Source organism: Hypanus sabinus, chromosome 6, assembly GCF_030144855.1.
Source record: "Hypanus sabinus isolate sHypSab1 chromosome 6, sHypSab1.hap1, whole genome shotgun sequence".
Lineage (NCBI taxonomy): Eukaryota > Metazoa > Chordata > Chondrichthyes > Myliobatiformes > Dasyatidae > Hypanus > Hypanus sabinus.
Genome location: NC_082711.1, coordinates 152,927,085 through 152,995,118, shown reverse-complemented (window position 1 = coordinate 152,995,118; position 68,034 = coordinate 152,927,085). Strand labels below are relative to the sequence as shown.

At 42.4% G+C, this 68,034-nt stretch overlaps 2 protein-coding genes across 3 annotated transcripts; one reads left to right on the top strand and one right to left on the bottom strand.

Annotated features, from left to right (window-relative positions):
- Positions 1-2,968: 2,968 nt before the first annotated feature.
- Positions 2,969-3,946, bottom strand: LOC132395202 (lysophosphatidic acid receptor 1-A-like). The gene has a single exon (XM_059971491.1). It carries the CDS (start codon positions 3,944-3,946, stop codon positions 2,969-2,971), a length of 978 nt encoding a protein of 325 aa, XP_059827474.1.
- An 18,189-nt stretch (positions 3,947-22,135) lies between these two features.
- ca4a (carbonic anhydrase IV a) lies at positions 22,136-55,391 on the top strand. 2 transcript variants are annotated; one of them, XM_059973198.1, is made up of 8 exons: positions 22,136-22,360; positions 34,185-34,220; positions 39,128-39,292; positions 43,785-43,930; positions 45,758-45,850; positions 47,375-47,441; positions 50,892-51,055; positions 51,619-55,391. In XM_059973198.1, exons 1-8 carry the CDS (start codon positions 22,309-22,311, stop codon positions 51,796-51,798), a joined length of 903 nt encoding a protein of 300 aa, XP_059829181.1. In that variant the 5' UTR covers positions 22,136-22,308; the 3' UTR covers positions 51,799-55,391. The 2 variants fall into 2 exon arrangements, with proteins under 2 accessions (XP_059829181.1, XP_059829182.1); XM_059973199.1 differs by lacking the exon at positions 50,892-51,055 and having other exon boundaries at positions 51,619-51,766.
- Positions 55,392-68,034: the final 12,643 nt, after the last annotated feature.

The window sequence follows — 68,034 nt, the reverse complement described above, 5'->3', positions numbered from 1 at the left end:
CCCCACCTTCTTATTTCGGCTGCTTCCCCCTTCCTTTCCAGTCCTGATGAAGGATCTCGGCCAGAAAAGTTGTTTGTTTATTCCTTTCCATGGATGCTGTCTGACTTGCTGAGTTTCCCCAGTATTTTGTATGTGTTCCAAGATACTGGATTTGACCATGACTGAATAATATCTACTAAAATTGACCCTTCAAGATTGCTCTCACAATAAATGAGGTGTGTCAAGATTGGGACAGTTGCCTCTTACACACATTAAGGAACAGCTGACATAGTCAAATGCACAGAATTGTATCTTTCTGCCAATATCTCAGACTCTTCAATAACATAACATGGAAGGCGAAAGTCAAGGTCAAAGTAAAATTTATTATCAATGCACATATATACTACCTTGAGATTCATTTTCTTGCGGGTATTTGCAGGAAAATAAAGAAATGCAATAGAATGTATGAAAAACATTACACAAAGACTGACTGCAAAGGAAGACAAATTGTTGCAAGTCAAAGGATGAGTAGCCTACTGCAAGTGACTTGCCTGAGCTTTGCAGTCATCCACAAAACACTTCAAAGTTACAGGTCAAAATTTAGACCTCCCTATTGCAAAGAACACAGTAGTCATACTCCCTTTTCTAATGTATTAAGTATTACTCTTGCTAACAATATCTATAATTTGTGAATAAATGAATATAAGCTAATTTCCAAGATAAACCGAGCAACACATGCAAAATGCTGGTGGAACTCAACAGGCCAGGGAGCATCAGAGAAAAGAGTACAGTTGACGTTTCAGGCCAAAACACTTTGGTAAGATAAACCTCCTAATTTCTCACTTCATCCCACCTTTCATCTTCAAGCTTGTACTCCTTCCCCTCCCCCACTTTCTTTTTCTGGCTACTTCCCCCCCCCCCCCTTTCCAGTTCTGATGAATGGTCTCAGCCAGAAACATCAACTGTTTATGGTTGCTGCCTGACCTGCTGAGTTCCTCCAGCCATATGTATGTGTTCCAAGATAACTCTTGATCTGCATAAAAAAGCAGGAGATGTCAAAAATGATGCAAGGACACCTTCATACTTTGTTATTCAAATGTTTTTGAATAAATTGGTATTGAGTGTGAACCTGATACTGGTGTGTCCCTCCATTTGATTGTTTCCACATTGATAGTTTTACTTTAGCACAGAATTTCATTGACGAACGCTTTATTTGTAGTGGGGAAATTGCATTAGTTGAAATATTTGTTATCATGCCTGAAGAGTTGCAAAAGCATCTTCTTTTCCAGGAAAGTATACCTAGTAATTTGTGTTTTAAATTGCAAATACTGGAAATAAGTAATTAATTCTATATCTCTTTCCACATACGCTATCTACTCCTCTGAGTGTCTCCCAGCAGTTTGTTTTTTTCATGTTATGTTCCAAATATAATAGAGGAGAAAAGTGCTCAGACAAGAGCTATAATTTTAGAATACTGCTGAACATTTATTTCCGTTCAATCACACACTTATTGTTAAGAAAGATCAAATTTGAGAAGCATAGCTTGTACTTAGCACACAGCTTTGACACATCAAGTCACCACATTACAGTGGTACATATAATAAAAACAAAATTTAGCCTGAACAAAAGTCATTAGCCTCAATTAACTAATGAACAGAATTGTATCTACTAGTTGATTCTGCAAAGATATTTAGTAAAACAAAATTACTGAATTGCAATGCAATAGAAAAGCAAGAGATTTTACCAATAATACTGAAATTAGTTTTACCCTTAAAGTATCAAATACTCTGAGCAGATGGTAAAATATGACACCATCAGTGACTGACAATTCAGCTATTCCTTGAGGTGACTGCAGAGTGAAATGTTCTTTGCATCAACGTACAATTCAGCATTACTAGTAGTATCCCTTAGAGAAAGAATTGCACGTGTGAGGTTTTTCCTGAAAATGATAGACGATTAGGAAATGGAGTTGACAAGTGCACAGGACTGAATGAATTAAGTAAAGCACAAAACAAAAATTGTCAGGCTTGTGGTGAGTGAGAAAGGATCTACCAGGATATAGGCCAATTGTAAATAAGTCAAGAAAAATGACAGATAAATTTAATCCTGCCACGCATGAGGTCTGTTCAAGCAGAAAACATTTAGTAAATGACAACACCCTTGGGAACGTTGATGTGCTCTTGGGGGTCAAGTTCATAGCTCCCTGAATGTGGCAATACAGTAGGTAGGCTGGTAAAGAGGCATGTAGCATCAGTCTGAATGTTAAGTATAAAAGTTTGGTTAGACGACAATATTGTGTGAAGACCAATTGCCACATTACAAGAAAGATGTTGTGGTTTTGGGGAAGATGCAGGAGTGTTTTCATGGGATGCTGCCAATGGAGACTGAGACCTGATGCTGAGTACTATATATAAAAGTAAGGTGAATTATCAGTCTTTTGCCTGGAGTGGAAATGTCAGATACTGGAAGGTATAGGTTTAAAATCTGAGGGGGGGGGGATGTTTAAAGGAGATGTGGGAGGCAGGTTTTTTTGCACATAAGTAAGCGTCTGGAACAAGCTGCCAGAGAAAGTGGTGGAAGCCGACGTTTAAGGGGCATTTATACAGGCGGGGATGGAGGGATCACAGGCACATGCAATTGGTTTAACATGATATTGTAGGACTTATTAGGTGGAAGTGCCGCTTTCTGTTCGACGTTCCAGTTCAGTACGCTGTTCTGTATTCTATGACTGAGAACAGCTGCAGTCAGCGTTCTTATAGCAAACTCTGCCGAAGTAAAAGGATTGCTAACAAATGTAATTGCTGTACTAAGCCTTTCTTCACTTTGGCATGTCTGAGTTCCTGCTCAGAAATCCCTCTCCGTTGAAGCTAATATAATCTGACACCGTCCAGAGATGCTTAAATTTGTCGGCTCGTCTCTAAACTCCTTACTGCGAAAATACTGCGCCTCTTCCTTCCGAGTTCAGAAATGGGTGTCCGGGTAAATGCTTTTAAGCAATTCTTACTGTTCGCACATGAATTCTTTTGCCAAGAGAAGATTTGAATGAACTGATAGTGTTTCGTAGTCCTTTTAATTTCTGACTATAGACCATAGGATTACTTAAAGAGTTTAGCGTTATCATGATGGCAGTGAAATTCCTAAAAATAAAAATGTGTATTTGAAGGTCGCCATGCTGAGAGTGGTCCAGCGCATCCCAAAGGACGCCTGAAAAGAACGGGGCGTACGAGACTACCGTCATGATCCAAATTATGATACTTGTCCTTGTGACGTGGGCCTCGGCCACTCTGGACCTGTTACTAACGTGACCCTGGGCTGTAATTATGCACTTCTGTCTCCTTAAAATTATAATGATGGAAACATAAGTGAAGAATAGGCAAGCGAAGGTTATAACGCCATTGGGAATGGTGATAAACACCAGGTAATCGATGCAGAGAGGCCGGTAAAGGGCAGATGATTTTTCATCATCGTGGAGGCAATTCCAGCCCATCAGGGGCAGCCCCCCGAAAATGGCCGCCAGTAGCCAGCTGATCATGGCCATCGTCCGGGGCTGGTAGTGGAAGATCCTGCACCTGGGTCTCAAGCCATTCGACAGGGTCAGATAGCGTTCCACGCCGATGCCGATCAAGTTGTAGACGGCCGATAGTATAGAGATGGCAAGAATGGCATAGGGGTGCAGCAGTTCTCTCGAGCCATATATAGTGTTCTCCGGGTTATAAATGAACAGTAAGGCGATCCAGAAAGAAGATATGCTTGAGAGAAGGTCAGACAGAGCCAAGCTCCTAAAGAGAATGAAGATGGGCTTGTTCGGGTGCTTTGGAGAGATGTTGCTGAGGATCACTAAACAGTTGCAGACGATGGAAATTAAATTGATGCCCAGTTGCGGGATTCCCAGCGACAGAACCAACCAGTAGCTCCACGTCACGCTGCTGTTGCCGTGTCCTACTGAGCCGTTCCACACGTGGTTCATTTTGCTGTTCGGTACATAAAGGCTAGCACGGGTTCTACCAGCAAAACTGATATAGAATAGTACAGAGGGTTATCACTGGTTCCCTAGTTACCTTCAGAGTGGTGCAGATTTACTACTCGCCTTTATTTATATCATCTTTGCATAGACATCAACGTTACATCTGTTTTGTTATCATTTCTGTAAATATTTATTCTGCCTTGATTACCATGACTCCAATTTTAATTAACCCAATTGTTACATAAGAAACTATAGCAGAGTTTCCTAGCCTGGGGTCCACGGACCTCTCGGTTAATGGTAAAGGTCCATGGCATAACAAATGTTGGGGAGCCCTGAACTATAGTATTACTCTTGGCATGCCTTTTCTTAAAAAATAACAAAAAATTACTTTAGCAAAAGATTTCCTTACGAGAATAGGTTGAGTGAGCTTGGCCTTTTCTCCATGGAGTGTTGGAGGATGAGAGGTGACCTGATAGAGGTGTATAAGATGATGAGAGGCATAGATCATGTGGATAGTCAGAGGCTTTTTCCCAGGGCTGAAATGGCTAACACGAGAGGGCACAGTTTTAAGGTGCTTGGAAGTAGGTACAGAGATGTCAGGGGGTAAGTTTTTTATGCAGAGAGTGGTGAATGTGTGGAACGGGCTGCCGGCGACGGTGGTGGAGGTGGATACGATAGGGTCTTTTAAGAGATTCTGGGACAGATATTAAGAGATTCCTGGAGCTTAGAAAAATAGAGCGTTATGGGTAACCCTAGGTAATTTCTAAAGTGAGTACATGCTCGGGAAGGCATTGTGGGCCGAAGGACTTGTATTGTGCTGTAGGGTTTCTATGTTCTATGATTTAATTTACACTTTCACTTTGCAGCGAATATAACTCAACTCTGACTCGCTGCTCGGTAATGTGAACATTAAAAGTATCTGAGACACCAGTCTAGCAGAGTCTCGGTGCGGTTACTAGTAGTTAAAACTCCTAGAAAACCGGGAAAAGAAGCCCATCGACTGAGACGGTTCATGGTATTGCTATTATGGCACCCGTAGAAAAGTAGCCTACAGTTTTGGGGTTAGATAGGCTCAATAATAGCTATTGTTAGAGGTTAAGATGAACTTTCTTGCACAAGGATAGAAAGAAACTCAGGGTGTTGGAAGTTTTACTTTACGTTGGAAGTTTTGCATTTCTCGCAAGCTTGATTGATCCGGAGATATTACATCAACGTGCGTGGTTTATATTTATTTCGAATTTCTATTAGGATATAATTTCAATATTTTGCATTATTACATTGCAGACCACTCCCGTAATACACATTTTAATATAATTCAAAACATATTATGATATAACGATTGAGGTGATAAGAGAACAATACAGCACAGGTCCATACAATGAAAATAAATGTGACCAATATTGTCAAAATATTGTCCTCAGTCGAAACTGAGGAACTGACAGCCCAGCATGTCCTCAAAATCTAAGCATAAAAATATTTTGGGTGTCGGAAGCTTCTGGCATCCACAGAAGGTGTTAAAACATTACTGTACTTCTAAGTATTGACCAATGTCAGCGGTTAAAGGCACTTCGAAAAGGCGAGTGATGAAGAACGCGGATTCTTAGAAACTAGGAAATTCGCAATACTTTCTGGAAACAAAACATTTAATAGAGGCGGTACCACACTAATCAAACTTCTTATTCTCCCGGGTTTAACAAAAATGAACTTTCTACTATACGACGAAGATGTAAATTGTTCCAAGTTTCCTTTAAATTGACCTACACTGTGTTACTAATAAAGTACAAGAAACACATTTACCAGCAGTCTTTAGGTGTCGCTGTGCTCTTGCACTGAAGAGGAATTCCTAATCACAGTGCACAGGACATCACCTTTTTCCGTAATAGTGTCAATCTATTTAATGTTATAATTTCAAAATTCTAATTATGCCATATAAATTCAAGACGCGCTATTAAAAATTAATTACACGCTGTTAATTAACAAGTCAACTTTCAAGAGATGAATTATGCCGGAATGCAGCAGAACATGGCGTGATTTTATTTTCATACCGTGTAACGATTCTATTTACTTTGACTGGGATTTTATTTACAAAAGTTTCGGATAAAATGTAATGTGATGTGAGATGGGGTGGTGGCGGTGGCTGTGAGGGAAGATCATGAAACAAAAATAGAAAAATACTGGAAAATCGCAGCAGGTCAGACCGCATCGTGGAAAGGCAAACGGATTCAGGTCCAAGACGCTTCATCAGAAACGGGTAGGCAAGTTGGTTGGAGTGCAGGGAAAGTGGGGAAGTTCAACCCAACTAAAAAAGGGGGTGTCTTTAATCTGTTACGTATCCCGTAACTGGGTTAACAGCCCACCAGAAAAGAACTGGTACGTTGGAGTCTGGTGGTACTGAAACTAAAGGTGTTTATTAGTAAACTAAGCAATACAGTCTCAAAATTATAAATATACACATAAAACAGGTTAGCAATGATAAATACAGAAGTGTAGGAATAAGAATCAACACCAAGTCTAAGGGTAAATGAATTGTCATAAGAGAATATAGAGTTCAGTTCAGTTGGTGCTGAGCTACAGCAGGCAAACCATCCGTCGTCTTCTCGTTCGGTCGTACCATTGGGGTCATCGATTAGGACCCTTACGTTCCAGGCTAGACTGTTCTTCCGTGATGGTCTCGTCACCCAGGCAAGGGCGGACAGACACACAAGTCCCCACCTGTCTGCCTTCATCCACCGTGCTTCAGACTGATTCTCCTGAACCGATCCTCCAGGCCCCCACCTTCCTGTGGGTGCACAACACTCTTTCAGTGTCAACTGGTGTGTCTGAGGGTGTCTCCCCAGACCCGTCTTTTATCCCCACTGACGGGGTATCGGCCATCCATCAACTCAATATGTCCATGTCCATCAAACTAGTCCACTCCCTGTTGTCTCAGCAAGAATGTTAACGAGCAAAGAAGTGTCCTTGTAGCCAAAAGATTGTTTACCTTTCCATCAGGGAAGAAGCCATAATACATAAATCAATCGTCTCTTTCCTATCTGTAGCAGATGCCTCTACCTCTGTTCTTCATTTCTCTCTCTCATTAGCAGCATAGTTCCTGGGGAGTGGCCAGCTATGGACCCCATTTCCACCTGGTTTGTTCAGCACACATAACAAATTGGTGTGACCATTGAATAGATGGTTTAATCTCCTTTGTCTGTGTAATTCTTTCTAATATTGTGAAGTCCAGGTGATGATGTATGTTCTGGTTTATTGGGATTGCTAAGCATGCCAGAACATGAAAGTGAAAGAAAAAAGTGAGGTGTTGGCTGGGATGTGGGGGGTGGATTGATGGGGAAGGGGTACGCAGAAGGGAGGAGAATCAGGCGCAAATAACCAGTCTATACAGAGACAAAAAGAAAGAGCAAGTTATCTTAAGTTGGAAAATTCAAATTTGAATCCTGCTGTCCATAACATTTCCAAATTACTGTTTAAAAATATGTTTCCTATTGTGGTTTATACAATTTTTAATGCATCACACTGCGCTGCTGCCTCAAAACAACAAACTTTACAACATAAACATGAGAAAATCTGCAGATGCTGGGAATTCAAGCAACACCCACAAAATGCTGGTGGAACGCAGCAGGCCAGGCAGCATCTACAGGAAGAAGTACAGTCGATGTTTTGAGCCAAGACCCTTCGTCAGGACCCCTCGTCCACCTGTGTTTTGTGTGTGTAACTTTACAACATAGGTCAGTGATAAGAAAACCTTATTCTGGTTCTGAGATGATAAATGAGACTTTGTTCCTTGAGCTCATATCGGGCCTCGGTGTATCAGCACAGGAGACCACAGACTGAGAGGACAGAGTGGGAGTGGCATGGTGAGTTAAACTGGCTCACAGTTACTCTTGTTAACTCATGCGCACACAATGCTGGGGGAACCATGGAGAGGAATAAAGAGCTGGTGATTTGGGCCGAGACCCTTCAGCAGGTTTGATACCTCTTGTGGTTGGATAGGAAGATCCAATACAGTGAGGAGTTGTAGCTGGGTACAGAAAGGTGAGATTCCTTTGAAATGCGGGGGGGGGGGTGGTATATGTTTGTTTGTTTGAGATCTTGTCCAAGTGGTGGAAATTGTGAAGGATGGTCTGTTGAATGTAGAGGCTGGTAAGATGTAAAGTGAGAAGAGGGATAATTTCCTTCTTGTCCTAACCTGGAGGAGTTCCTATGAGTTCAAAAATATGGGGAATAGTTAAGATACAGTGAAAGACTCTGCCCACTATGGTAGAGGGGATGTTGCAGTTCAGGGAGAAGGAGGATAGTGTAGAAATACCGTGTGGAGTGTCTGATCATTTGAGCTAATACGACAGACTGAGAAGCTGAGAAAATCGAGTTGAATCTGTGCACTGAACAGGTTTGTAATGCCTGTCCGCTCCTGGTGGTGCATCGGGCAGCAACCTTACCGTTTCTTTAGAATTTTTTGTCTTGTTTTACGAGCCCGAGTTGCTAGCTCAACACTAAACCCAGCATGGATGGAAAGCTTGCAAGGAGCCAGCCGGCACCTCTCACCTCAGGGTCCGGTACTGATGCCACCGCACCACTGGCTGGCCACCATACATGTTTGGGGGTGGGTGGGTGGGGCAGGGAGAGAATAATTAAGGGATTTGTTGGAGTCAGTGGTGTTGTAGTAAATGTTTGTGTGTAGTAAATATTCATCCTCTGAGATGGAGAAAAAGAGATACTGGAAGGACAAGGACATGTCAGAAGTAGACCACGTGAAGGTGATGGTGAGAATGGAGCGGAAATTGGCAGCAAAAGTGATGAAATTTTCACGTTTGTCATGAGTGCAAATACCAGCACCAATGCAGTCAATAATGCACCAAAGAGTTGGTGCAGTGTCTAAGGATCAAGGGTGACCTACTTGCACTCTCATTTAGTCAGTTCTTAGGTTGTTATTGAGGCTAATGTGGAAACATCAGTGTCTCCCATGTATAGGACTGAATTTGGTTGATCAGGTGAGCCATTGGAGAGTTTGTGTGGTGGTCTACCGTGTACCCCCTTTGACATCTGTGCACCCTTTTCTCTGCTTCGGTGGACGAGCATTGCCTCAAGTTTCACAACACCATCCTGAACATTCCTTCTCCATTTTTTGCAGTCATAGGCGAGATATTCTCGGGAATCAGTGTGGACGCTGTGCTTCTGCCAGGCCACAGAGCAACTTGGCAGGTTAGTGGTTTGCACAACTGTTTTACAGTGCCAGTGATTGATTCCTGCCGCTGCTTGTTAAGGAGTTTGCACGCTATCCCTGTTACTGCGTGGCTTTCCTTAGGGTGCGCCAAAGATGTATAGTTATGGCTAGGGTTATTTAGTTGTGGGTATGCTGCTGAGGCGCCAGAAGCGTGGCGCTACTTACAGGCTGCCCCCAGTACAATCTTTGTTCATTTCATTTGACACAAATGACGCAGTTCACTGTGTTTTGATGTCCTCCCGCCAGGCAAATAAAGCTCATCTTTAAGTTAAGCTTTGAAGCTGTGAACACGCTGTAGAATCTTTCTCTCTATCTGCCTGGTAACCTCTTCTCACACCAGAGTTCCAAATGGTCTATTTCTTTCAGGAGACTGATGCCAGTTATGTGATCACTATGGCCTATCTAATGCAACTGACTGAGAGTAACTAGGGTTTCAATGCTGGGGATATTGACCTGCAAAAAAGGCTCTGACATTGGTTTGCCTATACTATCAATATTGTTTTACCAAGAATGTATCTTAAGAAACAGTAATCCAAGTCTTTGAGGCATATAGGAGGGCTGAGGTCACTGTTGATCAGTAGATCATGAGATCTGTGGAAGATCTGAGACCTTGATCTTCAGAACATGATAGATCTGCACACCATAATAAAATGCCCAAGTCTGAACTGCTCTTCAAAAGTACAATAGAAAGACCATAAAACCATAAGACACAGGAGCAGAATTAGGCCATTTGGCCTATCGAGCCTGTATTGCCATTAGATCATGGTGATTTATTATCCCACTCAACACCATTCTCTTGCCATCTCCCCATAACCTTTGACACCCTGCCTAATCAAGAACCTATCAACCTCCATTTTAAATCTACCCAATGTCTTGACCTCCATCATCACCTGTGGCAAAAAATTCCACAAATTCACTATCTGCTAGCTAAAGAAACTCAGCCTAATCTCTGTTTTAAAAAAATGTTCTTTTATTTTGAGGCTTTGGTCTTTGGTTCCCCCTATGACTGAAAACATCCTCTCAACTTCCACTCTGTCTAGACTTTTCAATATTTGATAGTTTTCAATAAGATACCTCCCTCCCTATTCTTCTAAACTCCAGGAAGTAGGTCCAGATCAATCAAACGCTTCTCATTTATTAATCCTTTTATTTCCAGGGTCATTTCCTTGAACCTCCTCTGGAGAATAAATGTTCAGTTTGTCTGCAATGCAGCAGATCTGGAACACTAGAACACTAGAATACTACAGAACAGTACAAGCCCTTCAGCCCTCGATGTTGTGCTGACCCCTATATTCCTTAAAAAAGTACTAAACCCACACTACCCCGTAACCCTCTATTTTTCTTTCATCCATGTGCCTATCCAAGAGGCTCTTAAATACCCCTAATGTTTTAGCCTCCACCACGATCCCTGGCAAGTCATTCCAGGCACCCACAACCCTCTGTGTAAAAAGCTTACCCCTGATGTCTTCCCTAAACTTCCCTCCCTTAACTTTGTACATACGCCCTCTGGTGTTTGCTGTTTGTGCCCTGGGAAACAGGTACTGACTATCCACCCTATCTATGCCTCTCATAATCTTGTAGACCTATGAAAGAATGAAACAATGGTGCAGAACATGTATTAGATCTTTTTTCCCCTCACTTTTACTTGGCAAGCAGTGGGAAATTTACTAGTGCTCTATGTTAATATGGCTTTTACTGAATCTTTCTCTGGTTTCTATCCGACATCACCATCTGCCTTCTTTCCACTCTTCTCAATGACAGCTACCTTGTTCCCTGGTTCTTAGCGTACCATTGACAATCTGAAATTGCTCCTTTGCTTCCTTACTGACTGATATTGCTCAAGTTGTTTTTCATTCAGTTTTTTACCCATCAGGCAATATCCTTCTCATTCAGTTTTCTGCCATTATAAATTTATTTATTTGTTGAGATACAGCACACAACATAACCATTCTGGGCCTTTGAGCCACGCTGACCAGCAACCCCCAATTGAATCTTAGCCTAATCACAGGACAATTCACAATGACCAATTAGCCTGCCAACTGTATGTGCTTGGACTGTGGGAGGAAACCAGAGCACCCAGAGGAAACCCATGCAGTCACGGGGAGAACGTACAAACTCCTTACAGACAGCGGCAGTAATTGAACCTGAGTCACCTGCACTGCACAGCTTTGTGCTAACCACTACGCTACCATGCTGCCCCATTATTTAAATGAATCCTCAACCCCACCCTTCCTCCAATCACATTTACAATTCACCATCCCATATTAAGGCTCCTAATTTGCTCTGGCCACCTTGATCGTCTGTACATGTCATATGCACAAGAGGTTCTGCAGATGATGAAAGTCAACAGTAACACACACACAATGCTGGAGAAACTCAGAAGGTCAGGCAGCATCCATGGAAATGAATAAGCAATTTACATTTCAGGCTGAGACCCTTCTTTTGGACTGGAAGGAAAGGATGAGATGCTAGAATAAAAGGGTGGGAAGAAGGATGAACTAGAAGGGAGAGGACTGGAGAAAAAGGAATCTGATTGGAGAGGTGAGTAGAAATTCTTCTTGACAAAGTGGATCCCCAATTTATGTCAGGTCTCACCAATGTACAGGAGGCCACAATGGGAGCAGCAGACACCATAGATAACCCCAGCAGATTTGCAGGTGAGGCATTGCCTCACGAGGAAGGACTGTGAGAGGCGTAGCATTTCCTTCACTTGCAGAGGTGAGTGCTGGGTGGGCGATTAGTGGGAAGGATGAATGGACAAAGGAACCAAGGGGGGAGCAATTCCTGTGGAAAGTGGAGAGTGAGAGTGAGGTAGAGATGTGTTTGGTGTGAGGAGCCCATTGAAGATGGTGGTAGTTTTGGAGGATGATGTGTTGTATGGGGTGGTAGGTGAGGACAAGAGGAACTTTATCCCTGTTGAGGGTGTGGAAAGATGGAGTGAGCATGGATGCCCGGGAAATGGAGGAGATGCAGGTGAGAACAGCATCAATGGAGGACGAGGGGAAACTCCATTGAAGAAGAAGGACATAGATATCCTAGAAAGGACACTCTCATCCTGGGAACAGATACGATGGAGATGAAGGAACTGAGAAAAGGGAATAACATTTTTACAAGAGACAAGGTGAGAAGAGGTATAGTCAAGATAGCTGTGGGAATCAGTAGGTTTATAAAAGATGTTGATAGACAGTTTGTCTCCAGAGATGCAGACGGAGAGGTCAAAAAAGGGAGGGATGTGTCAGAAATGGACCAGGTGAATTTAAGGGCAGGGTGGAAGTTAGAGGCAAAGTTGATGAAATTGACAAGCTCAGTATGGGTGCATGAAGCAGCTCCCCTGTAGCACAGGCAGAGGTGGGGAGCTTTACCAGGGAAAGCTTGGAACGTGCACTGTTGTGTACAGCCAACGAAAAGGGTGGCATAGCTGGGGCCCATGCAGGTGCACAAGTGGGAGGAGTCTGTACATATCATTCCTGGAACTGCATTTTATACTTCCTCTTGTTGGATTTCTGATCCCATCATAATATGAAACAGCTTGTATCAGCCATAAAATTGTAATAAAGATAAATTACTCCTTTTCCTCTTCTCTCCAGCCTTTGACACTATTGATTGCACCATGCTTCTAAAATATCTCTCTGACATTGTCCAATTGCATCAGATTGCACTCACCTAGTTTAAATTGTATCTTATCAAGCCATTAGATATAATAAACAAAATATCAAATGTTGTGACTAGAAAAATGCATTTAATAATAGAATATTGCTATTCTGTTTAAACAAGACACAATTATATAATTCTTTATCTGGCTTTAAAGTAAGTGCATGTCTAAGTCTATTTTCATCTCCTTAATCCACCTTCAGGCCCCCCCCCTCCCAATTGTAATCACTTTGTCATTGGCTGCTATAGACCTAAAGCACAACTCATCACAGAATGGGGGCCAAATTGTACCCAATGTTGTCTTCAGCCTGATGGCCACCTGCAGTCTGTGTGTGGGGCTAAAGCACATGGGCACCAAGTGTCACCACATGCCAAGGTTTAATTCTAGTGCTAAATCTAAGGTTAGAGATACAGCACAGTAATAGGCCATTCTGGCCCAGTGAGCCTGACCAGCCCAATTGCACTCATGTGACCTATGAACCTGCCACCTTGCACGTCCTTGGAATATGGGAAGGAACCGTAGCACCCAGAGAAAACCCACATGTTCATAGGGAGAGTTTACAAATTCCTTAAGTCAGCAGTGGGAATTAAACCCACAACCTCATTATGCTAACAACTACTCTCCCTGTCCCTGGTGTTGCGGAGGATAGATCTGGGTCTGCACACTAGTCAACTGGCCATTTGCTACACTGCCTGTCTTCAGCAGGCGAGATCCTCCAAGTAAACACCTTTAACCACAAGTGCATTTGGCAGTGGTCAGCACAGGACGACCTGCAGATGCTGCAGGTCTGAGACCCTATGGTACTGTGGGGTGGTTCCCTGAGGAAACAGTCCATGTCATCTGTCGGTATGACTCATTGCCAGAACTCACCACGATCTCACATTGCTGACAGAGAGAGTGACCTTGACAGTCAGGTGAAGTATCATCCCCGATATGCACTGCCCTCAGGGTGGCTGTGGTAGGGAAGAGATGGTGATCCACCTCCTTGTAAAGTATGAATTTGCTTAGTGGGCGTGGTTCAACACAAGCAGATGCGTAACAGAACATTCTGACCCCGGGACGGGCTGTTCCCAGTCGCACACACCACGACAGGCATCAATATTGATATTGATGTGGATAGAGAATTGGTTGGCAGACAGGAAGCAAAGAGTGGGAGTAAACGGGACCTTTTCAGAATGGCAGGCAGTGACTAGTGGGGTATCACAAGGCTCAGTGCTGGGACCCCAGTTTACAATATATATTAATGATTTAGACGAGGGAATTAAATACAGTATCTCCAAGTTTGATGATGACACGAAGCTAGGCGGCGGTGTTAGCTGTGAGGAGGATGCTAAGAGGATGCAGGGTGACTTGGATAGATTAGGTGAGTGGGCAAATTCATGGCAGATGCAATTTAATGTGGATAAATGTGAGATTATCCACTTTGGTTGCAAGAACAGGAAAACAGATTATTATCTGAATGGTGGCCAATTAGGAAAAGGGGAGGTTCAACGAGACCTGGGTATCATTGTATACCAGTCATTGAAGGTGGGCATGCAGGTACAGCAGGCAGTGAAAAAGGCAAATGCTATGTTGGCATTCATAGCAAAAGGATTTGAGTACAGGAGCAGGGAGGTTCTACTGCAGTTGTACAAGGCCTTGGTGAGACCGCACCTAGAGTATTGTGTGCAGTTTTGGTCTCCTAATCTGAAGAAAGACATTCTTGCCATAGAGGGAGTACAAAGAAGGTTCACCAGATTGATTCCTGGGATGGCAGGACTTTCATATGAAGAAAGACTGGATCAACTAGGCTTATACTCACTGGAATTTAGAAGATTGAGGGGGGGTCTTATTGAAACGTATAAAATTCTAAAGGGATTGGACAGGCTAGATGCAGGAACATTGTTTCCGATGTTGGGGAAGTCCAGAACGAGGGGTCACAGTTTAAGGATAAAGGGGAAGCCTTTTAGGACTGAGATTAGGAAAAACTTCTTCACACAGAGTGGTGAATCTGTGGAATTCTCTGCCACAGGAAACAGTTGAGGCCGGTTCATTGGCTATATTTAAGAGGAAGTTAGATATGGCCCTTGCGGCTAAAGGGATCGGGGGTATGGAGGGAAAGCAGGTACAGGGTTCTGAGTTGGATGATCAGTCATGATCATACTGAATGGCGGTGCAGGCTCGAAGGGCCAAATGGCCTTCTCCTGCACCTATTTTCTATGTTTCTATGTAAGTACTGTTGGAAGCTGAATGATGGATGCTCTTTGGTCTGCAGAAGCTTATTGGTTCCCCAGCACCGCTGAGGAGTCCATAAGGAACTGCTGCCAATCGACACACCCCAGGCTGCAGGAGTACACGCTGAGGCCCAGTGCAATCAACACAAAGGCACTGTGGGGAAGGACCACAGTCTACACTCCTTCCACCTCTTCAGAATCAGGTTTATTATCACCGGCATGTGACATGAAATTTGTTAACTTAGCAGCAGCAGTTCAATGCAATACATAATCTAACAGAGAGAAAAAAAATAATAAATAAAATAAAGCATAATAATAAATAAATAAGTCAATTATGTATTTTGAATAGACTATTAAAAATTTGCAAAAACCGAAATACTGTATTTTAAAAAGTGAGGTAGTGTCCAAAGCTTCAAACTCCATTTAGGAATCGGATGGCAGAGGGGAAGAAGCTGTTCCTGAATCACTGAGTTTGTAACTTCAGCCTTCTATATCTCCTACATGATGGTAACAATGAGAAAAGGGCATGCCCTGGGTGCTGGAGGTCCTTAATAATGGACACTGACTGCCTTTCTGAGACACCGCTCCCTGAAGATGTCCTGGATACTTTGTAGGCTAGTGCCCAAGATGGAGCTGACTAGATTTACAACCTACTACAGCTTCTTTCGGTCCTGTGCAGTAGCCCCCCTTCCCTCCATACCAGACAGTGAAGGGGCTGAGTTGGCTGGGTCAGCCCCTCAAACAATGAGGTGGTGTACCACCCTGGAGGACCTCAAAAGTTGCAATGGTTTTAAAAAATAATAATTAACACGCAGTGATCATGAATATAATTGACCATGCACCGTTTATTGTTTTGTGTATATACTTTAATTATAAATAAAGTTTATTTTTGAAATAAAGAAGAATAAAGACATTTTACGTCTCCCAGTTGCAGCCTCCATGTGTGGCTCAGTTCACATTAGCAACACTCACATATGCAAGCTTCATCTACATCCTGCTTACTTCTTTACTTGGGCATTTAGCTCCCAGTGGAGCGTAGAGCATCATCGACTTCCCGTCTCCATCGTTCTCTGAGATCCATGGTGTAGTTGGAGTTCATCAATGTTTCTGTAACCCATTGCATCCACTGTACAGGGGATTGGCCTGTACAGTTTCACCAAAGCCCTGCTGGCCAGCCGTCCCCATTTCCACCTCTAATGATGGGGACATAGGGTTGGACTTTGAAAGGTTCCTACATACTCTAGAGTAAGCAGCACCAAATTTCTTGGCGTGCTCACTACTGATGATCTAACCTGCCCCCCCCCCACCCCCAACACCACCCCTTTAACCAAGAGAGCAGAGCACTGCCTCCATTTGTCGAGAGGGCTAAGGCAAGCGAGGTTCCCCATTCTTAACATGTTCCACAGGGGCACCATCGAGAGTGTCCAGATCAGCTGTGTCACCATTTGGTACGGGAATTGCAATGCAGGACCCTGCAACGCATCGTAAAGTCTGCTAAAAACATCATCGGTTTCTCTCTCTCTCTCTCCGCTTCCTCCCTCCATCAGGCAGAAGGTACGGCAGCACAAGGATCCAAACTGTCAGGCTGGGTAACAGCCTCTGCCCCCTCGTGAGTCCGTAACACATGGCTGCCAGCCAGCACACACGAATGGCCTGCCCTGCCGCCCCGACCTCCCCCCACCACCCATGCCGCCCTCTCCCCAACACACAGACAAAGTCTTATTCTGCACTGGCCACTCCTCATCGGTTATTGCTGCTTCACCCATTCGTACGACTGCTTGTTTCATTTCAACAGTGCCAGTATACAGTCTCACATCAACCTCCACCTCACACTTTAAGTCAACCTGTCAACCTTCGGGCCACGTCACTCAGGGACGAGCTAATATGTGCTGGGTCGTAACTTTGTCATACGTGCTGTGTGTATATGTACTGCGCTTTGCACCTTGGCCCCAGAGGAACGATGCTTTGATCTGAAATGCTGACTATATATTCATTTCTGTAGATTCAGCCAGATCTGCTGAGATTCTCCAGCATTTTGCGTGTGTTGCTGTGGACTTCCAGCATCTGCAGACTTCCTCGTTTCTGATGCTTGATTCAGCTGTTTTTCACCTGTATGGTTGAATGACAATAAACCTGAACTTTAACCTGAGATTTGGCTCTTTTCTTGAAGATGCTTACAGTAACAGTTTCCATGATATCCTCTGGCACACCCTCCTTTTCCCCTCTGTGCTTGCCGATTTGTACGTAAATGTCCTCGGCACCAAGAAGCCTGTCAACACACACACTGATGCTTTTACAGAGTCACCCATGGAAAGAGACCATTCAGTCCATCACATCCATACTATCCAGTGGGAATCCACCTGTATGAACTCCATCCTCCAGCACTTAGCCCACAGACTTCAAAACTAGACAATTCAAGTACCAGTTTGGGTATCTCTTACTTGCTCAGAACCATTTTGCTTCCACCTCTCCATGGCAATGCATTCCAGATACTCATTACTGTCTGGGTGAAAATGAGCACTCACAGATCGTCTCCAAAGCTTCAACCTCTTATCGTCAATGTCCTTTAGTTTTATTCACCTCTGATTGGTGGAAAAGATTACTGCACTCCACCCCGTCTATACGCCCTCATGATTTTATATACCTTAATCATGTTCCCTCATAATCCCCTCCACTCCAGGAAAACCTGATCCAGCCTCGCTTCATAACTAAATGTTCTATCCCAGGCAAAACCCTGGTGAACTTTCTCTCTAGTGTTATAAAAATTTTTCCTATCACGTATAGTATTGCATGCAGTACTCCAACTGACAAATATTTTACATAGATTGATCATAACCTTTCTGCTCATGTATTCAATGAACTTTTTAGAAAGATGCCATGGAACAATTGGTGCTTCAGTGAGAAGCCAATGCTTTCAAGAGAACTCAAGTGGTGAATAATGACCTATGTAAAGAGGAGATAACTTAAAGTTGATTGATTTTTCAGAATCAGAATCAGAATCAGGTTTAATATCTGGCATGTGCCATGAAATATGTTGTTTCACAGTGGCAGTACAGTGCAATACACACAGCTTCAGCCAATGATGTACCACTTGAGGATTCCGGAAGATGGCTAATGTAGATTGTAACATTGATTTATATCATGAGCCAGGTCCATGCAGAGGAAGTGTCTACCTGAGTATATCTTTATTGGAAATTCTACCTGAAATTCCATTTTCGGTGGCCAAACCAAATTATATAGTTCTTCGATCTGTGAAAGAATTGAGGCAGATCAATGACTTTTTCACATTTCTTGGTTTTGTATATTTTTTGGTAATATGATTTAATTGTTAGAAAACCCAACCCCAGCTCATCCACTTGTGTTGGATATAGGCTTTTCAATGTCTCTCATTTTCTAGTTTCAGATGTTTTATTTTGGAGTCCCTGGGTATAATGAGCATGAAAGATACCATAATGACAGAAGTGGAACCTCTTCCTAATCCAGAAATTATTGAAATAATTGGATTTTAGATTTTATTGTTTTACAATTTAATCTAATAGTGTTATCTTACTAACCATAACTACCATTATAAATTCCAGTTCTAGATAACATGATGTTGGTATGTACTAATATAACAGGAACACATGCATTCAAAGGTTCAAAGTATATTTATTATCAGGGTATGTATACAGTGAGCAACCCTGAGATTCATCTTCCTCACAGACAGGCACGAAACAAAGAAAACCATGGAACCCATCCAGAGAAAAACATCAAGCGAAACCCCACCCCCATGTGCAAAAAAAGAACAAACTGTGCAAACGGCAACAAGAAAGGAATGAAAACACAGAACATGAAACACAAAAACGAAAGAGCCCAGGCATATTCAGTTCTGCTGGGTGTTCACTATCTGCAGGCTGCCCCAATTCAAAATCCCCCCAAACAGCAATAAAAGAATGAGAGACCAGAAGCCAGAAATACATCATAATGTGAACTACAGAGTTCAGTCCACACACTGTCTCAATTAAACCTAGCCCAAGATCCAAAACCAGCACAGTCCTGCAGGAGAGAGAGACCATTCCAAGGAGTGTTCCTTCCTTTGGGAGCAGCAAACATGAGGGAGAGAGAGACTGTCACAACTAGACACCATCCTCCAGCAGCAACAATTGAGAGGCTGGCAGTAGGGTCTGAACAACCACTTGTCTACCACATCCACCTTAATAATTTCAATCTTCTTCGGGGCTTTAACCGGTGAGGAGTGGAGTCGATCATAGGCTTGGGCCCGTCTCCAGGCTTCTCGGCCTGCAGGCCACACACTTGGCTCAAAGCCTCAGAGAACACTCTCCAGTACAGCAAAGTGCCAGATTCATTCTTTTACCATTCTAATACATTGCATATAATAAATAGCAACTCCTGCTAATGCTAAGGAACTTAATGCAAACATTTGAACTCTTGTGAGATTGTAGCAGAAGAATTTAAACCAATGTTATCAGCTCCAGCATTTACATTGGAAACAAAATTGATAGGCCTAATTCTTGGAAGGCCAAGAATGAGTGGTGGTGGAGAGGATGTTTCCAGTAGTGGGAGAGTCTCGGCCAGAGGGCTCACCCTCAGAACACAAGGACATTCATTTAAAACAGAAGAGAAATTTCTTCAGCCAGAGGGCGGTGGATATGTGGAATTCTCAGACGGCTATGGAGGCCATTGGCCATATTTAAAGCCGAGATTTCATATTTAAAGATGAAATAGTGGCATACCTAGATAGCAGTGATAGGATTGGGCCGAGTCAGCATGGATTTACCAAGGGCAAATCATGCTTGACTAATCTATTGGAGTTTTTCGAGAATGTAACCAGGAAGTTAGACAAGGGAGATCCAGTGGATGTAGTGTACCTCGATTTTCAGAAGGCATTTGATAAGGTCCCACATAGGAGATTGGTGGGTAAAATCAAAGCTCAGTGCATCGGGGGGAAGACATTGACATGGATAGAGAACTGGTTGGCAGATAGAAAGCAAAGGGTAACGGTGAATGGGTGTTTCTTGGAATGGCAGGTGGTGACTAGTGGGGTGCCACAGGGTTCGGTATTGGGACTACAGCTGTTTACGATTTACATCAACAATTTAGATGAAGGCATTGAGAATAACATCAGCAAGTTTGCTGATGATACTAAGCTGGGTGGCAGTGTGACATGTGATGAGGATGTTAGGAGAATTCAGGGTGACTTGGATAGGCTGAGTAAGTGGGCAGATACTTGGCAGATGATGTTTAATGTGAATAAGTGTGAGGTTATCCACTTTGGGAGTAAGAACAGGAAGGCAGATTATTATCTGAATGGTGTAGAGTTAGGTAAGGGAGAAATACAAAGAGATCTAGGAGTCCTTGTTCATCAGTCACTGAAGGTGAATGAGCAAGTGCAGCAGGCAGTGAAGAAGGCTAATGGAATGTTGGCCTTTATTACAAAGGGAATTGAGTACAAGAGCAAGGAAATCCTTTTGCATTTGTACAGGGCCCTGGTGAGACCAGACCTGGAGTATTGTGTACAGTTTTGGTCTCCAGGGTTAATGAAGGACATCCTGGCTATAGAGGAAGTGCAGCCTAGATTCACGAGGTTAATTCCTGGGGTGTCCAGACTGTCATACGCAGAGAGGTTAGAGAGACTGGGCTTGTACACGCTGGAATTAAGGAGATTGAGAGGGGATCTGATTGCAACATATAAGATTATTAAGGGATTGGACAAGATAGACAATAGATAATAGCTGCAGAAGTAGACCATTCAGCTCTTCAAGCCTGCACCGCCATTTTGAGATCATGGCTGATCATGAATTGGCCTCCACTGCCTTCCGATGCAGTGAAGCAGATAGAGGCAGGAAATATGTTCCAGCTGCTGGGAGAGTCCAGTACCAGAGGGCATGGTTTGAGAATAAGGGGTAGGTCATTTAGGACAGAGTTAAGGAAAAACTTCTTCTCCCAGACAGTTGTGGGGGTCTGGAATGCACTGCCTCCGAAGGCAGTGGAGGCCAATTCTCTGGATGCTTTCAAGAAGGAACTAGATAGGTATCTTATGGATATGGGGACAAGGCAGGATCCGGGTATTGATAGTAGATGATCAGCCATGATCTCAGAATGGTGGTGCAGGCTCGAAGGGCCGAATGGTCTACTCCTGCACCTATTGTCTATTGATTGACAGGCTCTTGTTTAGCAAGGGCGTCGAAGGTTACAGAGAGAAGGCAGGAGAATGGGGTTGAGAGGGATAATAAATCTGCCATGATGGAATGGAGGAGCAGACGGTGGGCCGAATGACTTAATTCTGCGTCTATGTCTTATGGTCTTGGAGTTGACAATATTCTCCACTCTGTAAGACAGTGGATCGGAAATCTCCGCTTGGAAAAGCATCGTACACTCATACACGCTGATTTTAAACAGATATTTTAGGGTTGCTGACAATTTCTACGGTTCTCCCTGAATCTCTTCACACTCTCCATTTGTCCCCAGTTAACTCTCGAGGCGCCAATGAAAAACTCGAGGTATTGGTTTTATTTACACTTTATAATTAATACATAAAGCAGGTTCCAGGTTCCAATAATATATCAGGAGATTACTCGATTGTCTGGAGAATTGAGAATTCTAAACCACGATCTACAGATCTGCAGCAGAATTTTGATCACCGCGATATAGAAGTCATGAACTCAAGTCCCGACCTTGTCGGTCTGCAAATGTGATACTGTATCTCTTTCCCGTTGTAATGATTACAATTTTTAGCTAACATTTATTGGTTTGTTCTTGCATGGGGTATGACTCACAAATACCACAAATTTGACGGTCATTTTATTTAAAGACGTTTTTTGATAAGTTGATATAGGGCAAATTCCCAGCAGGGAAGCTGCAATGAATTGGCTTAGACAAATAGGAGCTCGGCTTTGACGCGTAATTCACAGAGACTTTGAAAGATGATCCGCCTAATTTGAGTTTTTGATCGGCCTTAATGCTGCTTACCTGAGGAGTGGAACTGCAATCAAATGCGGAGGCATCACTCACTCACCCTCTACCCCGATCTACCCCCACAACCCCCCACCCCGGAACTAACTGACAAAGAACTCCCACAGTGCCCAATGTGCCCAAGTAGAGTCTGAAGGAATTCGCGGAGAGGAGGATCGAGGAGGGGGAGGAGGAGGGGAAGAAGGAGGAGTTCATCCTCCTAAATCAGGTCGCACTGCCCCGGGAGAGATAAAAACCCCAGCACCCCGCCACCGGGAGGTGGTACAACGAGGTTCTCCTGACAGTTTTGGAACCAGAGAGGAGAGAAATGCATTCCCTCGTTTTCTTCCTTTCGTTGCTTCCGCTGACCTCGAGAGCAGGTAAGACTTTAATTACAGCGATGTTTGAATTGCTGGGATGCGACGCGGTTTCCCCAACTTCCCTCATTTCATGTGAGCGCGCAGTGAGACCGAGACGCCTCGACTTGCTGCTGGTAGTTTCTGGCGCTGATCGGGGCTGTAGCCGTTTCCCACCGAGCCCGAAAGCTCTGCAGGGCTTCGAGTAACGGCGCAGCACAAGGGGCTGATCGCCAGCTGAGTACCTCGCAGCAAACGTGCCCAGCGCCGACACCGTGTCGGTGCATCCCCTTGTCCCGCTCCATTCTGCTGACTGCCCGCACTCCGAGTTGTGTCAGGGAGTTCATTGTTCCGATGCGAGGATGAGCAGAACAGGCAGCTGGAAGATCCGAAGGACTTGTGGACGAAACGGCATTGCACCCTCTTAGTTCTTCAGTAAGTCTAAGCTGCGAGGTACGTCCAGTTTCGGTGCTATTTGGTGCTGTTCCCGGCGACTGTTAACTGCTGGTTGTAGGTCAGCTGCGCGTCACTGACGTGTTCATTTGAGACAAAGGACATTTGCTCAGAGCAACACACTTCGTGCGTGTTGCTTTAGATTTCCAGCATCTGCAGATTTTATCGTGTTCGTGATATTTCCTCAGAACACAGTTTACGCTGTAAAATGCCGGCGACAAAGGGCAGAAGTCAAACACTCCAGTGAGATTCTTGCTCATTAGTAGGTTCTTAAGAAAATGCCAACACTACAGCCAGGTCCCTCAAACCTGATTCTCCCCCCACCATTCATTTTGATCATTGCTGACCTATGCTGACCTCAACTTCTCTTCTGCATCAGTTCCCCTTAGCCTTCAATTTCTCAATCTTTTAAATATTCATCTGCCTCCACCATAAAATGTATCAAATGGTACTGTCCCATCACACAGGGCAAACAATTCCAGAGATTCACTACCCGTTGAGAAGAAAAGCTTTTTTTTGTCAATTTTTCTCTTTATTAGTGATCAATCACTAGTGAAGGCACTAACATCTCTATTGTGTGAGGCTTTCTTAGATCTTATCTTAGGATCTTGCGTGCTTGAAAAAGGTCAGCTGGCATTCCTCTAAACTCTAGGGTGTATAGGCGGGACAGTGATTTCATCCCAAGAGTTAGCTTCCCAAATCCTCTTCAGTGTTATTTTACCCATTTTTGGGTAACCCAACCAAATCTATGCCCAGCATTTCTGGTGTGGCCTCACCAACACCTGTACAACCGTAATAAAATTTAACCTGAAGCATCTACAGTTTATTCCCCTCTGTAGATGCTGTCTGACTTGCCAAGTTCCTCCAATATATTTTATGTGCATTGCTCAAGATTTCCAGCATTTGCGGGATTCCTTGTGATCCCTATTCTTAAGTTTCATTCCCTTTGTTGTACGTGACAACATATTGTTTACCTTTGTAACTACTCATTGGATTTGCCTGCTAACTTTGTGTGGTTCACTGGATTTCACAGACCCCTCTGAACTTCACTTGGTTTGAGTCTCTTTTTCCATTTAGATAATCTGCCTCGTGACTCCTGTTACCACATTCTTCCCTGCATTAAGCTCCACTTGCTGACTTCTCACCCAGGCACTCAATCTCTGCCTCCTTGCAGAATCCATTATCATGATATACCCTTCCAAATTTTATTTCTATCATTGGAAACCTTGCCCTTCTCCAGGTCAAAAATGTAAACAGGAGACAACTCAGGGCCAAGAAATGATCCCTGGGTACTCCATCAGTTACACCCTGGTACTCACTGGTTATATCCCTCCAGCCTGAAAAAGATTTACTTATTCCAATTCCTTATCTTCTATGTCACAGCCAGTTTTCAATCTATTTGAACACTCTTCCTCCAATACCTTAATTTCTTAATACCTTGTCTCTTATGTAGACAATAGACCGTAGGTGCAGGAGTAGGCCATTTGGCCCTTCTAGCCAGCACCACCATTCACTGTGATCATGGCTGATCATACACAATCAGTACCCCGTTCCTGCCCTCTCCCCATATCCCTTGACCCCACTATCTATATCTAACTCTCTCTTGAATGCATCCAGAGACTTGGCCTCTACTGCCTTCTGGGGCAGAGCATTCCACATATCCACCACTCTCTGGATGAAAAAGTTTTTCCGCATCTCTGTTCTAAATGGCCTACCCCTTATGCTTAAACTGTGGCCTCTAGTTCTGGAGTCACCCATCAGTGGGAACATGCTTCCTGCCTCCAGTGTGTCCAATCCCTTAATAATCTTATATGATTCAATCAGATCCCCTCTTATCCTTCTAAATTCCAGTGTATACAAGCCCAGTCACTCCAATCTTTCAACATATGACAGTTCCGCCATTCCTGGAATTAACCTTGTGAACCTACGCTGCACTCCCTCAATAGCAAGAACGTCCTTCCTCAAATTTGGAGACCAAAACTGCACACAATATTCCAGGTGGGGTCTCACCAAGGCCCTGTACAGCCGCAGAAGGACCTCTTTACTCCTATACTCAATTCCTCTTGTTATAAAGGCCAGCATGCCATTAGCTTTCTTCACTGCCTGCTGTACCTGCATGCTTGCTTTCATTGACTGATGTACAAGAACACCTAGATCTCGTTGTACTTCCCCTTTTCCTAACTTGACTCCATTTAGATAGTAATCTGCCTTCCTGTTCTTGCCACCAAAGTGGGTAACCTCACATTTATCCACATTAAACTGCATCTGCCATACATTTGCCCACTCACCCAACCTGTCCAAGTCACCCTGCATTCTCATAACATCCTCCTGATATTTCACACTGCCACTCAGCCTTGTGTCATTGGCAAATTTGCTAATGTTACTTTTAATCCCTTCATCTAAATCATTAATGTATATTGTAAACAGCTGCGGTCCCAGCACCGAACCTTGTGGTACCCCACTGGTCTGAAAGGGACCCGTTAATCGCTACTCTTTGTCTCCTGTCAGCCAGCCAATTTTCAATCCATGTCAGTACTCTGCCCCCAATACCATGTGCCCTAATTTTGCCCACTAATCTCCTATGTGGGACTTTATCAAAAGCTTTCTGGAAGTCCAGGTACACTACATCCACTGGCTCTCCTTTGTCCATTTTCATAGTCACATCCTCAAAAAACTCCAGAAGATTAGTCAAGCATGATTTTCCCTTCATAAATCCATGCTGACTTGGACTGATCCTTCTACTGCTATCCAAATGTGTCGTAATCTCCTCTTTTATAATTGACTCCAGCATCTTTCCCACCACTGACGTCAGGCTAACCGGTCTGTAATTCCCTGTTTTCTCTCTCCCTCCTTTCTTGAAAAGTGGGACAACACTAGCCACCCTCCAATCAACAGGCGGGCTGATTTGGCACCTTGTCAAATGCCTTTTGGAAATCTAAATACTTTCCATTACATCTATAGGTTCTTCCAAATCTCCTGGTCACATCTTCAAAGAATTTAAGTTTTCAGATATTATTTACCTTACATAAACCATGTTGATAAGATTTGCTTACTGTTTATTCAGCTTCCCTCAGTGATTAGTTATTTCCAAGTGATTATTGACTTGAGAATCTTGCCAAAAATAAATGCCAAACTATTTCCCTTCCTGCTGTCTCCATCCCTTTTTGAATAAGGGGTACCATTAGCTGTTTACCAACTGTCAGAACTCTCCCACAATTTAGCAAGTTTGAACATTTTCAGCCAATAAGTCCACTATCTTCTTAAAATTTGTGGCTGGAAGGCATCAAGTCCCAGCAATTTGTCCACCTTTAGCATTGTCAGTTGTTCTAATAATTTATCCATCGTGTTTGGGATTTTTCTAAGTTATTTAAAATTAGCCAATCGGTTAATATAGGATGTTTGCAGTGTTTGTCATGGTGATGTCTGTTGCAAAAGGTTGATTTATCATATCTCCAGTTTGTTCTTTCTTGCTATTGATTCACCAGTCTCCTTCTCTAGAGGTCCCATACACACCCTAGCCAACTTCTCCAATTTATAGTATGTACCCATGGAAACTTGTAGTGTTTGCTTTGACATTGGACTTTTTATGCCCTACATGGTCAATTTAACATGATCCTTGACGTTCATTGTTAAATGCAGACTGCACCTCTTTCTCATGGAATTTCTCTTTCGAAATTGGATAGATTCCATTTGAACGTTAGGGACAGCTGTATGAATATCTGTTACTGATAGTCAACTGACTGGTCTCCTCGTTCATTTTCTCAGTCCCCTATAGACAACTCCATCATTATAACTGACTTTGAAGATAATAGTTTTCCCTCAAAATGTACCTGGAATTCCACAATATTGTGGTTATTCATCCTGTTGACTATTAATCCTTCATTACAGTATCCAGATCTAAGGCAAAACCATCTATGGGTAGGTTCAGTAACATACTGTTCTAAAGAAACAATTCCTGACACACCTCACAAATTCTTCTGTCATGATACTCTTGCCATTTGGTTTGTCTAATCAATATGTAATTTTAAATCTTGTCAGGTAAATGCAGTTGCCCTCAAGCATGGCCTGAATATTTCTTCTTTATGTTCCACCCTATTGAGAAATCTCATCCTGGAGACCTATAGAGCACCCCCACCTGTGTCTTCTTGCCCCTGCTACTCATGATTTCAATTAAAAACTAATTTTACATTACTGTTCACTCCCTCTATATCATAGCTCATCATCATTCTGATATCTTTGATTACATTGCTCTACTTGTTCTCCCTTTGAACAATTCTTTTGGAATATTGTATAACCTGAAATACTGAACACCCGGTCCCAGCCACTTTACAACCTCAACTCCATTCCAGACATTAGGTCACATTCATATGTCAACTCATCTGTCTATTGTAAATGCTATATGCATTTAAGTAAGAACTGTCAAGCATTGACTTTTTACATTTGTTACTAACTCTACATTTCTCTCTGCTCTACAGTTTTCTTTATATTTTTTGCCCCAGGAAATCAAACTTGGTTTGTGCATTTCACCTTCACAATCTTCTGTCATCATTCTGATGTTTCTTCTTGATTTATTCAATTTCAGCTTCTTACAGCCCTTTCTTCTCTTAGTCAGTTCAGAGCCCTGTAGCCCCATGCACAGTCCTGTTTATCTGATTTACCAGATCACTGGTCCTAGCAAAATTCAGCTTAGCCCTTCCCAGTAGAATAGTTCTCTCTTTCCTCTGTACTGATGTCAGTGTCCCATGAATCAATACCTTTTATATCCCACCATGCGTTACGCCTCATATCTACCTCATTAATCATATTTACCTTCTACTAATCTGCATGTGACAGGTAATAATCCAGGATAATTACCCTTATGGTTCCAATTTTTCACTTTTACCTGAAGCTCCACATAATTGCTCAGCAAAACCTCTTTCCTACCCATGCCTATGTTGTCAGTTCCTCCAAGGACCACTATAACTGGAACCTCCCCCTCCCCCTGGTTCTTCTCCAACCTATAAGATATGTTTTAACCCTAGCACCAGACAGTCAATATGGCCTGAAGGTCTCTGTGGCTCTGTGGCAGAGAACTATTCCCCTAACTATGCCAATCTCTACCACTACTTATCTCTCCTTTCTCCCCCACTTGAATTATTGTGATGCCACATACAGTTTACAAGGAACAAGAACTTTGTCCATGGTGGCCATGGGGAAGGGGTGAAGCTGCTCTGGAATTGTCCTCTGGATTACTCAATCTGCCTCTTCTGGCATCAGCCCATCCTGTCCTGACCACTTACCAATATATATCTGAGGATATAACTGCCTCCTGGACTACCGTGTTCAGGAAATTCTTCCTGATGTGTTGAAGTGTCTACCCCAAGATGAAGCTCCTCAAACAACCACCATTTGTTGCAGATACAGAGCACTGTTTAGCAGGATGGGGTCCATCTGTTCCAATATGTTGCAATGAAAGCACATTGGCTATCTATTCTAATCTATTAGATTTCCACTACTTTAAATGTGCAAAATTTGCACACATTGACGTGTCCCAATTGGGACACTTCACCAATCAGAGCAGAAGTAAGATAAAAGAAAAATACTGTCCACTTGTGACTTCACATACATCATGATAAGACCCTGAGCAAGTTATTGTGACTTTTTAAAACCTATTTGGAATACCAGTGGAGAATCTTCTGTACTCCTAATTAACAGTCAGATAATCTTAGTTCTGCTTGTGCCGCCGAGTATCTGTGAAATGCTGGGGTCGCATAGAGCCAGAATAGTGCACCTCATTCTCCCTCTCTCTTTTGAAAAATGTGTGATCTTCACAGTGTCATTTATCTGAAGATACTTTTGACATGTAATAACTAAATGAAACTCGCTAGTGGGATTAAATGTATTGTTTACTAAAATATTAGTCTATAAAATATTATTGCTTAGACAAAATAAGACGGTATACAAATGTAAGTTCTAAGCACAGTTGGGTCTCAATATTATAAAATAAATATCGGAAGCCCTGAAAAGATGTGCCTGATCTTAAAATGGTTAGAGTACACTTATCAAAAAAGACTGAGGAGACTTGAGTATTATTTCTTTAAAAAAAACGGAAGAGGAAAACTTTGACTGACCAGTTTTCGTTCATCGGAGAGGGATGAGAATCTACACCGGTGCAGTTTACCAAGTGTCTAGACGAAGCTAAACAAATGCTTATTTGATGATGTTGTTCTCCGCGGCTCCTGGCACATCTGGCGGTAACCTTGCCCTTTCTTTAGCTTTTGCCTGTGTTTTTTTTAACGAGGTCGAGTTGGTAGCTCGACGCTCAACCCGACACGGACGGAAAGCATGCCGGATTCGAAGCCGGGATCACCCGCCTCGAAGCCCCGTGCGGCTGCCGCTACGTCACCCGCCGGCTTTATTTGATGAAAGTACAAGGCTAATTAGATTGAAGGACTGAGATAAGGTGTATAGAGAGAATGGAAAAGTGTGTAGCGCGTGTATACGTTACTGGACCTGTTGGTTAGAAACCCCTCTCCATTGTAAGTTCTATGTAATTCCGTTAGTTTTATTTAGGTTTAGGAACACACAATTCTATTGATGAATTTGCTTCATCTTCAGGCGATTGTTTTACGTTGAAATTTTGAACTGGCTTTACAGATTGATTGGAGCTCTTTATTTTCCGAACTATTTACATACTGTAGCGACATTTGTTCATGCTCCAGAGATGCTCAACACTGACCCCCTTCTCTCACCTGTCCAAATGCATTTAAAATCTTGCAAGTCACTACGACTTTTTACAGTTGACATTTAATACCATAAGCCGGCCAAAACAAACAAAATTTTTCTTACATGTCACTTCATTTTTTTTAACAACGTCTTTGCATGTTCTTGCAGGCTACGTGGACGGTAGGTATGAGTTTTACTTTACACTGATAAATGTATAGTGCAGCGTTGAAGGCAGACAGCCTTGCCCTCGGACTCCGAGACGCACGGGGGATCTGTAGGTATAAAGAACGTCTTGTATTTTTAAACTGGCTTCATGACTTTTGGGTATCTGGTGACTGTTTAAAGCTAAAGATAATCTTTTTAAATGACTGCGGGAAAGGAGAGGAAATAAAAGTAGGAAAACGAGAAAGAAAAGGCCAGTCTAATAAATTCAAGGCAACAACCAGGACAGTGTGACTTTCTAAAGTGGCTATATAGCAACAATCTAAATAGACACTTCCGTAGATACAACTACACACATTGGTAGAAAAATCTCCCTTTGAAATATTTTGTTGCTGCTGCGTTTGAAGTACTTGATTGATTATAATGCCAAATAGGAGATGCAAGAGGCTGCAGAACTTGTAATCTGAAGCAACACCAAAGGAGTTGAGGGGACTGGCAGATCGGTTGGCAAATAGGAGGTGGAGACCCTTCACGTGGTTGGGAAAGCGATGAGCTGAGCTAACCAGCGGTAAAAGCTGCGGCTGCTGATGGTGGAGTGAGGGTGACCAAACACTTTCTTTTCCATCCAGTAGCTATAAATAACAAAAACTACTTTTGGTGTTTTAATCCAGACACAAATTGTCAAGAATTCCGCTTTGTTCAGAATACCACTCGGATATGACATAGAACAACGTAGCAGATTTTGTTTTTGCCATATGGTTTACAAAAGCTTTCTGGCATCTTGGCTACAACAACGAGAGGCTAAATAACCGATAATGGCAAGAAAACATAGTTAACACGTGGGTCTCGGCCAGAAACGTCGACTATTTACTCTTTTCCATAGATGCTGCCCGGCCTGCTGAGTTCCTCCAGCATTTTGTGGTTGTTGCTTTGGATTTCCAGCATCTGCAGATTTTCACTTGTTTGTTGTTTTTATGTGGATATGATTTGCATTTTAGAACAAGGGCGGGAACAGTTTTAGCTACTTTCTTAGTTTTGAATAAGAACGTAATCTCTACACAATCAAAAAATTAAAAAAAATATATGAAATAACATGGAAAATGTTAACAATTGTCAGCAGATCGAGATCTTTCTTCTGAGAAGTGTCTCAGTTACAGAGACCCAGACTGCAACAGCGAATTTTCATTCTGAGTTGGTTTGCAGATTTGAGTCAGATAAGAACGCTACTACAATACATAGAACATCAGGAGAATAACTAATCAGCCACTTTTATAGATCACTGCTGGACTTTTATGGAACTGAACGTCTCCAAGCTCTTAATAAAGGGTCTTGGCCCGAAACTTTGATTGTTAATTGCTTTCCATAAATGCTGCTTGACATGTAGATGTCCTCCAGCATTTTGTGTGCGTTGCTCAAGGTTTGCTGCATCTGCAGAATTTCTTCTGTCCAGATATGTTTTCATTCTTTTTAATAATTACTCTTCCTCTGCATTTCCTGCAGTGGCATTTTATCTACTGATGACTATTGCTGATCTTAATTCTTCATCATCATATCTCTGTTGGTGATAAAATCGGCATTAGGATCCCCAATCCTGCTTTAGTCAAACTCTTTGGGAGGAGTCTTAGCCACCAAAAAGTGCGGAGGGGAACAGTGGGAATATAAATAATAAACACGCTGTACGACATTGAAGAGAAACCCTGAGACACAATTCTACACAGAACCTCGTTTCAGATAATCTGCGCCTATGATTGGCTCATTACAACAGAAGTAATAGTCCATCCGACAGTGGTCATTTTTACGTAGCCCAGATCGAAATAAATCTCCCGGAGCCTATCATTTAATATTTATTCTTTTTTAACTTAGGAAGTCATTAAAATATTACAGTTAATCTTGAACTGCGGTGTAAATGACGCGTACATCTTGCTTACAGGTGAATAGACCACTGAACGCATTGACCCATGGAACTAACAAAGGAGCTTACCGAACAGCAAAGAACATTCTAAGATAAAGGAAATGCAATAGATTAGCCGATTTTATGCAGGTCCTGCATGCAAGTTTCAAAGCAGGAAAACCAGTTATCGGAGTGGGGTGGTGCAAGGACTTGATATTATTTCGGTGGTTGTACCCGAAACCTTAAATAGCGAAATCCAGAAGCTGAGATCACTGGCACCTTGTTCTTCCACTGGCGACGCTGTTGCAGCCTTCCCCAGTGGGAGTCCCAGAAACACTGGGTGACAACGTGACAACTACTGGCGCGCTCTCACCGCTGTGAACATTACTGATAATGCACTTATTTTAGGAAGAGTTGGGGGGGGGGAGGTGGGAAGAAAAAGATTAGGAATAGATCCGGATGTTCTCGGAATGATCATTTCTATGTTCAACATTCTGGCCGCCACGAAAGATTTGAAGATTAGTTTTATTTGTAAAATGTGCGCCGAAACATGCAATTGAAAATGCACCGTTTACGATAAGTCAATTCAGCGGGAATTGTGTTGGGCAGCCCGCAAGTGTCGCCACACTTCCGGCGCCACGTAACATGCCCACTAACCCTAGCCCGTCTTTGGAAACCCACGGGCTCTCGGGAGAATGTACTCACTCCGTACAGGTAGCGGAGAGAATGGACTCCCCATGGGGTGGGGTCGAGCTAGCCGCTGCGCTACGCTGCCGAACTCAGTTGTGCATTAAGGTTTCAGGCAGGGAAATTTTCACTTCTACGTCAACCGTGGTTTCCGTATCCATCGCGAATTAAATAGAAAAGATAAGAGGAGGTAAACTGCTTTCTTGATTTCAATTAATATTTTACCCATGATATGTAAGTTAACAATGTTTTGAAATAAATGTATTTGAAAATGATATTTTCACATTCCATAAATCTGTATCAAGTGCCCGCTACGAGGCAAAATAAAAGATGTGGGCAGATGGGATTAAGGAGGTTTGGTCGGCATGGGTGTGGTATCTGATTGACCCGTGTCTCTGCTGCGGGGTTCTGTGACTGTAGGTGTCTAGGGGGTACGGCGATGACCTGTGTAGTGTGGTGTGAGATTCCCGCTCGCCGAGCGTGAAACACGCAGCAGGTCAATCCGACTGTTCAGCAAAATATTACTCATCATTTCTGGGTTTTTTTCCCCAATTCTTTTTGCGTTTAATTTTATTCACGTGTTCCGATCATTATTTCATTCCTCTCAGAATGCTTGAATCTATTTAATGATTTCAAGTAAAAGCGTTTTGTTGCATTCGGCAACTCGCTCTGAAGGGGACATTGCATTGCTGCAAGGCCTGGGCACTTTTTTTTAGGTCAGCGTTAAAATCTCGACGATAGGTACATTCTCTTTGTCATTGACGGGAAAGACCGGCCCAATAAATGTTTCTGTGGATCTTTGCGGAAAGCTGCTGGGTGTCACAGGATGAGAGCAATATTTAGCTTCCAATATATCTTGTGCCACTAGGGCGATTTCAATTGACCAAATGTGTATAATTACAGTTACTTAGTAACGGTGAGGTGTAATCTTGTGTTTTTCATACTTAAAACACCACATTATTTGCGAGTTAATTTTTTAGGAAAGAAAACTGATACACAAAGAAATTAAAGTTTATAGAAGCCTGTTGTCAATATTGTCAGATGTTAAGACCACACAGTGGACTATTAAGTTCTGGAATGGGTACTTAATAAAAAGAACAACGGTCAGCAGATAGAATATGGCATTTTATTATCATTAAACAGATTGAATATACAGGGCCTGTTCCCTTCAGAGAAGGGAATTCAGAAATGTGGCCTAACAGATATTTTACAATTAGAGAATGGTTTCAAGGCATGGATAGAGACACTGCTTTCTGCCTGTGCAGGTCCAAATCTTAGGTGCAAACTTTTTATTCCCCCACCAGTCCCATTAGCCTATCTCTTCCCCTCCCCCACCCTCCCTGACCTGACCACCACCCATACATTCCTCTCGTCAATACCCTTCTCATCTCCTCTCCTCAGTTCCATGGTCCATTGTCCTGTCCTATCAGATTGCATCTTCTTCAACTCTTAGTCACTTCCACTTATCAGCTCCTAGCTTCTTGCATCACTCTCACTTAGCCTTCCCACTCCCACATCACTTCTAAGTTATGAAAGAATGCATTTGAAATTTATATCCTATTTATTTAGTAGCAGTGCCAAATCAATACTGGCTATTGTTGCTTACACAGTTCAGAAAGAAAGAGGGTAAACACATTTAATTCATTGATCACTGAGTGAAATTGGGGACATAAATGCAAATGATTAAGGGGATCAATTTATGTGATATTTCTTGTTAAGGCAGAATACACAAGAACAATTCCAGTAATAGTTTTTGTTAATCTCTAGAGGATAAACAAACAAACCCCAGTACTTTAATTTAGTTAATATTCAAGATTTATTTGAAAACCATTGTAAATTTGGTGGGATTCCCATTGTAACTCTTGGACAATGGGTGGGGACGCCAAGGTAGGGATGGTGTCAAATAAAATGCAAAAAGTCATAAGCTAATTGTTTTTTTTCCCCATGTAGGTCATTGGTGCTATGACTCCCAAGACGTGCATTGTGGTAAGGAGCTAAAGTCATATTATTCCTTAGAATGCAAAGTTGGAATGTCATATTGAGCATTTTCTGTTATAGAAACATAGAAAACAATACAGGCCCTTCAGCCCACAAAGCTGCGTCGAACATGAACCTTAGAACTACCTAGGTTTTATCTATAGACTATTTTCCTAAGCTCCATGTAGCCATCCAGGAGTCTCTTAAAAGATCCTTATCATTTCCACCTCCACCACCACCGCTGGCAGCCTATTCCACGCACTCACCACTCTCTGCATAAAAAACTTACCCCTGACATCTCCTCTGAACCTACTTCCAAGTACCTTAAACCTGTTCCTCTTGTGGCAGCCATTTCAGCCCTTGGAAAAAGCCTCTGACTATTCAATATATCAGTTATACTTACCAATATATCAGTAAATTCTATATACTTAATCATTGCTGACGTAATGAAGCCCTCCATCTCTGGCAGTGTTCATCCCATCAGTAGCTCCTTCTCAGCTGTCACTACTGTCAGTCATGAAAGGCCCATGTGGAGACTCAGGAATACCATCGCACTCAGATGTAGAAAGATTTTCCATTGCTGATTCTATACAGTTTTGTTTTACTAGTCAGATTTGTTAATCCCTGAGCTGAACTCCCTAACCTGGAAGACAGGTGGGCCACTTAGTCTGGCCTCTTACCCTTTGACCAGTTTGGCATGGGAGACCCTACCAAGTGCCAAAGAATAAAGCCCTGACTCCAGCCAACAAAACTCTCTGGGTCATTGAGGCACGCATGTGTCCAAACCACGACAAGGTTATGGTCCTCTTGAAGGAAGTTCCATATGATTCAGATTAAAACAAAATTATGAAAAATTGTAGACAGCCACTGTAAGGACATCCGGATTGGATTAGAGAATCACTTTCCATGTGATTCTGATGCACTTTACCAACATCACTCATTGTACTGCTTTGATTTAGTTAATTGTGTAATTTCGATCCATGTCATCTAAATGCAATAATAATTTATGAATGAGGAAAACAGTCAAACCTTTATTCCATTCATAAAATGCCAAAGGGCCAGAGTTGGAAGAATAGTCATTGTTGAGTTTGAAGAGGTTAAACAAACAGGGAAAGAAAAGGACACAGATTGATTTAAACACAAGAACAGGATTTAAAAAAAATAATGTGCAATAAATAACTTAGGAATTTGTTAATATTTGGAGTACCAGAGCACATGCTTTGAGGGCCAGCAACCGGTGGAATAAAAAGAGAATATTATGACATAAGGGAGGGTCATGTTTATCTTTTTGTCCCTTGCTTTTCAATGCATAGACTGGCACCTTGTCATGGTGCAGCAGTTTGGAGGGCCCTTGATCGAAAGAAGAATATTCTGTGTTAACATAAAGAGAAAAGATAAATAGGAGGCACTCTTCAGACTGATTTATGCAGTGCCCAGAGCTCCAAGTCATTGTGATTTAGCTTTCAAGAGAATGGACCTTCCACTAAATATCCACAAAGAACAGTTCTCTATCCTTCCTGCACAACGTTGTCTCTTTCACTGAAAGTCCACGAGAAGGGACCAGAAAGTCCACAGATACATCAGGGACTTTTTGGAGACATTTAGATAGGCATACGTATGTGAGGAAAATGGGAGGATTTGGATGTTGTGAAGGGAGGAAGAGATTAGTTCAGTTGGCCATTTGTTTTAATTTGTTCAGCATAACATTGTGGGCTGAAGTGCCTTTTCCTTTACTGTACCGTTCCATGTTCTGTGTTCTATGCTCTAAGGTCTTGAAAACAATAGGGAACTTTTCATAACTCAAGGATCACCTCTTAGTGAACATGGGTACTGGTGAAATCACCCTTCACTGCCAAAATGAGAGCACAGCATTTGCCTTTCTGAAGGGAAATGCTCAAAGCTGAAGACCTCAAAATCAATTATTTGCTTACGAGACAAAGACTGCTTACAGTTCAAAGGTACTGGAGTTACCTCTAAGCTGTCTCCATAAAAACTTCCAAGTCCACTAGCAGGTTGTGCAAGCCAATGAAATATCTACTCCCAGATCAAACATCTTTAGCAACAAGCATTTAATTACTCTCATTCAGCTCTGGTGAGCCAGCAATATGGCTTGCATGTCCTTAAATCACACTCCCAAAACAGGTATACTATTTTGACTTTGTCAAGGCCATTATCAAGATGATGTGGGGAAGTGAAGCAAGGGTTCTCTCAAAATTTGTTTGGGTGTGTCAGGACACTGGAGCAGAGATCCAATCGCAGACCCAGCATTGTGCGCACAGTGATATTAATTGAGAAACAAATCCCGAGGTGCAAACAATGTTGGCGTCGAAGTTCAGGCAGAGATCAAAACATCCAGAGAAATCTAAAAACCAGAATCAGGAAACAGGCAGAGTCAATATTCAGATGGACAGAGTACAGATACGAATGCTAGAAAGCCTCAGGAAAATTCACTGGCACAATCTGGCAACAAACAGGTGAAAACACAGGACTAAAATACACTGAGCAATAGACAGAGAGGCAGATGATAGGTGGAGCACAATGAGTCAGAATTGGCAGCAATACAGGCAATATTGAGAAACAGGTGAGAGGCAGAGTACTCAGTAATACAGAGATTTGAGTAGAGCAGGAGCAGGGACAAGAGCACCTGGGGCATGAAAACAAATGAGCACATGGCAATACAAAACCACAGACTGACGGCTAGGGGGGGAAACACACAAAAAGACAAAGTTCAGCTGGAGGTACTGACAGGGAGCTGGTGGGGTGGGGGGGGGAATGTAATCTTAGGTTAAGATCACTCAAAATAGCGAAGGAACATTTGGGATGATACTGACAGTTTGGTCTCTTTGCTGGAAGGCAATGAGAAGTCAGTGAAAAAGAGACTGTACAGCATCTCTTCTTGCCCATATGCCAGTAGAACACAACAGCTCCCTCCTCATCAATGTAAGAATCTGCTTGTCCCACATTAGCCTCCTCACTCTAAACATCTCTAGCTATAACCCATAAAACTGAGTGCACTTAGTTCATTCTCAATAGAAAATGCAGAGTCTATTTTTAAATGGCTGAAATTGAGAGGTGCTGGTGTTTAGAAGAAATGGGTTGACCTTGTACATAAAGATGACATGAGACAAGACAAGACAAGAAATTTAGAAGGCAAATGGTACATTGGCCATTTGCTAGGGATTTTTAGCACAACAGCAAAGAAATGTCTTACTGAAAAACCTGTAGGTGGCTCCTCCTGGAATACCAGAGCAGAATCCATGAGCAACGAGGTCTAGTTGGAATGAAGTTAAAACTGCCTCGAGCACAATAACTTAAGTCTTTTTACTTTAACACTGGAACCAACTATTCTCGCTAGATGTCAGTTGTGTCTTGTTGGGCTCAGGTCAGGAGCTCTACAGTAAACAAAACACTGGAAAAAGACCCGCCCCCCCCCTTCCTGTGGTACCTGCTGGATCAATCAGTCAAACTGCTTCTCAGTTTGACTTAACATGCTGTTGTAACGCTGTCTACTTTCCAGTTTTCTCCCCAGTTTTGAAGTGTATAAATTAATTGTATGGAAACTGTAATACAGTTAGAAACATAGAAAACCTTCAGCACAATACAGACCCTTCAGCCCACAAAGTTGTGCTGAACATGTCCTTACCTTAGAAATGACCTAGGGTTACCTATAGCCCTCATAGTTGTATAGATGATATGCTGTTTTAAATTGCAATGTGTTAAATGGTTACAAATGTCTTTTCAAGTAAATATTCAGAGATAGATCTTGCCGTTTGATGGTGGTATTATTAGAAAACTGAATTTCACTGCTTGCAAGTTGTATACAAATGTCATCCATTATAACACATATATAAATATTTTGTCTTAATTCTGAAGTGTCAAAAATTGGAATGTATATCTTTCAGTAAAGGTAACCTTAAATATACCAGTCTGTTGTAAAAACCCAGTCACCTAGTTCACAGAGAGGAAGCTGCCATCTTTACTGAACTAGCTCATATTTGACTCCAGCCCTTGAACTGCAGTTATGTGTCAACTACGTCCATAGGCTGTCAAGTACGGCACCATGGTGGTGCAGCAGTCCTTGGGAATCCGGAGTTCAGAGTTCAGTTTCGGTGTGGTCTGTAAGGAGATTGTACGTTCTCCCCGTAATCGCATGGGTTTCCCCTGAATACTCTGGTTTCCTCCTACAGTCCAAAGGAGTACCAGTTACTAGGTTAATTGGTCATTGGAAATTGCCCTATGATTAGGCTTGTGTTAGACAGGTGGGCTGCTGGGCAACACGGCTCATTGGGCTGGGAGGGCCTGATCCACCCTGTGTCTCTAAATAAAGTGTCTGCTACATCGGGGACAGGAATAATAAATGATATCTGCATCCCATGAAGGAACTAAAACATTTCAATTACTGTTCTTGCCCTGATTTTGCAGTTAAAGCAGTAGTTGATACAGCAAGAGAAATGACAACTGTTCCTCTTGGTTGTAGGGTATAAGACCATAATATACAGGAGTAGAAATAGGCCATTTGGCCCATTGAGTCTCTTCTATTGTTCCTTCATGGCTGATCCATTTTCCCTCTCAACCCCAATATCCCGCCTTCTCCCCATCTCTCTTCCCAATCAAGAATATGTCTGCCTCTGCTTTAAATATTCCAATGACTTGGTCTCCAACGTTGACTGTGATACATGCTCTTCTATACCATTGCCATGGGATCTTCTACTTTTCTCTGAGCAGACAGATGGAAGGGACCCTTCTTCAACATTTCATCAATAGCTGACAACCTTTGGCAATACCTCCGTGTATGCCAGCCTGTTCTGAGTGTTCAATTCCCGAGGATGTCTTCAATGTATATGTGGCAATTGTTTTGCTAACATTCACAAGAAGTTTGCTTTTGCATGAAAAATGGATTGAATTATCTTTTTTAGGACCCAGTAATTGGCAGACTCAGTTCGAAACATGTGGAAAGAAGAAACAGTCTCCAATTAACATTGTAACCGGGAAAGCTAAGCTCAATTCTTCTTTGTGTCCCTTTAACTTTGAAGGCTATGATGATGATATGGAATGCACTATTAGAAATAATGGGCACTCAGGTAAGTTCTCTCTCCAAATTCATTCCATCTTACAGAAAGGATTTAAAGGAAGAGGTAAAAGTAGCAGCATATTTTTAATCCAGATGTTCATAGTCCAGAAGTATTTAGAATGCAGACACTTCCTACTCAACTCAAGCCAACCATGTGGAATATGCTTGCTTTGGGCTGGCTAAGTATAGGATAAAAACTCCTAGGACCTGGTTCAGACCAGTTTGAGCCAGAGCAGATCAGTGGTTTGCAGTTTGGTGCTGAGTATTTTGTCACTGTGCAGCTATGGTGGTCCTCTTTCTCCTGGGTGTATCCAACCAAGTATAAGGGGAAATAATGCTCCTGTGAAGGGCTGAGAGAAATGAGGAGGGTGGTTTGGCCTCTGTGAGCTTGAATGGAAGCAGGGAGAGGAAGAAAGTAAAGGATTCAAAGGATTGGCATTGGCTTAAAGTTTTAAAATTTGGGCAAATATGGGCTATGCAATGGCAACTGGAGTGAAATGGAGTCCTGGACAGGAACAGCTTGGAGATCATTTTACCTTTGGCAATGAAGGGGTTGGCTGAGCTTTAATTTTATTCCTGTGCAGCTGCTATTGCCTGTGAAAATCTGGTTTTCTACCAGGATTGATCAGAAGTTTCAGTGTCAGCTAGTTCTCAAATACAAACGTATTTGTTATTATCATTATCATGGTATTCGTTATCAGGTGCTGTGCTGCAACTTCTAATGATTTGTGTATCCATTTTTTTTTTGTTATCCACTCTATCTAGCCAACCCCAAAACAGTTCATTCTGAAAGACATTAAGAAAGAATCATTTGACACTGAGTAGGTTCATTGGGCTCTCTTGGTATAAAAGTTTAATTTACTGTTCTTGGTAAAATGGAAGAAAGCACGATAAACATTATGTTGTTGTGCTGTCTTTACGACAGTTATTTAGTTTATAATATTTTTGCTTAGTAATTCATTCGATAGTATTTTCTAGTTAGAATTAGAAGTGTTTAAAGTATATTCATTGCATGTAAAATATATCGGCATGCGATGACGTCACATCCGGTTTCGCCGCGTCTTGTGGGAAAATACCGGTTTGAAATTAGCGCGAGGGTGGGGGCTCACCACGAGGCACACCTGAGCAGAAGTTGTTTTGCAGGCATGAGAAATCACAGTGAGAGCAACGCTGTAAGTTAATAGATAATCGATATGTTGAACTAAGATGTTAATGCCGATCCTGTTAGAAGTAATGACGGTCGATAATGTTTATGCTTTCGTTAGTTAAAGAGTCGCGGATAGTTTGCATGGAAGTGTATTTAAAGTAGTCAATGGAGCAGGTAAACTCTCCCTGTATACTGCACCTTAGTGTAATGTAGTTATAGTCACCTTTGCAAGTATTTACACTTGAAATGTGATATTAAGGAAGGAACAAATACTGTATCAATCTTGTATTGTTTTATCAACAGTTTTCACCATATGTTAATGTGAAGAGTGAACAGTAAATGGTTAATCTTGCTGCGATCTGGTTTTTATTAACTGTGGTTTATCTCGACGTTAAATTCGGCGTTCGTGACACGCGAAGGAGAACGTTACAGTGAAAAAGCGACATTATCAGGTGTTTCAAGTGCTGCAATGTCAGCTCGATCCGGGATCAAGTCGACGCCGCCCAGCGACAAGGGCAGTAAACCGACATCAAGTAAGCCCACCCAGGCGTTATCAGGTGTTCCAAGTGCTACAATGTCAGCTCGATCCGGGATCAAGTCGATGGCGCCCAGCGACAAGGGCAGTAGAACGACATCAAGTAAGTCCACACAGGCAAGAGCCAAGGCAGAAGCCGCCAAGGTGCGACTGCGTTACGCCAAACAAGAAGCAGTTTTGAAAATGAAACAGGCCACCAGAGCAGTCGAAATCCAGAAAGAAAGGGCCGCCAGAGAAGCCGAAATCCAGAAAGAAAGGGCCGCCAGACAAAGAGAAGAGGCTGCCAGAGAAGCCGAAATCCAGAAAGAAAAGGCTGCCAGAGAAGCCGAAATCCAGAAAGAAAAGGCTGCCAGAGAAGCCGAAATCCAGAAAGAAAAGGCTGCCAGAGAAGCCGAAATCCAGAAAGAAAGGGCCGCCAGAGAAGCCGAAACTCAGTTGGAAATGGCAAAAATATCGACAGAGTTGCAAGTGCTGCAGCTAGAAAGAGAAGAAGAAGCTGCCATGGCGGAAGCAAAGTACATAGAAGAAGCTGAAGGGTCGCGTGATCTGACCGCAGTAAGATCTACTTTAGAAAGGACCAGACTGGAACGCACAAGCGACTATGTACAATCTCAAATAGACAGGCAGGCTTGTCTCCCCTCTCCATACGTATTCGATAACTTCCCCAGCTACGAGGAACCTCAGAGAGTCACGATTGCATCACATCCATACGAGGAAGGAAATTTACCCTCACGGCTCCGTGATGAAGTCAAGAATGAAAGAACCGACAACGCTCCTTCACCCCCACAACAGGACGGCGGGGAGGGAGAGGTTCACTCCAGGACAACAATTGTCAGCTCGAACTGTACAGAAGTTTGCAGTCAAACTCAGTCAAGCCATTCTTGTTCCAAGATCTGCCTCACTGAGGTGTACCCTAAAGAAGCACAACAAGACATTACCAAGCGTAAAGTAACCGACGAGACGCTAGGTCAGTCAGTTTTCATTCAAACCGAGCACGGAAACAAACTTGCACAATCAGCTCAAGATACCATTTCTTTAAAACCCAAAGACACCAAGGTCTTCAGAGATGAAGCAAATAATGGGATTGCCCCATTGCCTTTCAGAGAACCATGCCAGCGCTCACCAGATAACAAAGAGCAGGCAGTCAAACGGTTCACGTCCTTACGGAAAACCCAGAAAAGGAAACCTGAGATGCAGCAACGCACCCGATTGGCCCACGAGGTACTGTGCACCCTAATGGCAGAGGTCACAGCTATTATAAACGCACAATCATTCCTACCTGTGTCTTCTGACCCAAAAAACCCCTTTATACTTTCGCCATCAACGCTCCTTACGCAGAAGGCAGGAGCACCTCCTCCACCAGGAGACTTCTCAGACAAGGATTTATACACAAAGCAATGGAGACAAGTCCAGGCTCTGGCAAATCAGTTCTGGCCTCGCTGGAGACAAAAATATCTACCTTTGTTGCAACAGAGACAAAAGTGGACAGAACCCCGAAGGAATCTTCAAGTTGAAGACTTAGTCCTGCTCAGGGACAAGCAAATCGCCCGCAACAGCTGGCCAATGGCCAGAATCACTGCTACATTCCCTAGCGAGGATGGACATGTCAGGAAGATCGAATTGAAGACTACCGACCAAGGCGATGTGAAAATTTACCAAAGGCCAGTTACAGAAGTTATTCTACTTCTACCCAATGACTGATTAAGAGACTAAGTTTGTACTCTGCTCATTGTGACCTTACGAAGGTCAAGCGGGGAGTGTGCTGTCTTTACGACAGTTATTTAGTTTATAATATTTTTGCTTAGTAATTCATTCGATAGTATTTTCTAGTTGGAATTAGAAGTGTTTAAAGTATATTCATTGCATGTAAAATATATCGGCATGCGATGACGTCACATCCGGTTTCGCCGCGTCTTGTGGGAAAATACCGGTTTGAAATTAGCGCGAGGGTGGGGGCTCACCACGAGGCACACCTGAGCAGAAGTTGTTTTGCAGGCATGAGAAATCACAGTGAGAGCAACGCTGTAAGTTAATAGATAATCGATATGTTGAACTAAGATGTTAATGCCGATCCTGTTAGAAGTAATGACAGTCGATAATGTTTATGCTTTCGTTAGTTAAAGAGTCACGGATAGTTTGCATGGAAGTGTATTTAAAGTAGTCAATGGAGCAGGTAAACTCTCCCTGTATACTGCACCTCTTCGAATATTTTGTTTACTAATTAATCAAACAATGAATATCAGGGAATTGGACTTTGGGTTTTATTGTCATGTGTACAGTGAAAAGCTCGTCTTGCATTCCACTGTTGCAGAATGATTGATTGCAGCAGTACATTGAGGCAATACAAGGTAATATAATGTAAATGCAAAATAAAGTGTTCAGTAAAGAGAAAGTTGTACAGGTAGACAGTAAGGTGTAAAGTGGATTGTGAGGTCAAGACGCCATTTTATTGCATTAAGGACTGCTTATAGTCATATAACAGTGGGGCAGAAGCTGCCTTGATCTTGGTGGTACATGCTTTCAGGCTTTTGTATCTTCTGCCCAACGGGTGGAGATAGAACTGAGAGTGACTGGAGAGAGTTGGGTCTTTGATTATGCTGACTGCTTTATTGAGGAAATGTAAAATACAGTCAGAGTCCATGGAGTGAATCATGGTTTCCATGTTATGTTGAGACTGTGTGGAAGAAGGACTCTGGGGTTAAAAACAAGAGTCACATGTCCAGGACTTAAACAAAGATATGTCTTAGCAATTCTAACGGCCAGTGAGCTGTTACATGTGTATTTTCACTTTTTTTTTCCAATTTGTTTTCTTGTTTATAGTTCAGGTGGATTTAGCAGGAGACATCAGTATTAGTGGTGGAGGTCTTCCTGGCACATTCAAGGCGCTTCAGTTCCACTATCACTGGGGAACGACAACTCTCCCTGGGTCAGAACATACTATAAATAGGCTGCAGTACCCCATGGAGGTAAGACAAGTACATGTTCAAAGTTCAAGAGTAATATTTTTATTTGTGGAAACAAGGTCTTGAATCCGTCCAGTTCCTCTGCTTGGGAAAGTGTTTTGTTTTGCCCGAAACATTTGCTCGTTGCATCTTGTGTGGACATTTCCAGAGAATAGCTGTAGCTGAAATCATTCTGCATTTACTCCAACTGTTAGCCATCTAGTCAGTTTGTTATGTTGGAATGCAACAGAATCTGGGTAGAACCGTAAGACATAGGAGCAGAATTAGGCCATTTGACCCATTGAGTCTGCTCTGCCATTCAATCATGGCTGATCCTTTTCTCCCCTGACAAAGCTCTGCCTGTGGTGGTAACTTATTCATTTCATATGGGAGCCCTAGATCCCACACCACCAGGTTCAGGAACAGTTTTTCACCCTGCAACACTGGCTTCTGAGCCAGTGTGAATAATTTCACTCACCTCGCCACTGAACTGATCGCTGAACACAACCTATCAAATCACTTTCAAGGACTCTACAACTCATGTTCTCAATATTATTTATTTAGTTTTGTTACTTGCACAGTTTGTCTTCATTTGCACATTGGTTTCTTGTCAGTCCTTTCTGTGCAGTTTTTCATTGATTCTATTGTATTTTTTTGTTCTACTGTGAATCTCGGCAAGTAAGCGAACCTCAGGGTGGTATATGGTGACATCAAAGGTTCAAAGGTCAAGTTTAATGTCAGAGAAATGTATACAGTATACATCCTGAAATGCTTTTTCTTCGCAAAACATCCACAAAAACAGAGAAGTGCGCCAAAGAATGAACGACAGTTAAACGTGAGAACCCCGAAGCTCCCCCCTCCCCCCCCCACCAGCTTCCCCCTCCCGCCGTAAGCGGCAGCAAGCAACAATCCCCCTCCCCCCACCGGCAAAAAAAGCAAGCATCGGTACCAGCACCGAGCCCAACCGTGAGCTAAGCAATAGCAAAGACAGAGACCAAAGTTACCCCAAAGACTTTGCATTCCATCCGACATTCGATAACCCACAGGTTCTCTCTCTCCCCGGCAAGAGAAAGGGTGGTGTCCCCATTTTCACAGCCCGCGGGAGACATTAACAACAATCTTTGATAATTTACTTTGAACTTTAAATTGCTTCAGGCTAGCTTCATATTCAGATTTGGTATTGGGCAGTAAAATGTACCTGTACACTTGATTCAGGGCAGAGGAGTGACCACTTTTCCCAGCTGAGGGAAGGTCTGTTTTTCACGCGCTATAATCCATTAAGGACTAATTTTTGCAACCCAATGTATCCTCAGCTAAGGCATGAGACTGCAGATGCTGAAATCTGGAGCGTAAAAAGATCCACACAATCTGCAGGAGGAAGTCAGCAAGGCGAGCAGCCTTTGTTGGGGTGGGGCGGTGTGGGTGGGTGTGGGAGGAATTGTTGACATTTCAGGTTGAGACCCTGCGTTAGGACAGAGAGTGGAAAGGGCGACTAGTATGAAAAGGAGGGGGCGTTGAGACGGGGCAGTAGGTGTTCACTGAAGGGAGGTGGTAACAGGCAAGAGGAAAAGGGCAGATGGAGACAGATAGCGTGGGGGGGGGGGTGGGAAGATGGGCTTGGTGGGAATGGGATAGTGAAGTTAGAGTAGGAGCCCGGAGGGGTAATAAATCGAGATGCAAGGGTTGTATGCGCTGGAAGCTGATAAATAAGGAAAAATTTAAGAGAGAGAAAGGCACTAGACATTAGTAATGCAGTGATTTAGATGTCATCCTGCTCCTAGTTTTTAAGAATTATAATTCTTGCGCAGCATTCAGTGTAATTTACTATCTTCATGATTGTGTCTTTTACAGTTACATATAGTCCACATGAATGTAAAGTACCTGTCGCCGCAAGAAGCTTTAAAACATTCAGATGGTCTGGCTGTGCTGGGATTTATGATTATTGTGAGTATTGACCACATGGCTGGGCTGGCACATGGCTTTTCAGCCAGTTATCACCGATAATAGCTGATTTAAAAATCTTCCACCATGACAGCATGTTCAAGCTTTGAGAAATAAGAATGTAATGAGTAGCCCATTTAGTCTCTCCACCCTTCTTTGTCTCTGAGGAAGGTTATGTCTGATTCTTGTTTCTCTTCTATCCCAAATTCCTTTGAGATGAGCCTTAAGGCTTGCCATATATCCAAAGCTCTCTAGAGTTCTAGAAATTACAAAATTCTGAGTAAGGAATTTTCTCCTCACCTTGGTACTAATTGGCTAGAACTTTGTGCTGAGACTATGCTCATTAAACTTAACTCATGAAAGGACATCCCTTTGCATCTACCATATCAGTGCTGCTCAGAATACTATATCTTAATGAGGTAACTTTTTATTCTTCTAAATTTCAGGAGTAATAGGGCAAACCTGATTGAATCATTCTTTATGACAGACTCAAAGTCAACAAAACATAACCCTGAGCCTTCTATGGAGAGTAGTTGCGTTTTATTTGGTTTCAGCTGTAACCCATTCATTCTCAATCAGATGTGATTTTCTACTAATTAATACAGTCTCCACCCATGTGGAATGGAAAATATGCTCTAAAAGTGTGGGGTTCACAGTGACTTTCCTCCCAAGAATTTATTGACTGTGAGAGATAATATTTGACTCAATGGAGGGAAGTTTTAACAGTTAGGAAACTCATCAGTGATCGAGATAAATGGGGGGAGACAAAGGGGTACTGCCAGGTCTTTGTGGGGAGTTGGTTTGGTAATAAGATTGACAATTTCTGATTAACCTCCACGTTTACAGAGGAAGGACTGGTTCTTCAAACTCAACTCCTTACCTAAGGTGAGAGAAGCTGTGGGAAGGAGTTAAGAACCTTTACAGTATTTACTTAAAAATAGAAATGAGCACCCCCCCCCCAATTCTCACAGGCCCTCCTCCTTACTAAAAACCTCTAAATCAAACCCAAACCCTATCCCATTTCATCAAAGTTGTGGATTGGATTCATCTGGCGAAGCTGTTTGTTATACAGAGTTGATGAAAGTCCAAAACTTCAAATAGGTTTTTGAAGGGCTAGGTGGGTCTGTAATGGTCTTGAGACTTACTTAGAATTGAAGCTTCCAGATTCCCGGTTGGAATTCTGCTCCATAGCATATATGGTATTCGTGCACCATCAGCTCCACTCCCTGATATCCAATTAACTGATTCTGAACCAATGGAAATCAAGCCCCTGGTGGCACCAGTTTGTTCACATTGAAAACTCACAATTAAGCCCAAATGTGACTGTGCTGATATCTGGGGCTTACGGCAGGATGTTAGTGGCTAGTGGCCCTCATCTGGCTCAGGAAGATTAATATCAATCTTTGTTACTTTTACCAACACTGAGATCAAGCAAAGGATTCCACTCACCTGCTGAGATGGTCAGGCTTCTTGTCTTTGAATTTTAAACACGTGCTATCTAGTTTCTATTGATCATTTTTTTTTCAGGAGTCAGCAGAAGCTAGTGATGGAAGCAAAGATGTGATCGAAGCTCTGAACAACGTGCAACATAATGGTAAATCTTAATAACAATTGTGTAACTTTCTGGTAATCTCTCCCTCTAATAGTATCTCTTGATCTCTCCACATTTTGTTTTGCTTCAGCCTCTATTCCCTTTCAACAATCTAGTTGCTCCTGGTCTGTGGCGAGTCTGATAATTCCTTTAATTCTCCTTATCATGCCTCTGCTTATGCACACCACCACCTCACCAGCTAGGCCATGCTCCCTTCTCATTCCTGAGTAGCAGGAGCCTTGGGTGCCACACCACTGGGTTCAGGACAGGTATTACCCCTCAACCATCGAGCTCCTGAACCAGAGAGGATAACTTCATTCACCCCAACACTGAACTGATTCCACAACCTATGGATTCACTTTCAAGGACTCGACAACACATGCTTTCAGTATAACTTACTATTTATTTTTATTGTTATTTTCTGTTTGTATTTTTGCTTTCTCATAATGAAGGGCAGCACTCAGACAGATGGAAAAGGTTCACTTGGTGGCCTGAGGGAATCAGGATTACTTCTCTCATTGCTGGAATGATACTTGTTTCCTTCATAAAGAAATATTCACATTCCCTTAACTGGAAGGATTCCTGAATTTCAGTAAACTATCATTATACATATTCAAAGTTTCTGGCACTATACCTTACCCCCACCAACTAAAAGCAGGTGTATTTTGAGATTTCTACAGTTATAAAATCAATTTTTTTGGGGGTTGAAAACTACTGTCATAGGAATTTGAATTATCCAGCATCACATCATATGTTAGAAGAATACGTACACGACGCTGGAAGAACTCAGCAGGTCAGGCAGCATCCGTGAGAAAAGAGTAGCCAACGTTTCGGGCCGAGACCCTTCATCAGGAATGGGGGGGAAGAGAGGGCCAAAGCCTAGTAATAGAGATGGGGAAGGGGGGGCTAGAGGAGAACCAATCAGAGGAAGGATAAAGGGGGGAGGGGATAAGCATGAAAGAACTGTAGAGATAAAGGAGCAGAAAGTTGAAAGGGGAGAGAGGCAGAGAGGGACCTGGGATAGGGGAAGGGGAAGGGGGAGGGGGGGAATTACCAAAAATTGGAGAATTCAATGTTCATACCACCAGGCTGGAGGCTACCCAGATGGTAGATGAGGTGCTGCTCCTCCAACCTGAGTTTGGCCTCATCATGGCAGTAGAGGAGGCCATGTATGGACATATCGAGATGGAATGAGAGGCAGAGTTGAAGTGCGTGGCAACCGGGAGATCCTGTCTGTTGTGACGGACAGAGCGGAGGTGCTCAACGAAGCAGTCCCCCAATCTGCGTCGGGTCTCGCCGATGTAGAGGAGGCCACACCAGGAGTACCGGCTGCAATAGACAACTCCAGCAGATTCACAGGTGAAGTGTTGCCTCACCTGGAAGGACTGTCTGGGGCCCAGAATGGTGGTAAGAGGGGAGGTGTGGGGACAGGTGTAGCATTTGCACTTACAAGGATAAGTGCTGGGTGGGAGTCCTGTGGGGAGAGACTTGTGGACCAGGTAGTTGCGGAGGGAACGATCCCTGCGAAAAGCTGAGAGGGGTAGAGAGGGAAAGGTGTGCTTGGTGGTGGGGTCCTGTTGAAGGTGGCGGAAGTTGCGAAGGATAATGTGTTGGATCCGGAGGCTGGTGGGGTGGTAGGTGAGGACAAGGGGAACCCTTGTTGTGGTGATGGAAGGGTGGGTTAAGGGCTGAAGTGTGGAAGGTGGAGGAGATGCCAGTGAAGGCATCTTTGATGACGCCAGAAGGGAAACCACGATCCTGAAAGAAAGAGGACATTTGAGAAGTCCTGGAACAGAAAGCCTCATCCTGGGAGCAGATGCGGCGGAGACGGAGGAACTGGGAATAGGGAATGGCATTTTTGCATTGGGCAGGGTGGGAAGAGGTATAGTCAAGATAGTTATGGGAGTCAGTGGGTTTGTAGAAGATGTCCGTGGATAGTCTGTCTCCGGAGATGGAGACTGGGAGATCAAGAAAGGGGAGAGAAGTGTCCGAGATTGACCAAGTGAATTTAAGGGCTGGGTGAAAGTTAGAAGCAAAGTTGATGAAATTGACGAGCTCAGCATGGGTGCAGGAAGCAGCACCAATGTAGTCGTCAATGTAGCGGAGGAAAAGTTGGGGAGTGGTGCCAGTATAGATTTGGAGCATAGACTGTTCCACATAACCCACAAAGAGGCAGGCATAGCTGGGGCCCTTGCAAGTGCCCATGGCTACACCCTTGATCTGGAGAAAGTGGGAAGAACCAAAGGAGAAGTTACTGAGAGAACAAGCTCCGCCAACCGGAGAAGTGTGGTGGTGCTGGGGAACTGGTGGGGTCTGTTATCCAAGAAGTAACGGAGGGCTTTGAGGCCTTCTTGAAGTGGGATGGAGGTGCATAAGGATTGAACATCCATGGTAAAAATGAAGTGGTCCCTCCCCACAGAACTCCCACCCAGCACTTATCCCTGTAAGCACAAATGCTACACCTGTCCCCACACCTCCTCCCTTAACACCATTCCGGGCCCCAGACAGTCCTTCCAGGTGAGGCAACACTTCACCTGCGAGTCTGCTGGAGTCGTCTATTGCATCCGGTGCTCCCGGTGTAGCCTCCTCTACATCAGCGAGACCCGACGCAGATTGGGGGACCGCTTCATCGAGCACCTCCGCTCCGTCCGCCACAACAGACAGGATCTCCCGGTCGCCAACTCTGCCTCTCGTTCCCATCTAGATATGTCCATACATGGCCTCCTCTACTGCCATGATGAGGCTAAACTCAGGTTGGAGGAGCAACACCTCATTTACCATCTGGGTAGCCTCCAGCCTGGTGTAATGAATGTTGAATTCCCCAATTTCTGGTAATTCCCTCCCCCTCCCCCTCCCCCTTCCCCTTCCCTATCCTAGGTCCCTCTCTGCCTCTCTCCCCTTTCAACTTTCTGCTCCTTTATCCCTACAGTTCTTTCATGCTTATCCCCTCCCCCCTTTATCTTTCCTCTGATTGGTTTTCCAACTGGCGCCTCTAGCCCTACCCCTTCCCCTATCTCTATTACTGGGTTTCTGCCCTCTCTTCCCCCCTCCCCCCATTCCTGATGAAGGGTCTCGGCCCGAAACATTGGCTACTCTTTTCTCACGGATGCTGCCTGACCTGCTGAGTTCTTCCAGTGTCGTGTACATATTCTTTGATCCACAGCGTCTGCAATTGTACTTTTGTATTTTTGAGTATCACATCATATGTTCCCTTCTGTTTAAGTTAGAGTCCAGCACACACAATTAATACATCCATGGAGTCTTTAGAACTCCTGTTTTAAGCAATTGATGGTATAAGCAAATTCATGGCTCGTTGAAACAGTGAATAAAATAATTCATCTTGTTTGAAATTTACGTTCTAACTTTTATATTGGACAGTGTAAAACTGAAAATCATTGATAAGTTGTTTTGATATCATTATAGTAGCCCTTTTCGTTCTCTGCTACCTTTTAGGCACTACATTCAAGCTGAAACGATTTTCATTGAAAAATATGATTCCCGATCAAGAAAAGCTTAAAAAATATTACCGTTATCAAGGCTCATTAACGACTCCACCTTGTAGTGAAGCAGTGATTTGGACGATGTTTGCAGAACCCATTCAGTGGAGCAATGATCAGGTATAGCTTGTGCATGAGGCATCTGCATCTTAATTGGACTATCCCTTGTTTTTAAATGGTGACACCTGGCTCTAGATTCTCCCACGAGAAGAAACATCCTCTGTACATCCACCATGTCAAAGTATCTAGTATGAATTAATCAAGTCACCTCTATTCTAAACCTCAGCAGACATATGCCTGGGAGAAATGGGATTGCGATGTGAGTTGATGGTGAATGACATCCTGCCATGTTCTCAGAGTCTAGATTTTTGGGTCAGCTAATTTCCTCTGCCATTGAATATGGCCATTCAATCCAATATCATTTTTGTTGCAGAGGAAATTGATCTCACTATTTCTAAGGCTGGTAAATTTGCTTTTGTTTTGTAGCTGTGGATTGCACATTGCAATGTCCATTTCTTATCCACCTTAACACTGTTCAGTGTGGATTATGCCATTCAATAACGCATGGTTTGTTGAGCTTTCCATTTTTGGAGTGAAAATTTCATGAAAAAATGATATACTGGATTTAAAAAAAAACTACTACTTGAAAACTTAACATGATATTATCTTTATTTTATTTTCAGATCAATGCATTTCCTGAAAAAATCTTCTTCAATGGCTCTGAATACATGGTTAAAAACTTCAGGACGGTTCAAAACCCAAATGGTCGCATGGTCTATGTTTCAAATTCAGCTGTTGGGTCCTTTCATGTTGCGCTGCTGTGGTCTGTACCTGTGGTCTGGGCATCTGTATTATTAAACTGACTAACTTAAAGATTCGATTCATATGGAGTTTCCTCTCCTGCCTCATGGATTTAGAAGGAAATCCCAGTAACCAAATTTAACAAACTCCACAGATTAACCCCAAGCAACATTTACCTTGCTGTTAGAAGGTTCCCTAAGGGAAAATGAGTAAGATGGTCTATCCTCTTGTCATTTTACCTCTACCAGCACAGTTCCATGATAGGAGGTACTCATAGACTTGCTTATTATTTTCAGAGAGTGTGCAGGGTGGTATATTGGGGGCTGTTTAATCAAAAAACCTTGTTAAAACATGTTTGACTTCAATCAACTGATGCCTTTCTAAGCCAGGCAAAACAAGAAGGCACTTTAAGTTGTGATAAGTTAAATACTTGCAAAAGTAAGTAAAACAAAGCATTTGAACACCTACTGTACGTTTTACTTCTTCGAAGTCTGTAAAAGAGGAGCCGGTGATTTTGTTCAGTTTCAGAAATAGCAACTGTTTGTACAATTGTCACAAGTCGCTTTCACCCTTTCATTGATGAAGCTAGTACAGCTTCATAAGGGAAGACATTGAAAGTAATGAGGGCTATGGATTGTGGGACGGTGGTAGTGAAGAAGGTTTTTTTAACTGTTTCGGAAAGATGTTAGGGTGACTTTAATTCAGGAAGTGGCAAAGTTTGACCCTGGGGAAAACTAAAAAGAGTTATGTCAATTGTATGGAGACCAGAAAGTCTGAGATTGAGTAATAGAGTGGAGGAGAGTAACTTTCTCCTGTATGCGCTGATCCGGAATATAGTAGTCGGAAGCAGAGGGTACTACTTATATACTTGAAAAGATAAAAATATTCAGGGCGATAAGGATCAAGGCTAACTGGAGATTTAGTTCAAAGATCCAATGCGTTCAAAATGGCTTCCTTCCATGCTGAAAGATTCCACTAGTTCAGGTCAGAATTCTTAAGAAATTTGGAAATGCAAGAGTGCAGAACCTGGAATTTGGAGCAAAGCAGGTAAGGTAACTGGAAGAATTCAGTGGACTGAGCAACATAGGTGTGAGCACAGAGGCTGTAGTTCTGTACCTGGTCTAAGATTGCTGAGGAAAGATGGCCAGAGTATAGAAGTAAGAGCAAGAGTAGAGGCAGAGGCTGGTACTTGATGGGTGGACACAGATAAGGGAGGATTTGTAGGTACACAGAACCATATAGGAGAGGGGAGAGGACAGCACAGGAGTCAAGGGAGAAGAAACCCTGTTGAATAGGTTTGTGGGTGATGGGGCAGATGGAACCTATCCACCAGGGTTTCTTCTCGATTGGTTCACCTTCGTTATTCTCTCCCCGTCTCTTACCTGGTTCCATCCATTACGTCTTGGTGCTCCCTTCCTCCTCCCCATCCAGTTTCATCTGCCTAATTGTCCTCCACCAATTGCCCACCCAGCTTTGCCTCGCCCCTTGCTCTTGCTCCTTTATACTGGCTCTCTTCCATTAAAACTCTCATTCTGGAAATATCGAGCATCCCTTTGCCTTTACAACTGATGCAAAACCCGCTCAGTTCTCCCAGCAGTTTAGTTATTTTATTTCCAAGGAATTTTTCTGGAAAACTGAGACTAAACTCTTTGTGGGGTTCTGAAGGGCCAGTGTGATTACTCTTTGCCAAAACAAAAAAATCTTGAGTGATTCTATAATATTCTCACTTGATTTTTCTCACTTGATTTTACTCAGTAGGAAATCTTCTGCTGCATCCCCACTCAGAGCTGAACTAAAATTCAAGCCAGAATCTGCCATTGACATTAGACATGCATTCAAAACTGATCCTTATGAAGGAGACTACTGGCTTGAGAAAGTCAGACCCATATAAGTTTGAAACTGATTACAATATATTGAGATGGAATTGGCTATGTTGGGTTTTTTCAATCTCATTAAATCATAAGTAGATTAATTTTAAAATTCAAAGCACTAATATAATAAATATATTTTAGAAATGCCTGCCTTAAGTTTCCTTCTAAAATAGATTTTTGTTTCTGGAATTGCTTCACTTTGCTAAATGTTTTAATGTGATAGATTAATTTTGTTTTTAATGGAATTGGTGGTAAGTTTTTCATAGTGGGCATCAGGTATAGACTTGGAACTGAAGAAATTCAAACTGAACAAATTGGAATTGCTTTAATTTTTCATCTATTTTTCTACTCTCGAAACTACTGTTTAAGAACTGACGGTTAACCAATAACACGTGTAATTAAAAATGTATCCAGTTTAAATTTTGTCAGCATTAACTTTAAATAAAAATGTAACTGCACTGGTGAGAAGTATTGTCAGTAGAGGTGTCCCAAAAATGTATCATTACACCAGCAATTACCCTTTTGGAAAACTATTCCATTCTTCAATCATGTTTAATGCAATTCTTCCAACTAAGACAAATTCATTTGTAACCTTAATAATAGAGTCTGTAAAAGAGGAAATAAAATTTTATACTAGAAATGATTTCTTCCACTTATTTAAAAATAATTAGAAATATTTGTTCACATAACCTTTTGAAAATGTTGTAGGCTGTCACTTGTAGGCTTGTTAAATGTGCGGTCTCCCATTGTTGACTGATACATGATATTTTTTCTTGAACAGTCATTTTCATTGTTTTAGCCCAGAACGACGCGGTATTTTTTGTTGGTAAAATCAGAGAGGAAGTCTTTTACATGACCCAGGTCATGTTTAACTCTGTACAGCCTTTGTACTCACACCAGGATCTGAGTTTGAATTTCGAGAAATGTTCTGAGTGACTAACAGGATTGTCTCTGGATATTGTTTGTTCACCAGTGCTGAGATACTTTACCTCATTGCAGTTACTGATTGAACATCATTTATAAAGTTCTGAGAACCATGAGCAATGAGATTTGGCAGGGAATAATCTTCAAAATAGAAGAGAAATGATACTGGTCTATAGTAAGCAGGTAGATGAGTTAATAGCAGTTGTATTGCGTTTAGTTAGTACTGTCCTCATTAAGTTCAAAATTCTTTAATGTGAAAGAGGTTGGCCTGTAATATATATGCCTATGTATTTATCCTTTGTGCTCAGGAAACTGGCTTTCCTGAAATATATAATGCTTGCATATAACATATACATTGACTTGTGTGATAATAATTGGCAATTTAGTTAATTTCAAGCACAGAGGTTCTCTGAATGTAGATACAGAAGGAATTTCTTTTCATGCGGTATAGAATGATACAATTTCAATTGTACCGGAATCACGTCAAGAATAGAAGAACATTGTTGACAAAAAAAGTTATGGGCTCAAGTAAGAAGGAAAAAATAATCCATCCAGTTCTGTTCTTGTCTGGCGAGAGTGGCTGAGTCCAAAGCAGTTGATTTTTTTCCCCATGTGCTTTCTGTCTAAGTGTACTGTTGCAAACTAACACCAGAACAACACCTTTCTGAACAAGTATAGTTGATTTCCTTTTTTTTTACCTGTATTGGAGCAATATATTTTTGTTAGAAATTAATGTTTGAATAAGAATTATAAAATAGTCAATGTTTTCAAATTGTACTGTATATTACTGGGAAGTTATGGCAAATAAATGTGGATCCTGTATAAACTGTATGCAATAAAGAACTCCTGTAATATTTCTGTAGCTTTTGAACTTGTACAAAAGTGTAAATAAATTTTTATAACTACTTGTAATGTGGTTGATGGAGTGAATGCTTCTCAAAGTGGTGTAAGAAATGTATGACTTATTGATATGTAAATTGAAAACTATTGTAAAAATGTAAAACTTTCAGAACTCAAGTAACTTAAGTTTGTTTTGACATTTTCCTTTTAAAACAGTCTGTATCTAAGTAATAACTAAACTATTTATTTAATTTACATGGAACAGACTACATCGCAGAGCTTCTTGGCTGGTTGGAATGACACATTTTTTGGAACATGATGAGCATTCCAGATCCTAACATAACTTTTCATTTAAAATTGGAGAAACTGCTGGGCTTTCTACCTTATAAGCTGCCAATAATGAATATGTGTGAATTATGTATTTTGTATCAAAGCCATAAAACACAGGAACAGAATTATCCCATTTGACCCATCGAGTCTGCTCCGCCATTACATCATGGCTGATTAACTATCCCTCTGAACCACATAATTTTTGACATCCTTACTAATCAAGATTCACTCAACCTTTGCTTAAATATACCCAATGACTTGGTCCCCATAACTGTCTGTGACAACAAATTATGTTTTGTAACCTCAGAAATTAGTTGAAAGGAAAACTTAGGAGCTTGGGAAATGCGTGTCTACTTTGTTTACTTTAGTGAGGCTTATATATGATGTGGTGGTGTAATGACGTATGCCATTCACATACTTTTACATATAACCTGTAATTAATTATCTAAACAACAGAGTGCTTGCTCAAAGAGTAAGTCTACAATATTACTCTCATATAACTAAAATTTTAAAGACACATCACTCCTCACTGCTTAGCTATAAGCTCCAACTCAATACAGAATACATCTCAACTTATGTACATAAACATCCACAACACAGTAAATTTCAAATTGTCCCATTCAGGTTTAAAGATATAATTGCTTTGGAGGATTATTCTTTTGTGGGATAATGTCTTTCCTGACAAGGATCTCTCTACTAGGCAGATGAGATTTGTGGCGGTGAAACAATCCCAGGTTCTGGGACCTCCTTTGTGGAGATGGTAGGAGTAGACTCTGGGACTGCAGGACATCTGCTGGTTCTGACATCTCTGGCCACTTTTCGTCTCCAACAATTGACTCTGCTCTCCTCAACTGATCGATGCGTTGTCTCCAGATAATATCAGACACAATCTCCACTGTGCAGGAGAGTGGTCCACTTCTGGCCTTAATCTTTCCAAGTACCCACTTTTGATAACCTTAGTAGTCCCTTGCAAGGACTGCTTGTCCAGGAGTGAAACATTGAACCTTTTCACCAAGCCATTTGTATGGGTGCTACAGTGCAGATGTAATATGTCTTATTCCATTTACTTTCAGGAATGACTGAAACTATTCCACAACAAACTGTGGTCCATTGTCACTGACTATCTGTTCTGGAACACCAGTCCTTGAGAAGAGACTTCTCAACACATCAGCAGTATGCAAAGCTGTAGTGGGGGCTATTGTGAAGACTTTGGGCCATTTTGTAGGTGCACCCAACACTACCAAGAAATTTGCAACCATGAATTGTCCACTAAAATCCACATGAATCGTCTATTAGGACAATGCAGGCCATTCCCAGGGATGGAGAGGCAGTGCTGTTGGCATCTTCTGGATGTGTTGACATCTCGAACAGTGCACACCAAAATGCTTGATCTACTGATCTATCCCAAGCCAACAGACAAAGCTTCGAGGCACAACTTTCATTTTGACCACACTAAGATTATCGGTATGTAGCTCCTTCAAACCTTTAGCTCTCAGCTTGGATGGCACAACAACTCTCAATCCCCACATAAAGCAAACCCTGTCAAGAGCAAGTTCATCCCAGCACTGGTAAAAATGGGGGAACTGGAATTGGTGCTGCACGTTCCAGCCATTTAGGGTGACCACATAGAGGAGACAGTGTGGGGTCTTTTTTTTGGTTCCCTTTGGTTTAACTCTGCTATAATAGGGAGACTTTGGGTTTGCATTAGGGAGAATACTTCAAGAGAAGAGCTCTCTTTTGTAAATTTTTTTTAGGTATTTCCTTTCCCAAGGGCAAATGGGGCAATCCATCTGCATTCCTGTGACTAGTTCTCATGAATTTTATCTTGTAATTGTGTCCTCCAAGGAGCAGAGCCCGTCTCTGCATTCATGCTGCTGCTCTTAGTGGAACAACCTCCTGTGGATTGAAAGTGGGCTCTGATGGTTGAGGGTCAATAATGAGGGTAAACCTTCTCCCACACAAGTACTGGCTGAAGCGTTTTATACCCCATACTAGATTCAAGGCCTCTCTGCCAACCTGTGCATAATTTTTCTGTGCAATGATAAACCACAACGCAAAGGCTATGGAGCATTCACTTCCATCACGCAAAGCATGTGACATGACTGAACCTATACCGTAAGGCGAGGAGTCACAGGCAAGTTTCAGTGGATGATATGGATCAAAATGTGTGAGTACAGTGGCCCATGTCACCATTTCCTTTCCTTTTGGAAAGTCATCTCACACTGCTTTGTCTATTGCCACTTCTTCCCTGTCTGTAGTAATGAGTTCAAGGGGTGGAGCACAGTAGCCAGGTTTGGCAGGAGCCTGTTATAGAACTGATAAATCCCAAAAAGGACCACAACCATGACACGTTCTTTGTCCTCGGGGCATCCACAACAGTTTGAATTTTCTCAGCACACTTGTGTACTTCTTGTGAAAGTAGTGTGACCAGAGTGAAGAATTCACTCTTATTGCTCTGTGCCCATAGCCCATGATTTTCTTATCTTTTTAACACTGCCTTAGGATTTTGGAGGTGTTCCTGTCATTCTTGCTGGTAACAATGATATGATTTAGGTAACGCCGCCAAGTGCCTGGTTCCCTTTCTACCAGAGTTCAGGTGCAGATGCTACTCCAAAAATAAGCCCTTTTTGGTGATAAAGCCCTTTGTGAGTGTTTGTGGTGAGAAATGTTTTGGACTCTTCTTTCATTGTTATCTGTAGGTAGGCCTCAGGAAGTATTTTCCTCCAGAAAGGTTTACAAAGATACCCTCTATCTTTAGCAGAGGGTATTGATCTACTTTGAGTATTGGGTTGAAGGTGACCTTAAAATCACTACAGATCCCAACAGACCCAACCCTCTTGGCTACTGGGACCACTGGTGTTGCTCATGAACTCCGTTCAGTCTTGGAAAGAATTCCTTCCCCCTTCATATGATCTAGTTCACTGGTTATTATGTCCCGGCTGGTATAAGGAACTGCACAGGCTTTGTAAAACTTGAGTGAGGCATTTTCATTTAACATTATTTTACCCTTGATACGCTTGAGTTTCCCATTGCCATCCTTGAACACTGCGGTGGCTTCTCCTAGTAGCTTTCTTGATTTGCTTGCAATTGACTCTGTTACAGGGGATGTGGCATGCAAATAGTGGATAGATCTCCAATCAAGTTGCAGTTGTCTCAGTCAATCATGGTCCCATAATGCTCATATTTTTACCACATTCAACCCCAATGTGTCTTGTTGGTTGTTGTGTTTCACTGTTATGAATGCCATTCCCACAGGAATTACATTTCTCCAGTATAAGTATACCTGTATATATTTATTTAGCAATATAACGTGGAGAAGGCCCTTCTGGCCTTTTGAGCCATGCTGACCAAACAACTCCATGATCATGATTAACCTTAAACCAGTTACAGGGTAATTTACAATGACTAAATTAACTCACTGCATTTAGACTGTGGGAGGAGACCAAAGCACCCGGGGAAAACCCACGCATTTCATGTGATACTCTTACAGAGTGGCACTTGAATTTATCTCCAAACTCTGGAATGCCCGGAGCTGTAATAGTGTCGTGCTAACCGCTAGGCTACCATGGAATAGCAGTTCCCTGTTGAATACCTGCAGGCTTCAGTTCAGTGTCTTTGAAATGCTGTTCAAACTCATTTTGTGGAATGTCTGAAACTGAATTCACTTCTGATGTCAGCCATATTGCATGCCTCCTGTTAGTTTATACATTTCAGATCTCAATGCTGCCCAGTCCTGTGTCACTCACATCGCTATCAGGTTTTTTTTTATCAACAGCGTGCAGATTAGCGCGCTTTTGAAACTGCAACTTGACTTGTTATCTTTATCTCGTCCCTGTCCAATCTATTTATTTTTGCCTGTCTATCGTGCTCTTTGTATGTGTCCTACTTTGTTGTATTTTCCCAAGTTTTGACTTCAAACCTGCTTTGGTCTGGTGTATGTGTAACCCTGCCATGACAGCAACGCAACATGTTCAGCCAGGCAGGCTTTTGTGTAGATGCTGCAATTTTGTTCATGTTCACTTTCCTTCCTGACAGCAACTCAATTGCATCTCCGGCTGTTATTTTCATTGATACAGCAATTTCAAATGCTCTTTTAAATGCGAGTGAACTAGGAGCCATTTTTGAATGCCTTCTTGTAAGATTCAACAAACAAAATGATCACTCAGTGCATCATTAAGCCAATTACTGAACTGACAATCTCTTTAATTCAGCCATGTACACAGATATGGACTCCCCTGCCTTTCGATTCTGCTTGTGAAACCTGAAGCGTTTCACAATCAACAATGATGTGATTCTAAATGTTCCTGCATTATGTTCATGATATCAGCTAAGCTCATTTTGGCTGGTTTGGTTGGAGCAGTTAAACTTAAAAGGAAACTTTGCTTTCCCACTCATTTGGCACTCATTTCTTATTGGCTATTCCATTTGCTTTAAAATACTGCTCAATTCATTCAGTATAAGGAACATGATCCAGTTATCTATTGTGCAATCAAACACATCTGTCCTTCCAACGTAGCCAGCCATTTCAGTTTTTTAAAAACTTATTACTGAGCGGTACTCACTGTATATAAACCCATGAATTTTGCCCATTTTCTGCCTTTTAAAAAAAAAACTCAACCATCTGTGCCCCCTTGTGAAGAAACATGCTGTGCTTTTAAAATCAAACGTCTCGCTGCACTTCAACAGGTAAGTAGTCATCTCAGGTTCATTTTAAAACTTCCTCCCTCGCATCTGTTGTGTTTTATAATCCAAGCTGCTTTATCAGCTGATCTATCCCAGGTCACTAGACAACAATGGCTTTGAACCAATGCTCTTTTTATTACCACTCCTAGATGACTTGCATGTAGCTCCTCCAACACTTTAGCTCTCAGCTTGGATGGTACAACAATACTCGATCCCCACATAAGGCTCATTCCTACTCCTACATATTTCCTGTGTTTCCAGTCAGCTTCTTAGTCATTTTTCATAATAATGAAATAAATATACCCACCAAATGCAAATTTTAAAATGGAATCTTTTATTCTGTAATGACAAAAATGCCCATGCCACTGGTAAATGTGAATGTATTAGAATCAGAGTCAAGTTTATCACTGATATATGTTGTAAAATTTGTTTTGCGACAAGACATAAACATTATATGATACAATAAGTAAATAACTAGTGCAAAAGTGGAATAGTGAGGTAGTGCCCATGGATTCATGAACTGTTCCAAAATCTGGTGACGGAGAGGAAGTTGTTCCTAAAGCATTTAGTGTGGGTCTTCAGGCTCCTGTACTTTTTCCCTGATGGCAGTAATGAGAAGAAGGCATGGCCCAGATGCTGTGGGACTTTAATGTGGATGCTGCCTTCTTGAGGCATCGGTTTTTGAAGATATTCTCAGTGGTGAGGAGGGTCTTGCCCATGATGGAACTGGCTGAGTTTAAAGCCCCCTGCAGCTACTTGCAATCCTGCACATTGGAGCCTCCACACCAGACAGTGATGCAACCAGTCAGGATTTTCTCCAAGGTACATCTGTAGAAATTGGATAGAGTCTGGTGACGTGCCAAATCTCCTCAAAATCCCAATGAAGTAGAGCCGCTGGTGTGTTTTTTCATCATTGCATCAATGTGAGGGGTCCAGGATAGATCCTGTGAGATGTTGGTGGCCAGGAACTTGAAGCTGCTCACTCTTTCCACAGCTGACCCCTCAATAAGGACTGATGTATATTCTCTCAACTTCTCCTTCTTGATGTACACAATCAATTCCTTCATCTTATTGACATTGATTTTTCCTCTCCACGCCTTGTGCCACATCAGGCAGTAACCTTGCCATTTCCTTAGCATTTTTGTCTGTTACTCAACCCAGCATACAAGGAGCTGGCTGGATTCGAACCCAGAACCACCTTGAAGTCCGTTGCAGATGCCACTACACCAGTGGCGGCTTGTTGACATTGAGCGAATGGTAGTTACTGTGACTCCACTCTGACAACCGATCTATCTCACTCCTGCTTGTCTCTTTGTCATTGTCTGAGATTCTACCAGCATTGTGGTGTCATCAGTAAATTTATAGATGGTATTTGTTCAGTGCCTAGCTGTAAATTCATGAGTGTGGAGAGAGTAGAGAGGTGGATTAAGCACATATGCTTGTATGCCTGTGTCAGTGTTGAGGAGATGTTATTACTGATCTGCTCTGACTGTGGTCTCCCAATTAGATGTCAAAGGTGCAATTGCAGAGGGAAGTACAGAGAGCCAAGTTTTGAAGCTTGTTGATTAGTACTGATGGGATGATGGTGTTGAACATCGAGTGTAACCAGTATTCTAATGCATGTGATTCTCATACATCCTAAAAACAGGAAACAAGACAAGCAAGTTAATTGCTTCCAAATCCAATCTCATGGTCAGGGAGACAGCACTGTCTTCCATTCTACCCCGGAGTCACTGAATTCTTGAAATCCAAATTCAATTGGAGCCAAAGCAGGAAACCAATGAATGAAAAGAGCTCACATAAAGAAACCTGCTTTGGCACTTCTCAATGCAGCTGTGAAGTGTGTGGAAAAAGGAAATGATAGCTATTAACTAAATTCAAGGAGGTCAGCCCTGATAGTGCAGCATCCATTTCCTGATTGATGGAATCATTTAACCCCTTTTGGTGGATTAGGGCATGCACCATGAAGGCAAAGACTTCCTCCATTTGGGATTGGAGGGCTGCTCAAATATGAAAATTCTATGGGGCGGGAATGGCCACCAAGGTAAGCTTGTAATCTTATAGAGGGATCAGACAAGGACGTTGCCTGGATCGGGGAGCATGCCTTATGAGAATAAGTTGAGTGAACTCAGCCTTCTGTCCTTGGAGCGATGGAGGATGAGAGGTGACCTGATAGAGGTGTACAAGATGATGAGAGGCATTGATCGTGTGGATAGTCAGAGGCTTTTTCCCAGGGCACAGTTTTAAGGTGCTTGGAAGCAGGAACAGAGGAGATGTCAGAGGTAAGTTTTTTATGCAGAGAGTGGTGGAATAGGCTGCTGGCAGTGGTGGTGGAGGTGGAAATGATAGGGTCTTTTAAGAGACTCCTGGATGGATACATGGATCTTAGAAAAATAGAGGGCTATGGGTAAGCCTAGATAGTTCTAAGTTAAGGAGATGTTCGGCACAGCTTTGTTGCTGTAAGTTTTCTATATTTCAGCCAATGTGATGGCAGCATATAGGTAGGTAATCAGTTTCTATAGAATACACCAGGCCAGTGTAGGGTCATTTCAAACTTTTAACACGAATACCATGGAACATAGAACATTACAGCACAGTACAGGCCCTTCGGCCCGTGACACTGTGATGACCTTTTAACATACTAAGATCAATCTAGCCCTTCGTTCCTACATAGACCTTCATGTTTCTATCATCTACGTGCCTAAGAGCTTTTTAAATGTTCCAAATGTATCTGCAAAGAGGGAAGACAAGTAAATTACTTTTCAGTGACTGAATTTGAATTGAATTGACTTGAATGTGAATAAGTTTGGAATTGTGCCTCACCACACCAACTTGATAATGTCATCATATCAGGTACCACATTCTGAAAGGTTACTGGAAACCAGGTTTCTCAGCAGTCCCTAAATGATAATAAATTATCTCAACAGCCTCCAACAAGTGTAACATTGATACACCATGGTCTTTGTTGAAGTTCATCCTGACTAGCTGTGGCAACACAGGACTCTGTTCTCAGCAATATGTTTTGAGGGGAAAAAAATCGAGTATCAGGTGCTCCGGAGAACTCTCCTATCCCCCACGGCGGCCATTCAATCACCTCCTGCAGCCCCTCACCTTGTCCAAAAGCTGACCCTTGAGTTATTGATGCTTCTTCCTCCCCAGCAGAAGATTTGGACCTCAGCCCAGCCTTGCTCCATTGCAATTCCCTCTCTGACCCACCCCAACACTACACGACTATAAATCTGACATGCATCTGCATTCCGTAGAGGAAACAGAGAAAAGGTCTTTGTGCACACAGTGTCTCATGGCTGGCATACAAAATGCTGGAGGAGCCCAGCACATCAGGCGGCATCTATGGAGAGAAACGGACAGGCAACGTTTCAGGTCAAGACCCTTCGTCAGGATTGGAAACATAGAAAGCACACGGCCAGTATAAAAAGCTAGGGGAAGGTGCGGAGCTGGAGCTGGCAAGTGGAAGGTGGATCCAAGTGAGGGAATGATAGGCAGGTGAGGGACGGAGATGTAAGAAATGTGTAGTGGTAGGTGGAGGTGACAAAAGGTTGCAGAAGATGGAATCTGACAGGAGGGGATATTGGAACATGGAATAAAAGGCAAGTGGTGGGCAGTGAAATCGTAGGGAGGAACGAGTGGGTGATTGTTGATGGAGCGGGTGGGGGATGGGAAAAGGAGGGTGTTAAAGGGACCAGTTGGATGAAAAAGTAAGAATAAAAGGAAGAAGAGTCAAAGGAGACTTAGAGGGGTTTGGGCCTGTGTGCAAAAACAATTTAAAATGGTTTCACTATGCCCAATTAGTTTCCCCTGTCTTTCCAAGTGAGGAAATCTGGGTCTTTCAGATAGAGTGAAGAAGAGCCTGGAGCTCACAGCAGCAAAATTCCCTCAAAAAGAGAACATTCTCCGAGAAGCTGTTAACTGTTTACTGTTGTACCTTGGAACTGGTTTATTATTGTCACATACACCAAGGTATGAGTTTTTCATACTGCTGATAGAGATTAGTTCAGTGCACAGGCCATTAAGGGTAAACAAGTAAAACAATAACCATATAGAATAACATCTAGCTGCTACAGATAAAGAGCAGTGCAGGTAAATGATAGAGTATAAGATTATTATGAGGCAGATTGTCAAGAATCCATCTTATCTTACTAGGGAACCATTTAATAGTCTCATAACAGTGGGGTAGAAGCTGCCCTTGAGCCTGGACACGTGCACTTCCAGCCTGTTATATCTTCCGCCCAGTGGAAGGAGGGAGAAGAGAAGATGTCCGAGGCGCCTGGGCTCTTTGATTATGCTGGCTGCTTTAAGGAGGCAGTGAGAGGTGCAGAAGGAGTCCATGGAATAGAGGCTGGCTTCTGTCATCTGCAGACCTGTGCCTAGAACTTCCTGCAGTTTCTTGTGGTCACCTGCAGATCGGCTGCCATACCAAGCAATTATACATCTGGGTAGGATGCTTTTCAAGGTGAATTGGTAATAGTTAGTCAGGGTTGATGGGGTCATGCCCAACTTCATTAGCCTCCTGAGGGAGTAGGGGCACTGGTAAGCTTTCTTGACCAGGGTGTCTACATAGTTGGACCAGGACAGGCTACTGCTGATGTTCATTCCTAGGAACTTGAAGCTCTCAATCCTTCCAATTTTAACATCATTTACGTAGACAGGAGCATGTGCACTGCCCTTTTGAATTGTAAGAGTCACTGTTACACTGACATTTACAAAATACTTAACAATAAATTCCACTTAAAATCCATTGTAAACAGCTTGTTTTGTGGTTCTATTATGTAATTTAAACATAAGTGCCTTTGTGGCTTAATTACGCATTATTTAGTCCACAGCATAATCTTTTGCTTAAGAAGTTTTGAACTTGATTCCCTTGTGTTTAAATAACTTAGCTCAACATCCACTCCTGGCCTCTGGGAACTGCCCTTTCAACAATGGACTGTGTCCTTTTTCTCAGAGAGAAATCTGGAACAGATTCTGAAATTAACTCTTTGCCTAGTCCATATATTTTACTTCGACATTACTTCAACATCTCAACTTTACAGAATTTTCTAAAGCTCTATCAAACTCCATTCAAAATGTTGAGTTCTTCTCAAAGCCCTAATTATATCCAGAGGATGAACAATTTTTTCATTAACATGAGAGATTTTGCAGATGCTGGAAATCCAAAGCAACGCACATAAAATGCTGGAGGAACCCAGCAGATCAGGCAGAATCTATGGAAATGAATCAACGGTTGACCCAGTTCCTTCTTCTGGACTGTTCGCTTCCAGAATTAGGGTAACTGCTGCTCAGTCAGCATTTATTGACCAGTCCCTGTTACCTCTGAGAAAGTGAGCTGCCACCTTGATTGATTTAGTCCCTCGGGTGAAAATAGTTCCACAATGTTATTGGGTAGGTAGCTGTCAGATTTTGACACCATGATGAAGAGGGACCAAAGAAATATTTTCAGAATGGGAGGCTGTGTGATTTGGTGGGACATCTGCAGGTGTTGCTGCCACTCTGCTCCTCCTCTCTGGTAGAGATCAGTCATTTGGTACCAGGTTGTTGAAGTCCCTTCTTCTTAGACAAACCAGTGGGATCAAATGTGATTCGTGTACACTCCGGTTCTATGTGTAATGCCCTGGTTCACAGCTTTACTGTTCTGCTGTAGGTATTTCATTTAGCAGTTCTATAAGAGCTGTTTGTTCTGTTTTCAGCCCGTTTGGGTTATTGTTGAAGATAAGGGATGATGTGGATTGTGTGCCCATTAGGTGTTCAACTCTGGAGCCATGCGTCATGCAAAAAGCTTCTAAAGATAAACGTCAAACTGCCAGCAAAAAAAAAACAAAATTTACAATTAGATTGTGGAGAAAATCTATCAATTAACTCAAATGGTAGTAACGAGCAAATGAACCCCATCTTTTCTCAAAATCAAACATAGGTTCGAAGGTTCGACTTCTAGTTTTCTCCAAACTAGGACATAACATCATTTGAGAGAATCATTGTGACAGAGTGGGAGCCGACGTATCCTTCCACTTCAACAGAATGGCCCTCCTAGCTATCAATGTAACAAACGCAATAACATGTTGGTCAGACAAAGAAATGCCATGAAAATTTTGAAGTATTATTCCAAAGAGCACAGTTAATTTGTTAGGTTGTAAATTAATTTTAAGTGCTTTAGAAATTGTAGAAAAAACTGACTTCCAAAACTGTTCCAATGTAGAACAAGACCAAAACATGTATGTCAGTGTAGCTGTCCCAGTTTTACATCTATCGCAATAACTATCAACATTAGGAAAGATTTTAGACAATCTCTCCTTTGTCAAATCATAACGATTTACAATTTTAATTTGAATGAATGAATGGAGGGTTTACTTCCAAGACCTTCCCCATGAGTGGAGATAGCCGCAAGGCAGCGGAGGTTTGAGATCAGATCTTTCCTTTTCCTAGATGAGCCGCCAACCACCGCTGGCAAGTCAATTTGCCCTAAGTGACTGGTTTTAAGGTGCTAGTAACTCACCTTTGCCCCTTCTCCTGACAGTAGAGACAGTTCTGCCTGGCTCAGTAGCTAAGTAGCTCAGTAACTAAGCCACACATGATGTCTAGGAGCTGGACTTGATTGTCAGAGACTATTTGAAGTGCACGCCATTGGGAGCATTTAATAGGTAGTGAGAGCTTATCCCCTCCATCTCTCCTGGCTATGACAACCTTAAGGAAGCTCTCCATCTCTTAATCAACATTGTATCCGTACTTGATTAGAGTTCCATAATTCATTAGAAAGTTCCTGATAGAATTAATAAACATTAATAAACATTGTCCTATCTCAGCCTATCTGCCTTCTTTAAACAGAATAAGTTAGTGTCTTGTCAATCACAGTACGTGGGTTCAAACATAATCATTTCAGCACATTCCGTGCAGCTAGTTCTGTCTTTGATTTAGAGTCATTGAGTCACATAACACAGAAATTAGCTCTTCAGTCCAACTTGCTCATGCCAAGTATATTGCTCATTGAGCTGGTCCCATCTGCCCATAGGCCTCCAAACCTCTTCTATCTGTCTACTTCTTTAGATGGGCTGTCCCAACCGCTATTTCTGGCAGCTCATTCCACATACAGACCGTCCTTTGCATGAAAAAGCTACTCCTGATGTCCCTTGAAATATTTCTTGCCTCTTATCTTAAATTTAGGCCCTCATGGTTTTAGCACCCCTTCTTTTGTTAGGTTGTAAATTAATTTTAAGTAAAGGCTTTTAAAATAAAGGCTTTGTGCTTTCACCCTACCTACATCCCTCAGGATCTTACATAACTGTCAGGTCATCTGTCAATCCACTACATTCCATCTGTGCAGCTCCTCCTTGTAATTCAAGGCTTCAGGACCACACAACATCCTGCTACATCTCTTTATAGCTACGTGGAACAGAGATTTGCGTCTGTTGTTTCTGGCAGAGGGAAATTAGCATGGGGCCCTCCTCCCCAGGTGGCCTTAAAAGTGTTCCCCACATGTGCTTGGGCCATTGTCTAGTCCATAATGGGAGCTGAGTGGCTACATTGCTGATCCTGGTGGTCGATTTACTCTAGTGACCATGTGTTCCTGTGTGAGGAGTGTTACGTATGCAGCTCCTTTTGAACACAGCAGGGGCAGGCCTTTGTGGGAGTCACTGCTTT

Excerpts from the sequence above, each read along its gene's own strand:
- LOC132395202 (XM_059971491.1), bottom strand. The coding sequence starts at position 3,946 with ATGAACCACGTGTGGAACGGCTCAGTAGGACACGGCAACAGCAGCGTG.
- ca4a (XM_059973198.1), top strand. The coding sequence starts at position 22,309 with ATGCATTCCCTCGTTTTCTTCCTTTCGTTGCTTCCGCTGACCTCGAGA. Across the intron at positions 47,442-50,891 it reads GAACAACGTGCAACATAATG|GCACTACATTCAAGCTGAAA; the intron begins GTAAATCTTAAT and ends GCTACCTTTTAG. Across the intron at positions 51,056-51,618 it reads TTCAGTGGAGCAATGATCAG|ATCAATGCATTTCCTGAAAA; the intron begins GTATAGCTTGTG and ends TTTTATTTTCAG.